Source organism: Pseudoliparis swirei, chromosome 20 (genome assembly GCF_029220125.1).
Source record: "Pseudoliparis swirei isolate HS2019 ecotype Mariana Trench chromosome 20, NWPU_hadal_v1, whole genome shotgun sequence".
In the NCBI taxonomy this organism is placed as follows: domain Eukaryota; kingdom Metazoa; phylum Chordata; class Actinopteri; order Perciformes; family Liparidae; genus Pseudoliparis; species Pseudoliparis swirei.
This window is the reverse complement of record NC_079407.1, coordinates 5,477,895-5,548,832: the sequence shown is the minus strand read 5'-3', so window position 1 is coordinate 5,548,832 and position 70,938 is coordinate 5,477,895. Positions and strand designations below refer to the sequence as shown.

At 40.6% G+C, this 70,938-nt stretch overlaps 4 protein-coding genes and 2 long non-coding RNA genes across 11 annotated transcripts; 1 reads left to right on the top strand and 5 right to left on the bottom strand.

The window, feature by feature from the left end:
* The first annotated feature begins 8,434 nt into the window (after positions 1-8,434).
* Positions 8,435-14,493, top strand: siae (sialic acid acetylesterase). The gene is made up of 10 exons (XM_056442012.1): positions 8,435-8,588; positions 8,770-8,931; positions 11,020-11,174; positions 11,319-11,457; positions 11,647-11,809; positions 11,935-12,077; positions 12,176-12,309; positions 12,892-13,046; positions 13,314-13,503; positions 13,731-14,493. Exons 1-10 carry the CDS (start codon positions 8,534-8,536, stop codon positions 13,986-13,988), a joined length of 1,554 nt encoding a protein of 517 aa, XP_056297987.1. The 5' UTR covers positions 8,435-8,533; the 3' UTR covers positions 13,989-14,493.
* A 62-nt stretch (positions 14,494-14,555) lies between these two features.
* On the bottom strand, positions 14,556-21,421 carry tbrg1 (transforming growth factor beta regulator 1). Of its 5 annotated transcripts, XR_008834990.1 has the most exons (16): positions 21,148-21,421; positions 20,770-20,901; positions 20,314-20,371; positions 20,141-20,223; positions 20,014-20,050; positions 19,592-19,654; positions 18,690-18,926; positions 18,480-18,550; positions 18,058-18,290; positions 17,831-17,967; positions 17,504-17,650; positions 16,229-16,326; positions 15,995-16,105; positions 15,364-15,506; positions 15,051-15,126; positions 14,856-14,945 (listed from the first exon to the last, which is right to left on the bottom strand). XR_008834990.1 is itself a non-coding variant. In XM_056442009.1 (15 exons), the coding sequence occupies exons 2-15, from the start codon at positions 20,886-20,888 to the stop codon at positions 14,857-14,859; spliced, it is 1,626 nt and encodes a 541-aa protein (XP_056297984.1). In that variant the 5' UTR covers positions 20,889-20,901; positions 21,148-21,421; the 3' UTR covers positions 14,556-14,856. The 5 variants fall into 5 exon arrangements, 4 of the variants coding, with proteins under 4 accessions (XP_056297984.1, XP_056297986.1, XP_056297985.1 ...); XM_056442009.1 differs by lacking the exon at positions 15,051-15,126 and having other exon boundaries at positions 14,556-14,945; XM_056442011.1 differs by lacking the exon at positions 15,051-15,126 and having other exon boundaries at positions 14,556-14,940.
* A 13,616-nt stretch (positions 21,422-35,037) lies between these two features.
* mmp30 (matrix metallopeptidase 30) lies at positions 35,038-39,585 on the bottom strand. Of its 2 annotated transcripts, none has more exons than XM_056442013.1 (11): positions 39,401-39,585; positions 39,133-39,249; positions 38,877-39,004; positions 38,617-38,765; positions 38,390-38,515; positions 38,058-38,219; positions 37,444-37,642; positions 37,220-37,350; positions 36,472-36,637; positions 36,216-36,319; positions 35,038-35,230 (listed from the first exon to the last, which is right to left on the bottom strand). In XM_056442013.1, the coding sequence occupies exons 1-11, from the start codon at positions 39,506-39,508 to the stop codon at positions 35,127-35,129; spliced, it is 1,494 nt and encodes a 497-aa protein (XP_056297988.1). In that variant the 5' UTR covers positions 39,509-39,585; the 3' UTR covers positions 35,038-35,126. The 2 variants fall into 2 exon arrangements, with proteins under 2 accessions (XP_056297988.1, XP_056297989.1); XM_056442014.1 differs by having other exon boundaries at positions 39,343-39,432.
* A 3,277-nt stretch (positions 39,586-42,862) lies between these two features.
* Positions 42,863-44,263, bottom strand: LOC130211274 (uncharacterized). Its single transcript, XR_008834991.1, has 3 exons — positions 44,147-44,263; positions 44,007-44,064; positions 42,863-43,698 (listed from the first exon to the last, which is right to left on the bottom strand). It is a non-coding gene; the product is annotated as an uncharacterized LOC130211274 (long non-coding RNA).
* A 10,270-nt stretch (positions 44,264-54,533) lies between these two features.
* On the bottom strand, positions 54,534-55,788 carry LOC130211275 (uncharacterized). Its single transcript, XR_008834992.1, has 3 exons — positions 55,474-55,788; positions 55,334-55,391; positions 54,534-55,025 (listed from the first exon to the last, which is right to left on the bottom strand). It is a non-coding gene; the product is annotated as an uncharacterized LOC130211275 (long non-coding RNA).
* A 6,959-nt stretch (positions 55,789-62,747) lies between these two features.
* On the bottom strand, positions 62,748-67,755 carry LOC130211272 (matrix metalloproteinase-20-like). The gene is made up of 10 exons (XM_056442015.1): positions 67,621-67,755; positions 66,729-66,967; positions 65,329-65,477; positions 65,030-65,155; positions 64,788-64,946; positions 64,517-64,688; positions 64,278-64,411; positions 64,029-64,185; positions 63,315-63,418; positions 62,748-62,848 (listed from the first exon to the last, which is right to left on the bottom strand). The coding sequence occupies exons 1-10, from the start codon at positions 67,753-67,755 to the stop codon at positions 62,748-62,750; spliced, it is 1,476 nt and encodes a 491-aa protein (XP_056297990.1).
* Between the last annotated feature and the right edge of the window lie 3,183 nt (positions 67,756-70,938).

The window sequence follows — 70,938 nt, the reverse complement described above, 5'->3', positions numbered from 1 at the left end:
CCCCATGCGTGCTATGTTTCTGCTGGTGTAATAAAAGAGCTATAGTCTTTTGTTTTCATCGGGAGAGGAGGTCTAGTTGCTTGGCAACACAGCATGCATAGAAAGTTAACAAACAAAACAAACCAATAATAATCAAAATAACCATCAATTCAAGTCAATAAAATGTCGTGATTTTTTTCTCTCCTTCCTATCGGCGTACTTGTTATGCCTCATAAATTTTGCCGCCAAATACAGAAATGATATGTCCCATTTCTCCGAATTTCATATAAACTGATTCGCTGATTATTTGATATTTGCATTAAAAGGCGTGAGAGTAATACACGTGAAGATATAGCGATACTGTCAACTTGCACTGCTCCTTTGAAAAATGAGCGTGGCATATTGAATTGTGCCATTTTGCTTCAAAGCTAAAATCACAATATCTGATGAACCCATTTATTAAAGTGACACTCAACCAGGATTGTTCCTCCCAGGCTTGTATCAATGTGGGCTTTGGTTTATGATCTAATGGCTTGTCACTGAAATATAAAAGGTCATTAATAATGTGGCAGTATTTACATTTTGCTTTGTTGTCATTTTCCTTTTGGCCCTCTGGTTATTCACACTGTTTACGATACTGAGGAGTCCACTTCTGTTCATGGAAAGGCCTTGTTTGCGATGTGATTTGAAATCACGGTGCGATGGGAGACGGTCTTTTACCATTATACGCCGTCCATGAGTTGGATCTTCTTCATCATCTATAGCTCCAGCTGTTTCTCACAAAGCTAAGTTGAACGTGAGACGGCATCTTCGGTGACTTAAACTCACGCGGGTGCACTCATCTCCCAATCGGTAAGCGGCAACATTTCCTCCTACAAACAGCGGCACTATTAAGTATTGCTGCAACACCCGAACCCATCGCGATGCCGGGAAACCAATTTAGATTTGGAGCAGGAGGCTGAGAGCTGGAGCAGGATCTGAGGCTGGATGGGACTTGGAAAGTATTTGCTTTGTTACTTTTCTGTAAACTCACGCGGCAATAACGGCGAAAAACGTCTGTGACCTTTGCCGGAGACGTTTGATTTTCTAGATACGTTACAGTGCAGGGCTGGAATACCCCGAGAGTCTAAACATGAACCGTATTTAAAAAAAGGTTCACTGATAAGAAGTGAGCTGATTTCTGTTTTCTACTATCGAGTTCTCCGTTTCCTCGGAAGTCGGCGAGTCAAGGCGGCTTTTGATTGGTCAACAGTGCAGCGGCCTTACTAAACTAAATATCCCACTGTTTGTATTCACTGGCGGGAGCAGGACTGTATATATATATATATATATATATATATATATATATGTATGCTACTACAGTAGTCTCTTCTCATTGCCAGGCAACCTCCCTACACTCAAAAAAACGATTCAAGGCCTTCATAGAGGAGACACATTTAAATATTGTTTGATACATTTAAATAAATCAATTACAAAAATAGATATTTATATTTAATGGGTGTAACACAAAATGTAGCAATACTTTGATTTATTTAGGTTCGATGGTGTGCATATCAATGCAAAATAAATGTTTTTAATTGGGGACTCCCATTTGCGCATGCGCCAGCTGAAAATCAGTTGTTTGCATGAGGTGAACATACTTTCAGGGCTGGTGTAGTGGTTAGCACTGTCGCCTCACAGCAAGAGGGCCGAGGGTTCAATTCCCGGTCTGGGCGGTCCTTCTGTGTGGAGTTTCCATGTTCTCCCAATGGCAGTGTGGGTTCCCTCTGGGTTCTCCAGCTTCCTCCCACAGTCCAAAGACATGCAGTCAGTTTAATTGGTGTCTAAATTGCCCATAGGTGTGAATGTGAGTGTGAATGGTAGTCTGTCTCTATATGTGCCCTGGATGGACTAGTGGCCTGTCCAGGTGACCCTGCCTTCGCCCAATGTCAGCTGGGGTCGGCTCCGGTGCACCGTGACCCTAATGGTATAGAATATTTAATTTCCAATTTATATTTTGAGTTGGACAAACACAAATTAATTTAATTTAATGAATATCGTTATTTTATTTTAGATGTATTTGATACAAATGAGTTGGACTAACTTAATTACATTTTATTGCACTGATGTGCTTAATTTGAGTTGGAGTTGCATTTCATTATTGGATGGAAAACCTGCCAACACTTTAATTGAGTTCATCCAATGAGTCATTTCTTTGACTGATGAGTTCAGGAGCATAGTGCACCCGATCAAAGAATTCATCTTAAACGTATCTATCGCGAAAATAATATGTGTATAAATAATATGAAGGATTGACCTTTTTAAAGGTGCTGGCAGGTAGATGTTGTTACATTTGGATGGAGTCAGGCTGGCTGTTTGTTACCTTCGCATTGAAAATGCCGGAAGGTTATGTTTTGATCGCCGTGTATTTATTTATTTATTTATTTATTTATTTGTATGCGTGTTATTCGCAAAACTCAAAAAGTATTGAACCGAATCGCATGAAATTTGGTGGGATGATTGTTTATTATCCGGGGACCAGTTGATTAGATTTTGGGATCGATTGGGTCAAAGGTCAAAGGTCAAAGGTCATGAACAGGGCAAAATCTTTCGCAGAACTCAAAAAGTATTGAACCGAATCGCATGAAATTTGGTGGGATGATTGTTTATTATCCGGGGACCAGTTGATTAGATTTTGGGATCGATCGGGTCAAAGGTCAAAGGTCATGAACAGGTCAAAATCTTTCGCAGAACTCAAAAAGTATTGAACCGAATCGCATGAAATTTGGTGGGATGATTGTTTATTATCCGGGGACCAGTTGATTAGATTTTGGGATCGATCGGGTCAAAGGTCAAGGTCAAAGGTCATGAACAGGTCAAAATGTTCTTGAATCGCATGAACTTTGGTGAGATGATTGGTTATTATCCGGGGACCATTTGATTAGATTTTGGGATCAATCGGGTCAAAGGTCAAGGTCATGGAAAGGTCAAACTCTTTTTTTACCATAGCACGATACATTTTTGTCCAATTGGCATGCAACTAATGCCAAAATGTTCATAATTCAATGCCCAATCTTGTGATATGCGAAGGTATGCACTCCACCGAGTGCCCATTCTAGTTTTCACTGTTTTTAGTCATCGCACTGATGCTGCGTTCACACCAAAAGCGTTGCGAATATTCGCAACGCGTTTGGTGTGAACGCAGCATCAGCGAAACTAACGGACTGCGGGTGTTAGATTCATAAACAATGAATTTTATAATCTCTGAGAAAGCAACGGATAGTATTTCCCATAATGTCAACAATCCTATCGCTTTCGGTTGGAATGAGTTGAGATTTTCTTGACTCGACTTGCACTGGAGTCTTTACAGTCGCCTGGAAAATCGATTGTTCAGCAGCTTGTATTATTTTTGTTGGGGGGGGGGGGGCGTAGATGGGCTGGTTGGCGAGTGAGAAAAGTGTAAAAGCGAGACGCAACGCAGGCTACGGGAGGTGATGCTCGGGGCTCCTCTCATGCAACTAATAGCTGCGCAGCGACGCTAAAGGGAGGCGCTAATTTGAGGGATTTATCACAAGATGGATGGGAGCTGATGTCTTAAGAGACCTATGAGGGCCCCCGAGACAGCGGCCCATAAATCTTGGTTCACGCATGAAACCACAAACATATTTGCATCTCTCATTTCCCCACGTGAAATTAGCTGTAAAATGTGATGGAGCAGAGTGGAGCCCATTCCACGGATCACTCGAGGAGAGTTGGCCATTTTCACTTGCTTTTTTCTGCAATCTAATTTACCGCTGGCTCGAATGCTGAGTCATAACGTTGAGGCCTTGCACCGCCACGTCTGCATGGCGCCATCTCGGTCCGGAAACACGACAGGTACATTTTACCTTTTTATTTTTTTTAAACTACAACCCAATGTGTTGTGTGTGTTTGTGTGTTTGTGTGTGTTCTTTTCAATTCAGTTTATTTTGTATAGCCCATTATCACAAATTACAAATTTGCCTCAGAGGGCTTTACAATCTGTACACATAGACATCCCTGTCCCCAAACAGTGTGTGTGTGTGTGTGTGTGTGTGTGTGTGTGTGTGTGTGTGTGTGTGTGTGTGTGTGTGTGTGTGTGTGTGTGTGTGTGTGTGTGTGTGTGTGTGTGTGTGTGTGTGTGTGTGTGTGTGTGTGTGTGTGTGTGTGTGGAAATGAGTTAATTGGCTGCCTGGTCGAATGTGTGCAGGCTACTGTAATTGGTGATGGTATTGTTTTCTCTCGATCAGTAAACACTGAAGCTGAAGGCCTATATGGAGAGAAAATACTCAATACTGCATCCTTCATGCCATTTGTCTTCTTGAGCTGTGATATTGCTTGGAAACCCTGTTGTTGTGGTATTGGTGCTACAGGTTGTTTATTATAGTGCGATTGTGTTGTATGTGGCCGATTGTGTGATTGATTTCATGCGAAAACAGACACAAAACTCCATCTTTTACTTGTTCTTAAATCTCTCCTAATTGTGATGCTTTTGCATGCGTTTGACATTTTACGTGAAATGAACTGCTAGTTTAAGTTACTGTTTATGTATAAAATATATTTAATGTTCTGAAAAACAAGTCTTTTCCTTTTATGCTAAACAGTGATGTCGACACTCAAAACAACAATTTTTCTAATTGCTTGCTCAGACACTTTAATAAAAGTGACTGAAAATTGTTTTTTTTTTATAAAGGGAATGTTTAATTTGATTTTTTAAAATTATATAGACTTTCACAGACTTCCTTTGACTATTATTTTTAAATTCTATTAAGCACACGACTGGGAGAAATAATTACAGTGAATTGGCAAAGTAGTATTAAACCGAATGGGACATTCGCCATCATTTATAATTGCCTAAAAAGATTTCCAGAACGATTTCACTTCTGATGCCTTTGTGCATTTACAAATTGCGTCATCAATGCATGAGTCACATCTTTTATTTTTTTTAAATAATTTTGCTTCTACAAGGAGCTCATTTTGAAATGATTCAAGCTGGAGAACAGCGTGTATGTTGCTAATATTGTTGTTGTTTTCAGGAAATAACTTCAGGTCAGGGCGACGTCATCTGCATTGTTCTCAGCATCTATTGCGAATGATCTCAACTGCTCTCAGAGCGACGCTTGTTTTTCGACCTGCATAGTTCAAAGTATATTCAAAACTGGGTTTTAGAGGTTGGAAATTATGCTTTTATGGATCTTCATCTTTCATTTTGAAAAAGGAAATAAATCATTCAAGGTCTAACGCTTGCTTACTATTATTATTTATGTCATCGCAGTTCAGCACTATGAGCAAAAACAAACTACTTTATACAGAAAATAGCATTCGTCAAAGAAACACACTTTCTTACCTCCAGTATGCAGTCAGAAACCTATGAAATCTTAGAAGTGATAACAAGACTTTGTTTTTTATGTTAGTGACTATAGCAACCACGGTGTGTATGCATGTGTGGGTGTGTGTGTATATATATATATATATATATATATTTAGATATAAATATATTTATATAGATATTTAGATATTTAGATGTATACATATAATAATAAGGACATTAAATGTGTCATTGCTTATTTACCATGTAGAGATCTTTGGCACATTTGTATTGCATTAAATTCATAGAATTAACATTAAGTTAAGTTTCATCATACTAACACATGCCGTGATGGGTAGGGTCTTTATAAATATATAAACGTGACTTAAAATAGTAAAACAATGACCATTAGATCCACAAGTTTGTCTTATAATAAGACAAAAAATAAAAGTCTTAATGATTGATATAAAGCATTGGTACTTGTTTGGCTTCATGCGCCATGGGGCAACGCCTCCAACGCTGTTCTAAGTTCTCCTTATCCATCTCAGACCTCTGTATATTTATAGCTGGACCATCAATCACAGAGCTAAAGGCATAACGTGTTATTCACAGCAACAGAGGCAGCAGCTTTCTCACAATTCCAACACAAACCAAATAGGCAGTTTTTAAGGGTTTATTTCCCCCTGATATGAATTGATCAAATCAAACTCGAACTGATGACCATTTTTAAATATTATTCTTTAGAATATCTTAGAAGGCCCTGGTGGATCCTCTCTGGCACACAAAGAGGCTGAATATACATACAATGTATACACCCTGGACCATGTGCCATTTCCAATGTAATCACCGGCCTTTGTAGAGGTATGTAATGGACACAGTCGCTGCACACGGAAAGCTGCAAGGTAAAAGGAAATTATTTTATGTCACACTCATGTATAGTTACACTACATCTCACTATAAATACACTCCATGATAACACTTCTGTTCCAGATTTACACTGTTCTCAATACGTTATGCTCCAACCAACAGTTTTCCCGTCTCCGGCCTACATGTGTTCATCACTTATCTCTGTGTGAGTGTTGAAGTTTTGTGTTAAATTGAATGCCAACAGAACCCGGCCTGTGCATTAGTCTTTTCTAAAGGCCAACTCGTAAAACGCTATACGGTAAAGACACACACTGGCTGGTAAACTGTTGTGTAATTAATGTTTCACCAGCTTCTCATTTTTCATGCTGTTGCTTTAGTCTATAGATGTTAATTACTTTAGCCTTTATAAGGCGTTGGCCATCTGAGGGGCCGCTTTGAGAAAGACAGGTCCAATGTAACAAGTACTCAGTTCAGAGGGTACAATAAGGATAGAGAGGATGTGGTTGTATGATATGTAGATTGTAAAGCCCTTTAAATCTAATTAGTTGATTTCCCATGTTTGGGTTGTATGAACTAAATTTAGGCTATTTGGAAATGCAGTTACTCAAGTTTGATTCATTATCTAAGTGAAATCATGACCTGAGAAGGGCTCTGTTTTTTTATATTGTAATAGATGTGTCTACTGGGACTTGAATTTATTCGGAAAACATTTGGGAACGTGTGTAAACATCTCAAGCTGTCCATGTTTGAGAAGATGGCTCACTAAAAAAAAAGATGGACACAGAAATAAAAAAGAAACAGCCCACGTTGTTTAACAACAGAGGATGTGTAAACTCTTGAATAGCTGTTGCCACAGCAACCAAACTGGTCCAGGATCAAACTGAATCTTCACAAAGCTTTGCAAGAGTTAATTCTACTTTGGGTTTGTGGGCAATTTAGCTCTATGGGCATTTTTTTCACTGATTCCAGCTCAAAAGAAAATTCTTGAAGGGCAACAGTAGCCTATGCATCCCCAGATTTGGGCAATTTAAAATGTGACCTCCGTTATCTGTTATGTACTTCTTAGGCCAATAAGGCAACTTGCACTCTGATAATGTAGGCACAAGTGTGCTGTTAGTGAATTCAGAAGAGAACAACATCTGTACACTTGTGTTTACTCCAGTAATCAATACACACCAACAATTCTGTATTTGTAAGTGAATTAGAAATTAATGGGGACAGTTTGCATATCTGCTGTATGTTAGAAAAACACCCGGAAAACTGCTCGACACCACGTGAATTGACACAGCGCCATCTAGTGGTGTTAATATGTAGTCACATGTTTCTACCCAACTACATACATTATGAGTTATCTATCGCCTATGCTTTTATACATTGTATAGAACAGAAATAGAAAACTAGAGAGAGAGAGAGATTATTAATATATTATTGTAATAGCTGAGGCATTTATCGTATATTAATATTGACTGCATCACTAAATGCTATTTGGGATATTATTCGGAAACTTTTTGAAAAAGCCCAAATGTCTGAAAGCCTTTTGCCTAATTGTTAAACCTTAGAAGACTATTCAAAACAATGGAGTCTGATATTGAAAATGCAACATTAGATATCTTGACTGTTATGATTTTACTTCACAATACATGTGTTTACATTTGTTGGAGTTAGTAATCAAGTGTTGCCATTTTATTTATGTCAACATGTATTTGTCTATATATGATACGTATGGGTTTATAAAGTGTTTTTGAAAAACTAACATACAAAATTAGAAAAAGATAGAAACACAAAGTGTGTATCTAGTATAAAGGCATGTATCACATCAGATAACACAATGACAGGTGCTTGAGCGCCACCGGGGGGTCGACATGCGCAAGTGCCTTCGGTTTGACATTTGAAGACATTTTAATACAGGAGGACAACTTTGAATTTCGTCCCCAACCTGTTCAAGTAGAAGTGCTTTAAGAAGACTCAATTAACAATTACAGCGAGCACTCTTGAAATGTACACATGGGCTGTATTGTTGCCAGACTTGAAACAACTGTGCGTGCTCTGCTTAAATTAAAATTATTATTACGTGTTTCTTTCTCAATATCATTAGTAAAATGTTGAACTATTGGGTTAGATACCTAAATACAGTACAAGTTGAAGTTGGTTATATCAATGGTGTATAACAAGTTGTTGGTGCTTTCGTGCTTTTATTTTGAAAATCCGCAGTCAGCTAGTGATGTCAGCTGACTGATGAAGATTTGATTCAGTTGGTTATAAACGAGGCTCCCTGCCAGTGCCCCGGTTAGGTTGCGCGTCACTTAGCATTAAAGCTAACTCGCGCGACTCTATCCGACCAGGTGTTACAACTTTGTTCTTGACGTCGGTTGTTTCCTCGTCATGGCGACAACTCTGTGTGTTGTCTTCATGCTTGTTGCGTCTCTTCACGCCGGCGGTGAGTACTGTCCGTCAAAACGTGCGGCAGCGTTACCTGCGACGAGCTGCGTTACCCAGCATGCCATGACTATACCAGCCTCTTCATTATGCGTGTTAAAAGTATATATATATATGTGTGTGTGTGTGTGTGTGTGTGTGTGTGTGTGTGTGTGTGTGTGTGCGCATGCATGTGTGTGTAGAGGGGGACCTGCGCTTCGCCTCCTACTATGGAGACCACATGGTGCTGCAGAAGTCTCCAGAGCGCGCCGTGCTGTGGGGCCGCGGCCCCGAGGGGGCCCAGGTGACCCTCACCTTGTCAGGACCATCGACACAGAACGTCTCAGTCTGCACCGTGAAGAACGGTGAGTGCACCCACTTTAATAATAATAATAATCATCATTCATCTTTTATAGCGATTGAGGATTCTCAAGATACCCGAAGTCGCTTTACAGTCACTTTGTGGTCACGTGCTGGTGTTCCGACGCCACAGGGAAGACATTTCTCAATCGCAGCTTTTGTTGGCCAACTAGTTCCTTTTTGGGGAAGTGGAAGTCTTGAAGAGTCCATTTAAGGTTGTGTAATTTCTTTTTATTTTTCCTGGTCACATGTATGGACTCCAACACATGTCTCAGTCGGGTGTCTAAAGGGTGGGAATGTTTCTTTATCCTGTTTCTTCACTTTAATCCATATACGTCCAGAGTGTAAGTAAAATGGGTCTGTTGCATTCATCAAGATGCTTTACAGTCTCACGAATCATGGCGGAGTTGTGCTGCGGGGTTGAAGGTGTGGTTGATGCCGGCCTGAGGGAAATGCAGAAGGACCAGTTTGTACAGATGACATTCAGCTGACGGCTGTGGTGCTATTTTACATGTGACAACAATATCAAACTATTATGAAGAGGAGAACAAGAAATACACTGTCACGTGTCGGCCTACATTGAGGTCAATTAATCACACAACTATGCAGATGTTGACCCCTCCCCACATCTGTGGCTCATAAGGTAGAGCGCTTGTCCTGTATCCACAAGGTAGCAGGTTCGATACCTTTCCTCTTTCCTTGTCAAAGTGTCCTTTAGCAAGACTCTGAAGCCCCAGTTGCTACACGGCATTCCACTGCACCTAGATTGCCAAGAATGGTTTAAATGCAATAACTTAATTAAATAAAATACATCTGAAATAAATAGGCCATTTTCACACTTATGTTTCCGATATAAAAATCATATATTTTGCTACATTTCCACTTTTAGACTATAGTTTGGAAACGTTCTCGAGGACTTGTACGTTTTTTTTTAATGGACGCCTTAATGTCTCACAAGCTGCCACAGAACTATCGGCGGTCGTGGAGTTTGGAGACTTTGTGAAAGTTTCTACTTCGCTCATCTGCAGCTGGATACTTTTCAGCAAATGCTGTGAGCTTGTTCTGGAATTGTGTCTTTCAACATAAAATATTATGTTTGCCAATTTCTCGCCACGCATCAAGCACACGGGTCAGTCGGCATCGTTGGCAGTGAAAGCAAATGAATACTTCCACACGGAATGACGCTCTTCTTCTTCTTCATGACTTTCTTTTGGCTTTGTTCATTTATCCGTTGACGGTTTACTGAGGGTGAGGCTCTGCAAATAATGATGAGCTGCCGTTAGAAAAGATTTTTACATTTATTTTAAAAAAACTCTGTGACCCTGTATCACTCCAAGATGAAAGATGTTACCTTTTTTAAAGATTGTCCACTGGGCAACAACAAATAACTAATGATGATATAAAAAATGTTGTCGTAGCCCCAGGGAGCCGCAACAGAGGAGGCTAAGGAGGCTCCAGAGACTCTAAGGAGGCTCCAGAGACTCTAAAGAGGCTCCAGAGTCGCTGGGTTGCCGTCCTCTATCCTAGGCCAAGCACGTGCTTTCCTTTCTAATAACCCTGAGGACGGCTTGTATTTGACCCTCCTGTTACCTTCACATTTACTAACATATTTTACCCTCGGGGTCAATTTGACCCCAGCAATTAAAACCTCCAGAAAATTATTAGAATTAATATTGTTTTCCAAGTTTAAGTGTGAGGTACTTTATGTTTGTTTGTTGACTACCTAAATAGCCCTTTAAATATATTTAAAAAGTTGATATTTCTTATATGTTTGACACAGTGAAAAACAGCCTGGGGTCAAATTGACCCCAAAGAACACCGACATTAAACATTGAATGGGGTCAAATTGACCCGAAAGGTAACAGGAGGGTTAAGAGTTCCACTGAGCCAACTCGTACAATAGGACCCGACCAGGACCCTAACATCAAGGGAACTATTGCACCTGTGCTTTTCCTGACCCTCTACACATACTGTCCTGACTGCCGGTGTGGGCCGGACTCTCATAAGAGTGGGACCTTTTTTTTCTTTCTGAATTCACTTTTTTCTGAACATAGTGGATGTTCAGTGATGTGTTGTTGTCGTTTCTCTTGCAGGTATCTGGCGCGTCGCCCTTGACCCGGTTGAAGCCGGCGGCCCCTACAATGTGACGGCAGCCGCTCCGAGCGGCGCGGCCACTCTGACAGATGTGCTGTTTGGAGACATCTGGCTGTGTGGAGGGCAGAGCAACATGTGGCTACAGCTGTCTAAGGTAGGCCGAGCCCAACGGCAACATATCTGCTGCAATGGGCAGCGAGGTTGAAGCATCCCAGACGTACATAACTTTTTATTTAATACGTACGTATTTATGTTTGATTGTTGACTGAACTCTTTTATGTATCAATTCTCCCATTAGATTTTCAACGCGTCGAAGGAGCTGAAACGTTCAGCGAAGTATCCTCACGTGAGGATCTTCATGGCGGCCTTGAACCTGAGTGAAACTGAGCGGACTGATTTGATTCAAGTGGAAATTCCCTGGTCTGTGCCGCCAGCGAGTGAGTCCCGGATCTGTTTTATTTATTCACGCAATTGTTTAAAGATGCGTTTGCAGCCAGAGGTTCACGTTGGTTTTCTTGAACTGAGCCAGTTGCAGTGTCATAAATAAAAAAGAAGAACAAGCCGTTGTTGTTTTGTTGTTTGCAGTATCGTGCTGTATGAGGTCTAACAGGCGGGTGTATTTCCAGATGTGGCACAGTTCTCTGCAGTGTGCTGGCTCTTTGGACGCTACTTGTATAAGAGGCTGCAGTACCCCATAGGCCTGGTGGAGTCCTGTTGGGGGGGCACACCCGTCGAAGTCTGGTCCTCCTCAAGAGCACTGCAGCGGTGCGGACTGTATCACACGAACAGGTAAAGTGAGAACAAAAAAGCAGACGCACAAATTGTTATGGGTGGTAACTCGTGTTAGAATGCTCCTGTTTGACATGCTTGACTGTTCTCAAGCCAGTGTAACAATTGGAATGTTTTCTTTCCAGTAAGGTCCACCAAAGCTTTCCTTACACTTACTGCAAAGATTGCTCGTTATTTTCTTCCGGTCCTAAAGAGAATTCGGTCTTGTGGAATGCGATGATTCACCCGCTGCTCAACATGACCGTCAAAGGAGCCATCTGGTACCAAGGTAAGCCGACCCGCCCGGGTTTCAGATACTCAGTACACACACATACACACACACACGTATGCGTGACATGCATCTGTAAACCTTTTTGTTGTTTTCAGGCGAGGCGAATTCTGGATATCACCAAGAGAATTACAACTGTTCCTTCCCAGCGATGATCGATGACTGGAGGCTGGCGTTTCACCAGGGCTCGGGGGGGCAGACGGCGCCCGACTTCCCTTTTGGATTTGTCCAGGTGTGTGCGTGTGTGTTACTATTGGGCAGCAACGTCCGGTTCTGCAAAGTGTGTAATTAAAATGTGCTTTCTCTCTACTCACCACCAGGGGGCCACTCTTGCAAAAATAATTCCGATTGTATACAGGTCTATGAAAACTTGATTTATTCACTGATGAACATCGAACGCATGTTCCAAGTCTTCTTTAATTCAACATGATGTTCATTTAGTAAATTACGGTCAAACGGACCATAAAGCAGAGAATGATTTACTGCGTCTCTACGTCATAATAACTTCCGTTCATTAGTTGCAAAAAGAAGATGGAGAAGGCCTTAATAAAACGGCAAAATCCCTTTTCAAATTACTATTAGCATTTAGTAAATGTTTTCCCCCCCAATAGAAATGAGTGTGGCTAGCAAGACATCTAAGGTAACAATCAAAACAGTGGAGGTCTGCAGTTAAAAAGAAAAAGGTTCTGTAGACAAAGCAATATATGGACTTTACCGCCCCTTGTGGTTGTATTTGGCCAATGTGTCGGTAAAATAACCCACGGAAAGCTCTTGTAACTATGTGCAGTATTTGTAAATGTCTTTGTTCCGGCAGCTGTCCACCTACCAAAAAGGCTCCAAGAATGACGCTTTTCCGAACATCCGCTGGCACCAGACGGCCGACAACGGCTTTGTGCCCAATTCCCGGATGTGGAAAACCTTCATGGCCGTGGCTTTGGATTTACCAGATGCAGCGTCACCCTATGGCTCGTAAGGATTGTGTTTTTATTTGCTGTTGTATGACATCTTTTTCCTTTTGAGTTTACTAAAAAACAAAATGCTGCTGCAAGAGTTTTCATTGGAGCAGAGAGCTCAAATTACACAGTTCGTGTTTTTAAGATTGTTCTAAACATCTACACAACTTCTCATGGCCTCGGATATGCTGCCGATGATGGGACCTGCTGTTATGTGTCCTGTATTGACCCATCGACCTCCCTATCTGGTCCGTGATGGGTTTATTTGTGCGTTTTCTTTCAGGATCCACCCGCGGGACAAGCAGGATGTGGCCCGCAGACTGACCCTGGGAGCTCGGGCGGTGGCTTATAATGAGAAGCGCGTGTCCTTCGAAGGTCCTTTCCCCAAGGAACTCAGTGTGTCGGCGCCCATGTCGGTCAACATCACCTACGACCAGAAGGTGTCCGTCACGCCATCCAGAAGCATCTTTGAGGTACGGCTGGCAGCGTTGCACCACGTGTGATGTCCCGTATTCACCTGCTGGATTTTAACATGAAACTATAAGAAATACAAAATATATTAATTAATGTATTTTTATATTTAATTGTATATTTATATATAATTAGAATTTTTTTATATTTAAGATATTTCTTAAAACAATTCTTTATTAAAAATGAAATGAGCTTCAATCAATGATTTGTCTTTATTTCTTTTATCTAGATCTTTTGCTCAGGGGTTCAGACTCCATATGGGCCTGAGCCTCGCTGGGTCGCAGCTCCCATCATGCACTGGGGCCCGGCCACCGTCCAGTTATCTACCAGCTCCTGTCCACTTCCTCATGCAGTAGCTGCCGTCCGCTATGCGTGGAGAGACTGGCCCTGTAGCTTTAAGGCCTGTGCGATCTACAGCGCCAGTGGGGTTTTACCCGCGCCTCCTTTTGACCTGCCGCTCTCCAGCCGAAGGAAACCAGGAACTTGAGGAGGACGAAGTGATGGAAAAACGTGTCTGTTTCTTTAAGCCAAAATGAGACGATGGGACAAATGTGTTGTCAGATCGACCAGATTGTTCAACAAGATAATCGACACTGTAAAAGTGATAATATGATGACACGGTTACCGAGAGAAAAGCTAAAGGAAGAATATATATCGATTTTTCTTCTTCCTTGATTCAACAATCAATTTGGGTATGTGATAAGTCAGTGTGGGGCAGTGCCAGATCCCACAGATTAAGCAAAAAGTACCGCGTATTTACCAGTTAATTGTCCTGTTTCAGAATAGGAAGAATACCTATAGAGTAGCTGCTATGCATGTCTTTAGTGGAAAGTTCTCCAGTCTGATTTTATAAAATGCTTGTGTATATATGACATTGTTTGTCCTGTAGACAACCTATGCCAATTGCTGGACTGTGTAGAAAACATGATGGATGTTTTGTTTGAACAACTCTAGATTTTGGAGTCATTTGCACAAATAAATGATAAAACTACGTTTGTGGGCGTGTTTCATTTCAAGCCAAAGCTTTGAACTTCGAAGTAAAACAAGGTGGCAATACAATAAAATTATTTATTAATCTAAATTCGTTTCGACTGGAAAAAATATATAATGCAACTTTAAGTCGTGTACAAATGGTAAAATACCAAATAAAGCATTGTGGAATTCAATTTCTAAAATCCAGCCGGTTTATATACACACAGAAATGCAACCGTCAATAGAGTGTTACATTAAGCAGAAAGCTGACTCGGCTGCCGCTTTCAGTATGTTTGCATCCGCTAGATTAGCACACATCCCCAGGACCTAGGAGTTACCGTCTGCTTCAGTTTCAAGCAACACTAAACCAGGGGGATTTTTGATCAGGAGTTGAAATACGAGGTAGAGGGCTTCATAGTGGGGGAGGTCAGGTGGTGCTGATGAGAGGAGCTAGGGGACTGCGGCGTCTGTCCTGAGGAGACAAAAGGGATCAAATAAAGAGTCGATCATGTCAACATTAGTGCAGTGAAATATACGGCATACTTTTACTTTGAAATCCTAATAATTACACACTGACCCCTTTTGAGGGAGGACACTTGGCTTTCAGCTCGCCAAGCCACAAACCTTCATGACCTGCTACTCACAGCAAAGACCTGGAGGAGCAGCCGGTGGGTTATTCACTCAAACTCTCACACACTTTAAATGCCTATGCAAGAGATTGGTATCGTCGTGCTGTCAAACCCGAAGACGACCCGGTTCACGCATGTCTGACCAGGATGGCCTGTGCCGAGTGTACAGTCCACGCGTCAATGTAACGAGACCTGAGGTCATCTCTGCTCCAGCCGAGTGTAAAAAACAACTGCAATGTGAAAAACTGATGTTCAAGCGACCTGTCACGTGCTCCGTCTTGATGTCGCCGAAGCCCCGATGTCTCTGGTAGGCCTCAAAGTTCACCGAGGCGTCGTCCTCCGACAGGCTGTGAGGGACCTGAACGTCGCCGCTGCGACACACCTCAAAGCGTATCCATCGGTAGCTAATTCAAAGTAAACGACAACAAAAAAACATTGTAATGTTAAACAATGTTTCCTTTATATCGCTGAGCTTCAGTTGGAAAGTTTAATGCTGGATAAGTAGATACTCAATAAATCAGGTCCCATCAAAAAACATTCACCGTGGAGAACTGAATCAGCACGTTTCCATGACTTAAAATGTTACACCTGACGAGTCTTCCTTCTGAGTGAAGTTTTAAAATGATATTAAGAAGGAGCATCATATTAATGCTTTGCATCTGGTAAAGCAGATTAGGAAATATGTTTCACTCTATAATATTGATGGTAATAGACCTCATAGGCCCTCCTCCATTTCCTGGGTTTCCAAAAGTTAACACACAACCAACAACGTTCTGATTTTACAAAGGAAAACTGAAACAAAAAACATGAAATCAAATCTCAGTCGCATTCTTAAAAATCCTAATCAAAATCTTGTAGTTGCTAATCCATATTGTAGTGAGGGGGAATTTACTTGCTACATTTGCGCGCTCCGGGACAACTCTGGATGAGATTCTGGATCGTGGGGTGTGAGAAGCCAAAGAAGTCGGCCCCCGATGGCACGATGGGCGCCACAGACTTGGAACTAAGAAAAGGACACAAAGTAAAGTTCACCCGGACTTCTGAAGATATTCATCTTGGACTTATTGTTGCCCGACGACAATCAACCGGAAAACCCAAGCCGAGCCTTTGTGGTGAACTCGTTTACCTGACGGACGCGATGGCCTTCAGTAGATTGCCGTGGCACATCAGGGCGGAGGAGGCCACGATGGCATTCTGAGGATCTTCCTCAGGCACGATCTCAAACTGGTGGCATAATATTACACGTGTCAAGTCAACAATTAAATATCATTCGCGCTAGGGCTGCAATAACAAATCTATAAAATGTTTTAAAAAATGAATTATTAAAATAGTTGGCAACAAATTTCATCACTGAAATATCATTATTGAAGCATCTTTATGTATTTAGAGAAGCGCTATATAAGTTTGAATTATTATTATTATTGCTATTATTATATGTTTATGCATAAAGCAGAAATCGTGGTTATTTATTCCATGGTGAATGGCGGAAAAGCTAACTTTTCACGGCGCAAAGCAACGAAGATAAGCCACGCCACCTCGCCGACGTGAATGAACCACAAAAAGTCGGGCGAGAAAACTCACGCGAGCAAAGCGTCGTCAGCTCTGTTTTGGAATAAAGGATTGCATATTAATGTTTGTTTATTTTTTATCCGATACATCGATTAATCGAAGAAAAAAAATGACGGACGGATTAAACGATTAGTCGCGGCCCTAACTCACGACGTTTAAAACTAAACTGAACACAACTTGATCAACGACGTGGTACGTCATATTGGTCGCGTTTACTTCGATGTAAAAGAAGACATTGATTTATCGAATACAGGACTGTCTCAGAAAATTAGAATATTGTGATGAAGTTCTTTATTTTCTGCAATGCAATTAAAAAAACAAAAATGTCATGCATTCTGGATTCATTACAAATCAACTGAAATATTGCAAGCCTTTTATTCTTTAATATTGCTGATTATGGCTTACAGCTTAAGAAAACTCAAATATCCTATCTCTAAATATTAGAATATCAGGAAAAAGTATACTAGTAGGGTATTAAACAAATCACTTGAATTGTCTAATTAACTCGAAACACCTGCAAGGGTTTCCTGAGCCTTGACAAACACTCAGCTGTTATAAATCTTTTTTTTTACTTGGTCTGAGGAAATATTAAAATTTTATGAGATAGGATTTTAGAGTTTTCTTAAGCTGTAAGCCATAATCAGCAATATTAAAAGAATAAAAGGCTTGCAATATTTCAGTTGATTTGTAATGAATCCAGAATGCATGACATTTTTGTTTTTTTAATTGCATTACAGAAAATAAAGAACTTCATCACAATATTCTAATTTTCTGAGACAGTCCTGTATATATATATAAACGAGGGTCCTGGGAATAACAACGGGGGCTGTACCTGCGGACCTGCTCCCATATCCTTGATCTGGCAGGTGTAGAGGCACTGCTGGTCGGCGCATTTCATGCTGGCAAAGACTCGAGTGCTGCAGAAGCCCGCCGGGTAGATGGCGCACTCATCATGGAAAAACATCCTGTCGGTGATGATCTGCGGAGCAAATGGGAAGCTTGCAGTCGGCGAAGCTTTCTCAGGTTTCATAGAGGCCGTGAGAGTCTTCATCTACTGAACTACCATCTGATGGACACTTTGCTTGTTCGGATACAACATGCGCGTCCAGAGGGTTACCGTGGTCGTTATAAAGCTATGCGCGAAAAGCCAGACGCTGACCTCTCCCAGGCTGTAGACCGTTAAACCTCCCAGCGCGATGGGAAAGACCGGCCGACCAGACGAGTCCAGAGCGATGGGCTGCACCAGCTTCCGAGACCCGTCTGCTAGCTTCCTCTTCTTGGACATCTTCTTTGGAACTGAGGAAACACGAGGAAACAAAACAATGGGCCGAATGTCCGGAAAGGTGAACGTGAAGCGACCAAAATCGGCACCAATCCAGCACTCACACTCGTCCTTTCCATTTTCCCGGCCTCGCTCTTTCCTTTCCTTCTTGGGTTTTTTAAGCGGCCCCTCTTCCCCCGTCGACGCCAGGTTATGCCCCCCGGACAAGCCTGAGGCCCCCGCGGCACCTGAGGTCATTGCTGCAGGCGGTCCCGCTGGATGAGAGCTGGCGCTGGCTGTTGGCAACATCTCCCCCTCGGAAAACGACTGGTACTGCAACAAGGACTTCAGTAAAAACCTGCAAATGAGAAACAATATGAACGTGAAGAAATCATCATTTCTTTTTATTTAAGTTTAAAACGTTTCACGACACGTGACTATTTTTAGAATCCCTACATCCCATCAATTATGTACAAGAGTGAAAAACCCGGATAAAGTGCGACGAATAAGAAGGTCTAAACACACCATCTGAGCCGTGTCCACTCACCTCCGCTCCTCCTTCGCTCTCAGAAACTTCTCTTCTAAGTGGGCAACTTCATCACAGAGAGCTGCATTCTCCTGCAGGGAAAACCGTAGAACAACACTGACCATTACCGTGAGATGGAATGACAAATTCTAACACTGCCATATCCTCGTTGCCTGTAATAACAATAAATAAAACTAGTCAAAGCTTTTCAAGAGTCAGTAGTTTACTCACAAATATCATGGCGCGGGCAGCTTTGCGAAGTCTAAGGTACTTGAGTTGGTACTTTTCGTTTTGTTTTTTTCGTGGGCCCCTCTTCATCTTGGTCCTATGCTCCGAGGAACTGGTGGGGGAGGGGAAGGCGTGCGCCGAGGTACCCGAGCCCGAACTGGAGACGGTATTGTGCTGCGGAGAGCCGAGGAAAGACTGGGCGGTGAAGGCCTGCAGGGCCTGCTGCCGCTCCTCGTCGGTCTGCGAGGGAACAGAGACGGAGATCTGATCTTCACGTGGACCACGACCGCCGGAGAAGGTAATGCGCGTGTGGCCTTCAGGGTGATGGATGAAAATACATAAATCAAATGTAAACGATAAAATAACACAGATGGGGCTTAAAACTTGTAACCGCTGTATGACAAAGTGTGTGTGAGATATTTGAAAGTATAAAGATATTATGTTTTACTCTTATTATATTTCACAGCAATATACTTTCTCTCTCGCTCGATTGTTCATCACTGGACCAACGCCGTTTAGCTTTGGAGCTCAACTTCTCCATTGTAAGTACGGACGATATGGTGGTTGAAGGATTATTAGGAATGTATTAGTAATGCAACTTTGTGTACAAATTGTGTACTTTTGGATTATGCCGCTGCATTACCTTTAATCAGATTATAAAGTAAGGAAATTCACAGCAGATACGGCCCGACACTTTTGACATGCCACCAGTTTATTTGAGTGCCGGGTAAAATGTAATGTAAAACAACCTGCACCTACACATGTTAATGAAAACATATCTTGTGTGAGCAGTAATACCTCAGTATTTATCAATGACCAAAAGGCATTAAAGGTCATCTGCATGTTCAATATCGCCAATGCGTTCTTTTTGTGTGAAATTGGCATTAGTGTCCCATTTAACTCACCAGCAGGGCAAAGACTCCGTTTCTGTTCTCAATCCTCTTGAATCTCCTGCTGCCTTTTTGTGTCTGAAACACAATGCGAGACTGAGGCCAATGCACGGGGCTGAAAAGCCTCATTTGATTCCCAAAAAAGCTGAATCACTTTCGATTTAGATTAGTTCCACCATTAGATACTGCGGTTATAAAAAGGCGTCTGCACCAGAGCACAGAGCTCCATTTGTTCTGATGACAGTGCAGAAACGTCTGCCTCTTTTTAAAGTCGTGAAATAAGGTCAAAGAAGCAAGATGGAAAAACATGGAGAAAGAAAAAAACTATTTGTACATACGATGCATCAACTGAGCTAACAGGTGTTAAGTGGGGGTGCGAGTTGTTATACTGGACAGCAGAGGTTGCTGTCAGACTGCGTGTTCAACATCCTCCTCACCTCACGGTACATGACAGCCTCCAGGCTTGATTTCGCACTGCAAAGGAGAAAAAAAAAACTAATTAAGCAGAGTTTAAATGTAGACACGGGCAACAATACATTTAGAAAATGGATAGGATTTCTGTACTTGGATTGAACGAGTCCCCTGTCGATGATTCTCTGTTTAATCTCCTTTATGTGCATGGAACGGCCAGCGTCTTCCAAGACAATCTACATGAGAGAAAGGATCAATATTGATCAAAAAAACATCACAGTATCGATTGTGGCAAATGTTTCTGATAACGCCACACGGAAATATACCTGTGCCGCGTCGAGCCATGTGAGGTTTGGCTTCTCTGCTATTTCACTCGGTGGTTCGCTGCAAATGGGGAAAACATATGTGCTATCATCCAGTGTAACATTCTTCTTTGATTTTAGTGGCACACTGAAAATTATTACTTGTAAAATATATTTGAGTGCATATTCTCATTCATGTTTCAATAAATAACAGAACTGATCATGTGGCGACTGCAAAAAGAAAATGATATATTTTGAACCCTACAACATGTGTGATTAGGATCACTTGACACCAAATTATGTGGAGAAAAAGAAAGTAAAATCCTTATCGCAATTTATGGCCTCAAATCTGATTTGTATTATTGGTCGTTATCCAGATTAGCCAATCTTGCAGACGGTATTCTCTACATCTAGACGCAGCAGTGAGTCTACGTCTGACGCTGTAATGACATGTTTTAGACCACAGTATTGTTCAACAACCTCTCCAGAGCCTCGGCGGTCCCAGAGAGACTCGCGATGCTGTCCAGAGCAGGAAACAGAGAGTAGTTTCCCTGACCGTCAGCCTCCATCTCAGATTCAAAAGTGTTGAGTGAATCCATAGGAGACGGGGACCTGTCACGTTACAGAGAAGAAACATTTCAAAATGCGTTTGTTATCTCTTTCTGTCTGGAGGCACCTCATATATTCAGCGAGGATAACATAAACGTCGGCAACACTGCGACTGCAAGCAAGGGGACACACAGAGAACAAGCTATATGGTATGTGTAGCTAAGATTAGCTCACAGCTCACGGCTGCAAATAAAATATAAAACTAACGTTGTATAAAAGAGTGTAAGTGAGCTAGAAGCGAGCACACACCTCAGTGAAACTGTAGCAAACCAGCAAATCCACTAATGTCTGTTCGTGCTCCCGTGTGTTTGTTTCCGTGTAAACCGGAACCTTCCGTCATTGCATTGTTTACATGTGTTTAGATAGGGTAAAAGCTACCTTCTGCCGCTTAGCAGCAGCTTCTGTGATTGCAATAAAACTACAAACTGGAGCAGTATAAACAAAAAGTTATTAATAACATGGTTCGAAAATAACTAATAAAAAAACCGCGAGAATATCGACGTAGCACGTACAGGAACGTAAATCCGTGGCTCACACCGGACAGTATTCCTGGGAGCATTTGTACAGGATATCCGGTTTAGTTTGTTTTGAACATAGCCGTATTTATACCGTTCTGGTTATGAGACGTTTTAAATAGACAAAATAATATTAAAAATAATTGTTATTATTATAATTGAACAATAATAATAATGCCAATTATTATTGTACGTTTTACATTTATAATTACGTATATTGCAGAGCTGCCAACTTTTCAAAAAACCTTGGAGTGAGATTTTGTCGGGGGTGACCAAAATGTTGCCGCGCATGCAGCCACACACGTTGGTGGCTCAAATATCAGGAAATTTGAATTAACGTGGCGTTGTACCCATGTTGTACCCTGCATTCTGGCCTGGCGAAGGTCTTTTACGAGGCATCTTTGCTACCTTAAATAATTTAAATGTTTTTTCATAACTACTCTCATTTACAAAAACATGCCTAATTCTATTGCACAAATGTCCTGTCTTTATGTTAAATTCTTTATAATACATCTTAGGCTACTTGTTCAAAGTGCTGTTTGCAGGGCTCTCAAGTTTTGAAGACAGGCAAGCGTGACATTTCCGTCAGAAGTTTTGAGAGGGTCCTTTTCCTAGGCCTGCAAATAAAAAGATAAATGCTATGTGGGCAGCCTTAACAAACAATGCTCTGATGTGTTGAGCATGCAGTCTACCAAGAGGTTTGTCATGATCTGGAGTTTGTGTCTTGTTTTGTGTCTTGTTTTGAAGTCCTTGTGTCGTCTGTCTCCCTGTGATTGTCTGCCCTGGTCCTGATTGTTTCCTTCTGTGTGATTGCTGGTCCCGCCCTCATTGTGTCCACCTGTGTCTCGTTGTCCAATCCTCTCACCTTGCCTGTGTATGTAAACCCTGTTCGTCTCATTCCCAGGGTGGCTTCGTACTGTTTGGTCTGCGTTTTTGTCGTTCCTGTCTGGTCTGGTCTGTGATTTTTGTAATTAAATAGTTTGTGCAGTAATGTCGGCGTTTGGGTCCTCTCTCGCTGCGACAACCCGGACTCACCATGACAAGGTTAACAAGGTGCTCTCCTGCTGCTTGTTATGACAGCTGAGTTTACATCACCACACAAAATCACACACACAAACACAACGAATTAATCAAGGTCAAGGTCATGGAAAGGTCAAACATCTTTTTTTTTACCATAGCACGATACATTTTTGTCCAATTGGCATGCAACTAATGCCAAAATGTTCATAATTCAATGCCCAATCTTGTGATATGCGAAGGTATGCGCTCTACCGAGTACCCGTTCTAGTTTTTCTTGCGTTTACTCTTTTCACCCTCTGCAATGCTCATACAAGATTGATCTTTGTAAAACTGGAACAGACAAAACAAAGAGAAACATACCACATAAAACAATGTGGTACAAGCATGTCGGGGCAAAATTCTCACAAGAACTCAAATAAATGCCCCGTCGGATATCAAAACACATTTGGGGGGACTTGATGACAGAGAGTCATTTTTATTCCTAAATGCTGATGAATGAAAAAAAATGGGCTTCAGCAGAAAGGGCCCTTTTCTCATCCAGGGCAAAAGGGCTGGTCCTTGAGCACCACTAGGGCTCTATCTGTGCACGTGCCTGACTGGCATCACACGATTTAATATGGCAGCCACAAGCTTTGAATTGTTTTTATTTGGATGGAGAGATGACACAAAAAAAAGCAACAACATCCACTGTAGACTAGGCTGGAAAGGACTGCATCCTATTTGGGAGGGATACTCCCATATGTTCCTGGATTTATTCAACCACATGTTCTTATGATCCCTGAGATCGGTGGCATTGCATCTGAGGTGAAGTGGGATTTGAGTCTCAGTTGAAACCCAGAGCTTTACCGGTTTCCTTTCCATGCTCTCCTTCTAATAATTAGGCTACAGACGACAGGATGCTATTGTGACACTATTTTAAATATTGTTGGCTGATAGCTGAGAGGCTGTGAGGAGCTGCGTTGACATTGTCTCACGACCCAAATACAGGACCCAAGAGCACGACTCCAAAATTCAGGGCAATCAAAAGGGTTTATTACCTTCGCATTGAAAATGCCGGAAGGTTATGTTTTGATCGCCGTGTATTTATTTATTTATTTATTTGTATGCGTGTTATTCGCAAAACTCAAAAGGTATTGAACCGAATCGCATGAAATTTGGTGGGATGATTGTTTATTATCCGGGGACCAGTTGATTAGATTTTGGGATCGATCGGGTCAAAGGTCAAAGGTCAAAGGTCATGAACAGTTCAAAATCTTTCGCAGAACTCAAAAAGTATTGAACCGAATCGCATGAAATTTGGGGGGATGATTGTTTATTATCCGGGGACCAGTTGATTAGATTTTGGGATCGATCGGGTCAAAGGTCAAAGGTCATGAACAGGTCAAAATCTTTCGCAGAATTCAAAAAGTATTGAACCGAATCGCATGAAATTTGGTGGGATGATTGTTTATTATCCGGGGACCAGTTGACTAGATTTTGGGATCGATCGGGTCAAAGGTCAAGGTCAAAGGTCATGAACAGGTCAAAATGTTCTTGAATCGCATGAAATTTGGTGGGATGATTGGTTATTATCCGGGGACCATTTGATTAGATTTTGGGATCAATCGGGTCAAAGGTCAAGGTCAAGGTCATGGAAAGGTCAAACTCTTTTTTTTACCATAGCACGATACATTTTTGTCCAATTGGCATGCAACTAATGCCAAAATGTTCATAATTCAATGCCCAATCTTGTGATATGCGAAGGTATGCGCTCTACCGAGTGCCCATTCTAGTTTAAACATAGGAAGTCCCCAAAAATTTCAAAGAAACAAAGTACAACTTAAAGTTGCTGCTGAGCAGGAAACTAAGATGGAGTTTAGAAAAACAGAAAATCACAGCTATGCTGGAAAAAGACTTGATCAAAATACAATATATAGTGTTGATATAGTGTTGATATAGTGTTGATATAGTGTTGATATAGTGTTGATAGAGTGTTAGTATAGTGTTGATATAGTGTTGATATAGTGTTGATATAGTGTTAATATAGTGTTGATATAGTGTTAATATAGTGTTTATATTGTGATGATATAGTGTTGATATTGTGTTAATATAGTGTTGATATAGTGTTGATATAGTGTTAATATAGTGTTGATATAGTGTTAATATAGTGTTTATATTGTGATGATATAGTGTTGATATAGTGTTAATATAGTGTTGATATAGTGTTGATATAGTGTTAATATAGTGTTTATATTGTGATGATATAGTGTTGTTATTGTGTTAATATAGTGTTGATATAGTGTGGATATAGTGTTAATATAGTGTTTATATTGTGATGATATAGTGCTAATATAGTGTTGATATAGTGTTAATATATTGTTGATATAGTGTTAATATAGTGTTTATATTGTGATGATATAGTGTTAATATAGTGTTGATATAGCATTGATATAGTGTTAATATAGTGTTGACATTGTGATGAGATATTGATTACTTAGACAATGATTAATAATACAGGTGCTTATGCGAGAGCTGTGATTACATCGGAGAGTGTTAAAATGCAGTGAGCGCTGGTTGAGTTCAAGGCGGTGCAGAATATATCTCATGCAAAGGGACTGGTGCTCTGCAGAATGACCTTTGACCTCAGGCAAATGTGTTTTAACTCGATTGTCTGCAGCAAAAAGCTGAACGCCAACATTTGTCTTTACTTCTTTCCAGCAGCGCAGCCTCACTTACCTTTATCCACAAGGCTGCTGATTCATCAGTATTATTATATGTTCCTGAACTTGTATTACCATCATCACAGAGAGTACCTTTACCAACCACTTCTTTGAAATGATTTGTATAATGTTCCCGTGGTTCAGTTCCATATGCAGGTTTTACCTGAACATTTCCATCACGTCAGCTTTTAATTCACTGAGTCATACTGTAGCATAGGTGTTTTTAGTCATTGGAAACATGCCATTGAAAGCGTTAATCACCATCAAGCGAGTACAGCACAGCATTATGCTGTAACAACAAATGCATTAAGGAAAACGCCAGTCAGCAGGCAAGGCACTGTCTAATTAAAATTCAGATTTTTATTTAAAAACTGGTAAAAGTTGTTTTTATATATATATATATATTGGATATATATTTTATGATGTTACTGTATATTGGCATTTTAGCACAAAATGTCTTATTTATTTATTTAATATTATTATATATTTGGTGCAGAATACTGTTTTGTATTCAAACTAAGTTTGTATTACGGTTATTGTTTAAATCAGTTACACAAATGTTAATATATTTCCAATAAGGGTTTGATTTTACCGTCATGTATCTTGTGCATATCTTTAAGTTTAATACACGTGTTTTTAAACAAAATAATCAAGAGACAGGAAAAGACTTTAGTGCAGGGAAAAATTTAAGATTTATTGGACAGCCAATGGCTGATGTTCTTCCAATAAAATCCATCCATCCATCCATCCATTAGGGTCGCGGGGACCAAAAAATACAATTACAGGTAAATACAATACAATACAATACAATGACAGAAGAAAACAATACAATACAATACAATACAATGACAGATGAAAACAATACAAAACAATAAAATACAATACAATAGAAGATGCATTTGAAATACAATACAGTGAAAGATCTTTTTATAATACAGAAAATGGAAGATGCATTTCAAATTCAATGCCATGTAAGATCTATTGCAAATACACTGGCTGATGTAATTGCAAGAACATACAATGGCAATGAAAATGAAATACAATACAGTGGAATATCGTTTCATAATACAATCAAATGGAATATGTATTTCAAATGCATCACAGTACAAGATTAAACAAAAAAATACAATACAATAGAAGATGCATTTGAAATACAATACAGTGAAAGATCTTTTATAATACAGAAAATGGAAGATGTATTTCAAATCCAATGCCATGTAAGATCTATTGCAAATATACTGGCTGATGTAATTGCAAGAACATACAATGGCAATGAATATGAAATACAATACAGTGGAAGATCGTTTCATAATACAATAAAATGGAAGATGTATTTCAAATGCATCACAGTACAAGATTAAACAAAAAATACAATACAATACAAATACAATACAAATACAAAACATTAAAATAGAAACATCCGGTCCATCCTGGGAGTCGATGTTCCTTCTTGGGGCTCTCCTGTCAGGTCCTGGGCTGTTCTGGCTGTTGCATGAAACAAAAAATAGTTTGAATCTTTGAATCTTGAGACTACCACAGTAAATCATTCATACAGGGAAGTGATGCACCACCTACCTTATCTGAGACATCCTCCAAAGCCCTCTTGGTCTCACGTCGTGGCTAATGTGCAGAATGAGTCTGAAAGAGGGAATTTGTTGATACACTTACATAAAGCTAAATAACACATACATTAAATGTATCATGTAGTTGAATCAAAGGATATTCAAATCCCCATGTGTGGAATGATAAACACTTAGTTAAATAATGTATGTTATTACTGCCCCTGATTTCAAATGAAGTGGCATTTATCTTGTTTTTGTGGAACACCTGAACACATTGCTACCATTGTACATTGTGTCTGTTAGCCGACTGCATTGATACCTTTTACAGTTATGTAGAGGCTGAGACAGATGATGACAACTACATTGATATAAGTGTAGACTCACCACTTGTCCCACGTGTCCCACTGTTTTCCGCTTGTTTGCTGGTCCGGGGTTGTTTGGGCTGTTGCATAAAACAAAAAGTTGTTTAAATCTCCAGACCATCAAAGTAAATCATCAATACAGGAAAGTGATGCACCACTTACCGGCGAATACTCTGGGGATTGACGTCATCATATGTCCTCTTGCACCCACGTGGTTGTGGTGCAGGTGCAAGAGGGGGTCTGGCTGTCGTCTGGAAGTTGAAGCGAGCCGCAACACTAATAGGAGTCTGAAAGAGGACATTTTTCCAACTGTCTTTTATTTAACCGTAAACAACTGTCAAATAACACGTACATTAAATGTATTACTTAGTTGAATCAAAGGATATTCAAATCCCCATGTGTAGAATGATAAACACTTAGTTAAATAATGTATGTTATTACTGCCCCTGATTTCAAATGAAGTGGCATTTATCTTGTTTTTGTGGAACACCTGAACACATTGCTACCATTGTACATTGTGTCTGTTAGCCGACTGCATTGATACCTTTTACAGTTATGTAGAGGCTGAGACCAATGATGACAACTACATTGATAAAAGTATAGACTCACCACTTGGCCCACGTGTTCCTCTGTTCTCGTGCGCTTGTTGGCTGGTCTGGGGTTGTTTGGGCTGTTGCATGAAACAAAAAGTTGTTTAAATCTCCAGACCATCAAAGTAAATCATCAATACAGGAAAGTGATGCACCACTTACCGGCGAATACCCTGGGGATTGACGTCATCATAGGTCCTCTTGCACCCAGGTGTGTGTGGTGTAGGTGCAAGAGGGGGTCTGGCTGTAGTGGGGCTTGGGCCACCAAGGCCGGGGCCAGCCGCACCATTGATTGTCGCCTGAAAGAGGACATTTTTTAATACATTTGTAGACCATCTTTTATTTAACAACTGCCAAACACAAAACATACAGTCTAATAACACTCAAATTAAATGTACTATTTAGTTGAATCAAATGATATTCAAATGCCCATGTGTGGAATGAATACACTTAGTTAAATAATGTATATGTTACTGCCACTGATTTTAAATTAAGGGACATCTTGCAACATGTTGTGAAATACCTGATCAAATTCCTACCATTGTACATTATGTACATTGTGCTGCTAGCATACTGAATAGTTACATTGTTAGCTTTTACAGTTATGGAGAGGCCGAGAAAAAAGGCCGAGAGATGGATGACAATCAGGGTTTGCATTTTTTAAATAAACATTGGTTCAGGGCCGGTTTACGCACCTGTATGTTTTAAAAGTACCGGTTTAGCACCGGTATCGGAAACAAGTATCAACTGACTCTAATTTATATGTGAAATTAACCGTAAGGAAACATTAAAATTACTTTAAATGTACATTGTGAGCAGCAGTTTGACCATGACATTTTAGAAACTATTTCAATGAGTTTGTCCTTCGACAACAAATACATCCACACATTAATCAACATACCATTTGGGCTCTTAACTTCTTCACGTTCAGCATCTTTATTCAGAATAGCGGTCTGAAGACGTGTTGTGACTGTCTCGGCTGGTGTCAAGGTCAAAGTGAAGTTAAATGTAAAGCGGTTTACATGAAGGAGTTTGATGGAACATGATGACATCACAAGGTTCTGGGACAGGGATGTCTATGGCAACATGATGACATCACAAGGCTCTGGGACAGGGATGTCTATGGCAACATGATGACATCACAAGGCTCTGGGACAGGGATGTCTATGTGTACATATTGTAAAGCCGTCTGAGGCTAATTTGTGAGAATGGGCTGTACGAAATAAACTGAATTGAATTGAAAAGCATCACCTGTGGGACTCAGTGACTTGTTTCTACAACTTCTCCTCATATTCAATTGGAGAAAAAACAATAACACAAATAATCTACATACAACCTTCAGACACAAATTGTCTTTCATAAACATACCTGAGCAGGATTGTATGAAATATCAAGACACCACTTGTTCACACTTTATAAAGTTTCCCCCAAAAATGTGATTTTGTGCAAAAAAAGGGTTGATTTATTTATAACTGTAATACAGCCGGGCTGATAAAATAAAATGAATCAGCCTCCTAAGCAGGACTGCTTAATACATTGCTTAATTGTGTGGTGCTCATACTGTTGTTATTCAGCTAGTGTTTGTGTGTCTGGTGGAACATGCTGCATTATATTTCACTTTATTAAGTCAACACAATCAATTTGATGTTAAAATATTGTGGCAACACGGGGGACTTGGAGGCAAGATTTTGAAGAAAATCAAGAGATCCAGAGACAGTGGTGGAGTAACATAAAGTGACCTTTAATCAAACGGAGAGGGAAAAGGGGGGATGGGTGTACAGAGTCAACAAACGGTTCCTCCTGGTCGGGGTCTTTGGCCTTTGGTCTCACGCCTGTCGTGACACGGCTCCTTTCTCCTGTGTGGGCCGAGCAGAGGAGAGTGTCCATCCTGGAGAGAGATCCTCCTCTGTTGCTCTGCTGAAGGTCCCTTCCCTTTTTTCCCTGTGAAATGTTTGTTCTTTTTTTTTTCCTGATCCAATGTGAGAGGTCAAAGGTCAGGGATGTCGTATGTGAACAGACTGTAGGCTAAAGGCCCTCTGAGGCAAATTTAGATTAATGCCACCAAAAAAGAAAAGCGATATCCAAAGTGTCTTCACCACCCAGAGGAGAGGCTACATATAGCTATCAAGTAGCCCAGGTCGTTAGTTAACATTAGCTAGTAACGTCAGACGGCTAACTACCCGCACAGTGCGGACCGGCATCATTTTGAAATGCATTCAGGAAACTCATAAATCCAGAGCAGATGTAGTGGAAGCTGAGGAAGCAGCAGCTGGACCATCAGAACTTAAACTGATTGTGTTGACGTGTATCATCATGTCTGACGGTGTCATCATTGTCTACCTGCTTAATGTGAATTATTATGATGTTAAAACATGCATGTGCAGACGAGGTTAAGTTCTCTTTGCTCTTTAGGGAACAGTCAGTTTAAGCCACAGAGTGACTGTCATGAAGTGAGTGCAGCAGTGTCCTGGACGTGGGGACTGACCAGTACCAGCCTGATCCGAAGTTCATCCGAGTCCAGCGACTTCAGCACAAGAAGTTACGCTTTCAGGCAAAGTGGTACAGTCAGTATCTGTGGCTGCACTCCAGCCCTACATTGGAAAAGGTACTTTGTTTTGAGTGTGTCAAAGCATACACACCATCAAAAAGACCACTCTGGAAAAAAAGAAAGACCCAGCCTTCTGCTTAAGGATGAGCAGCGTTTGACCTCAGGTGACCTTTATATGAGTCTGCTGAAGACAACCTCCATCGTGATGTCTCACTGTGCTCTCACAGGTATTATACCAGCAGTTCAATATAATTGACTTGTATATTTGAAGTGAATGGTGTAAAAGCTGCATGGCGCGTGTCTCATCAGAAGCTCATTTATTATACGTACATTTATATTATTATTTCACATTAATAACAAGGTGAGGTTAATAGTCGCCGTCTTACTAACACGTCACATGACGCTGTGTTATTTAATGAAAATACACAAAAGGACAAAGAGGCCCTTTCTTATTTATGTGTAATTATCTGTGTGTGTCAGTTTAGTGTCCAAAGCTGATCATGATGCTGAGACCTTGTGCGGTCGACTGTTGCTCCACCTCATCTTTTTTTAGGCATTTCATGATGACAGGCAGGCACCCATCGGCCAAATGATTTTTAGATTGATCGCTCTAACTTGAAGTTAGCAAGTAATTGAAACACATTGTGTCGTGAGAAGACATGAGAGCTAAACAAAATGAAATGTTTTCTATTAACAATTACAATTAGTTTTTATTTACAAAATGATAGGAGCGAAAAATCCCATATAATAAACAACTTACTAACCTCGACCGCTCGGTCATGCCGTGAAATATCAAACCTCTGTAAAAAAGTTACAAAGCCTCAGTCTGATATTTCCCGGCATGACCTCACTCTGGGTTAGTTAATACAAGTGTTGTTTTTTCTTCCTTAGCGCCATCTATCGTCGCGGAGTTTGAAAAGAAACCAACTCGCCTCGGCCCAAAATCAGAATTTCTTTTGCCGTGAGAAATTGGTTGTGTGGCGTGAGAGCGTGTGAAAACATGCAAAAGCGTGTCACACGGCGAAACCGTGAGAGTTGGTAGCTCTGGTATTTGTATGTCTGGGTCAGCCTTCTGGGCCCGCCCGGATTAAATGGATGGATGGATAACGTGTTTCATGACTCGTCAACTAATCCCACAACCAAGCAGGCGTGTGTAAATGTTGTTTTTGAATAATACAGCATGTAGTGTTTTCCTTACAGCAGGCGTGTGCACATGTTGTTTTTGAAGCGGCATGTAAGGTTTTCCTTAGGCCTACAGGCAAATTCAGAAAAAATGTATCTTTTCTGGACTGACCATGAAGGAAGATTATATCCTAGCTTTGATCTTGTCTCTTCTCTTTCATCGCCTTTACCTTCTGTCGAGTTCAAATGTTATTTTTTACATTTTGAAGTTCAGGATAAGTGAAAGGAGAGGCCAAATCTAATATATTTCATCCTTTGACCAAACCCCTGTGGGACGTAGGCCTATCTTATTATATTTCCACACACCAACCACCGTGATCAACCGGGTTGATTGACAGGGTGTGTAGACAGTGAGGTCGGTAAACAAGCCCGCCTCCTCTCACACGGCTGTTGCAGTCAGAATCCGCTCTGTGGCACAAACCTTCATATCTACCAAAGAAAGAATCACATGAGACAAGTTTTCATATTTTTGATTTGAATTTATTATAACATTTTATTTTTTATCCAACCCTTAATTTGGTGACACAATGTTTTAACACAGAAACAAAATGAGGGAATACAAGCCCCCAAAAAAGTGCAAACAAACTGCGATAAACCAAGTAAATATGTACCTGTGAGAGCAAACTGCTTAACATTAACAGTCAAAAATGCACTCTCAGTGAAACTAAAACCTATGATCGAGTACAGTAACGATAGAAATACATGACACCAGTTAATCTCTCAGTAACAGACGAAATGGAGTCTCTCCACACAGTCATAAGCCTCCCATTCCTTTACTTTAACATCTGCAGTCGCAACTCTTACACCTGGGATACCGAGCCGATTTTGTGAATCATTCCCTGTTCCATAAACCTGATGTGTTATTGTCTCCGATCTGGCAGCACTCCGCATCCCACCCGTAACCTGAAGTGCCGCACACCTCAGCTTGACATCGGGACACTCGGCCTTCCCCTCCCCTCCCCAGGCCTCGTAAGCCAGCGGCTGCCCGTCCACCCACAGCCAGCCTCCGGGAAGGAAACGCAAACCGATCCAGACGTGTGCCGTGGTCTCGCTTTCGTTCAACTCTTTCTGGATGAGCAACATCTCGGTGTCCGAGGCCACGCTGGCCAGGTCGTGGTGATGCTCCCTGCAGTACTCCAAGGCTTCCTCCCAAGTCTTTCTCTCCCTCACCACGACCGCACTGTAGCAGAAGAATGTTATTTTGTAATGCGTTGTGTCTGCATCGTGCAACATATAGTCAATAATTGCCCCGTGGTTTTCAAGTCCTCCATTACTGGGCTGACCCGGTGCCCACAAAGATGTGGACACCACTCCACCTCCTGACCACATCCATTCATTTCTGTTTGTTAAATTCCTTTGCATTCCGATCCACATTAAATGAGTGTCGTTGGTCAGCCGCCGAAGATGCCGCATGTCATATCTATTACTGATGGGAGCCAGGTCGGTGTAATACCGCCGACAGTACTCCTGAGCCTCCTGCCAGTACTTCGTCTCCGGGATGTGGACGTACTTGGCAAAAGCTGCAGACAAGCTCAGGAGGAGCTGGACACGGGCGAAGGTTTGCTCCATCGCTGTCTTTGTGTTCGAAGATGGAGGGAGGGAGTCCTGCAGCGCAATGAAGACGCAAAGCGGCGTCGAGGACAGATAAGCTGCAGTCTGGAAGCCTTTGTGTTTTGCATAGGGCGGCCGCCTCGCCTTCTCTCATGCCCGATGCAACAAGAGAACCTACAGGTCACTTCTAATCAGTCCTCGTGGTTACATAGAGGGAATTCATCAAATGTCTACATTCAGCAGCACTTTCTGGGAGTGAGGTTTTGTAAACGTAGAGCGATAAAGCCCACATTTAAATGACTTTGCACTTTTCAGCCCAATCAAAAGAGAATTTCATTTCATTCATTTTTGAATAATGAGGTAAAATACTATTTTCCTTAGAGGCAAATTCAGAGAAGAGAGGAGTGACCTTGAAGGAAATTTAAATCCTAGCTTTGATTCTTCTCGTCTCTTTTTTTCCATCGCCTTTGCCTTCTGTTTATTCAAAATGTTTATTTGTTTATTTGTTTATTTATTGGATCCCCATTAGCTGACGCCTTAGCGACCGCTAATCTTCCTGGGGTCCACAGAAAGGACAAAATACAATACATACAAAACATATCGTGAAACCAACAGTTAAAAATAGTACAACAAAGTAAAAAAATAGTGCAGTCAGATGCTCAGTAGCCTACAGTTGAAGGATAAGATATATGTTATGCAATTCAACTTAATTCATACAAAGAAAAAGAAAATCAGATGACTAAAAAGCAATAGAATACGTCAAGTGGTGAATGTTCTTGTGAATCGTTAATGACACGTGTAGAAACACAGACGGTGGACTGCAGTTGAACTGAAGCGGAAGAATTGTCGCGTGTCTTTTTCGTGTCTTTTATTTTGGACATTTCGAAGTTCGGTAAAAGTGAAAAGTTTTGTGTTCAAGAATCTTTGGGTGGACTCGGAAGAACGACAGAAATCGAAAGACTTGTCTCGTCTCTCTCCTCACCAGCGTCTTCAAATGCAAGATGTTACCCTGTGATCACCTGCTCAGTCCAGACACTTCTTATTGCTAATATTTATGCAGGGTATATATATATTGCATTACCTCCGCCAGGTTTTGGTCCTCTGATGAAACTTTTGGAGCGATGGTAGGTGCTGCATGACTAAAGGCTAAATAACCCAGCTGCACAATCCAATAATACGCAAGAGACATATTTTTAAAAACGTATTCTTCTCTTATTCCACTCTCCTCTTATAAAGGCAGAGCTGAGGTGCATATTATTCCGATTTAAGCTGAATAAAATATGCAAAGCTCATGTGGGGGGGAAGTAAATAGGGAAATGAAACTGATTTGCTTGGTTCATGCATCTTTAATCTGGTGTTTGGTGGAAAACAGGAACACACCTACAAACTGGCACCATGGTGTCGTTCTCAGTGTTCTTATGTACTTTCTGATAACGTTTGACGTACATAGACCATAGTCCAGTGTGCTGGGTCAACCCAGTGCAGTCAACTCACATCACATGACATTCTTTCAAGGCACTGAGGTCCACTGGTTGAGGCTGGAACTAGTTCTCTCTGACATTTGATGACGCCGATGTTGCTAAAGTTGCTCTGCACAGACTTCAACATCACAGGAAGACTTGAGTTCATGTTGCAACTGACTGCGTGGACAGAAACTGACAATGTGCACCTTCCTAACTACTTGTATGTGTTTTATAGAGTCAACAATCTACACCTTATTGCTTGAAAATTGAATTGAATATGCGTTGTTTACCTTTGTAAATACTGTGCTTACTGTACTTGGGTATTTTTTATTTTATGTGGCTTTATCCTCTGACTTTATTAAATGTTGTATCCAAATATATTTCCTGGGTCCTTTTATGGAAATGTGTACAGTAGAATCTAACCACTGGATTTGTTCAAAGAGTAACTTGAAACCCATTTAGTTTACATCCAAAGTTATGCAATTTAGAATTACCGAAACAAGTAAACAACATTATTTACAGAATCCAATCGACTGGTTATCACTCGCTAAACGTTTTCCATGTTGTGAGCCTGTTATTTAATATACGCCTGTGCGGCTGTCTCTGATAGGCCTACTGTCTCTGAAAACTGCCGTCACACATCGAAGCAGAAGATAATACTTTTATTTATTACATTTCTTTTAGACTGCAGAGACATGTTGGACAGAGAGAGTTGAATAGTCGTGTCCGTGAGTTCTCAGTAACAGTTGAGCCAGCCGTAGTTGAGCAACACACGCATCACTCTCCTGTACGGCAGGTAGTACTCACTCTGTCTGGGGCCATTTGAGAAATATAGGTACCCTGTGGGAGGGAAGATTGAAGTTATATGCAAGTATTGATGTTATTGTGATTACCTATGAACACATCCAGTAGATACACAGTCACATCAGCATTAGTAGGCTCTTTAAGCTCTGTTTTGGTTTCCGTTAGCTCCTGAGAAGAATATCTGCATTTGGAAATATCCTTCGTGTTTGTGACTGAGACTTTTTCTATATCGCGCATTTTTAATTACCTTCGCATTGAAAATGCGGAAGGTTATGTTTTGATCGCCGTGTATTTATTTATTTATTTGTATGCGTGTTATTCGCAGAACTCAAAAAGTATTGAACCGAATCGCATGAAATTTGGTGGGATGATTGGTTATTATCCGGGGACCAGTTGATTAGATTTTGGGATCGATCGGGTCAAAGGTCAAGGTCAAAGGTCATGAACAGGTCAAAATCTTCTTGAATCGCATGAAATTTGGTGGGATGATTGGTTATTATCCAGGGACCATTTGATTAGATTTTGGGATCAATCGGGTCAAAGGTCAAGGTCAAGGTCATGGAAAGGTCAACATCTTTTTTTTACCATAGCACGATATATTTTTGTCCAATTGGCATGCAACTAATGCCAAAATGTTCATAATTCAATGCCCAATCTTGTGATATGCGAAGGTATGCGCTCTACCGAGTGCCCATTCTAGTTTGATCAGTTACTATAGGAATAATTAGATGACCGGCCAAGGAATAGTCAACCACATAACTCCCTTATGACTTGAACAGAACCGGGCTAGCAGCTTCCAGTATGTATGCTAGGCTAAGCTAACCTCCTGGCTGGAGCTTCATGTCTAATGGGTAACAAACATCCTGTTTGTCAGATAGGTGGTAACACTCTTCATGTCTAAGCAAATAAGCAAAACATTCAAACTATTCTTCTGATATAAAATACTGAATATGACGACGATGATGATCGTTTTCTGTTTTCTGGAATGGGGTTAATGAGTCACGTGCATGACATTCCTCACCATAGTTCTCAAAGGCTGCATCTACTTTGGAGCCGATGCCAGGGAAGTCCTGAGTGATGTATCGTGGGTATCCAATGTCCATTTGGTTTCTGCCCTGATTATAGCTGCGAGAGAGAACAAATGTGACAGTTAAAAAATGCTTTGAAGGTATGTTGCTGTACTCAAGAAATATCTAAATGATCTTTGGATTCATTTGATCTACTACAGACCACATGCAACGTTGACAATAAAACAAAGACTTGATTATGACACTCGCCTCCAATATTGGTTGTTCACGAAAATGAGTGTTTTTCTGGTAGTTGGCACATAGACGGCTGCATCCACCTTACTGACTGAAGAGGGGAGGCCGAGGTTGGTGAGAGACTTTGGAAAACCTGGAATGACTGTTTTTGCATAAGCCCTTATGCCCCAGTATTGACCACCTGTAGAGAAACATTTGGAGGTTATTATATCGCGTCGTTACCTACATCTTTACAGTCCTAATTACCTTCGCATTGAAAATGCAGAAGGTTATGTTTTGATCGCCGTGTATTTATTTATTTATTTATTTATTTGTATGCGTGTTATTCGCAAAACTCAAAAAGTATTGAACCGAATTGCATGAAATTTGGTGGCATGATTGGTTATTATCCGGGGATCAGTTGATTAGATTTTGGGATCGATCGGGTCAAAGGTCAAGGTCAAAGGTCATGAACAGGTCAAAATCTTCTTGAATCGCATTAAATTTGGTGGGATGATTGGTTATTATCCGGGGACCATTTGATTAGATTTTGGGATCAATTGGGTCAAAGGTCAAGGTCATGGAAAGGTCAAAATCATGGAAAGGTCACAATCTTTTTTTACCATAGCACGATTCATTTTTGTCCAATTGGCATGCAACTAATGCCAACATGTTCATAATTCAATGCCCAATCTTGTGATATGCGAAGGTATGCGCTCTACCGAGTGCCCATTCTAGTTAAATTGAGTGTATTAAAACCTAACAGAACCATTATGAATATTACCTTCAAAAAGATACACCACATCCTTGGATGGGACTTCAAAGGCAGCATCGACATAGTTGATTTGTGACCATTTTGTTTTCACTTTCGTGAAACGGATTCCTATGGCAGCTCTACTCTTCCTCCAATAGTATCTAGTAAGGATTTTGTTATTAAAATGGGGAAAAGATGTAATTACATAAATGTCCCGCTCAAACATGATGATTGTTATAAAAATCTAAATGTACCCGTTTTTGAAGAAGAACAGGTCTCCCCTGATGGAGGTAGCGGCGTCAAACACCAGTCCCCGGCTGCACTGCTCATTTCGTGGGTTGGGCAGCGGGTCTGGGTTTGGATCCTCCGCTGACTCTTCTGGTTCTGGTCCAGGGTCCGGGCCAGGAGGTGGTTTAGGTTTTGGTGCTGTAGTGGGCACTGTTGTACGGCTGCCTGAGAGATGGATTATCAACATCACAATTCAGAAATCTATAATCTTCAGTCATCAAATGACGATCAACATAGATAAGAAAATGATGCACTTTTAGTAACATGTAATTATTCTCAGGCTTTAATCTCATGTTTAAAGATCTTCTGACTCTTATGCACACAAACCACAATAAATATCAAAAAGATTCAGTTTCATTTTAATGCGGTTTATTCCTTTCAAATTAAAGCACAAGACATTGTCTTTGGTACATGTATGTCAGTTGTTTACTGGTCGAATAGAAGATTTTGTAGTGATGCTTACATAAAGTATATTTGGCTTGGCCTTAATTTGGCAAAATATTTAAAAGAAGATTGCCTCATCTTAATGTAATCCAATTTTAAAGTCAAAGAATGTGGGGTATCTGATGTGTTTGCTCACCATAAAGGGCTTGAACCCCACGCGTGTCGTCCTCTGGCAGCCTGTATCCGTTTGTGTTGACATATTGATAAGTGGGATACATCAGTGCTCCTCTGTCCCTGGAGTGGTCCAGGCCCAAAGCGTGGCCAAACTCATGGGCCGCCACCAGCAGCAGATTCACACCTCAAGACAGCAAATTACAATGTCATTTTATACACATTTACTAATGTAAAAATCAAATTTGTGTGGAAATGTTGTGGAATATGTCGTTTTATATAATTTTTCCAGACACCAAACCGTTTATAGAGAACTAAACTGGTAGACGGGGATGTATAATGAGAGAGATGATTTACCACTTTGGGTTAAAGTCCACCTTTCATCATCATCAAAGTGTGTGTCCCCTCCCTGACGCTGTCCAGGAGAGTTAGCGTGAGCCAAGACTCCACCCGCCCCGTCAAAAGGGTAAAAGTCCCCGTGATCTGCAATAGCATGAAGAAGACCAAGTCATCTGTCTGTCATTCCATTCAGAGAAAAGGTTTCAGCAGGCCGTTATTGAATGTCTTATTCGATCCAGACTCACATCCACCCTTGAAGAGGATAATGATGTCCGCAGTACCGCTGTTGATCTGTTTGAAATCCAGAGGGATGACGTCGCTGTAGAGCTGGAAGGCCTCAGCAATAACAGCATCCACCTGACTCTGGGTGAGATCTTTAGTGTACTGAGTGATCCTGTTGAAACCATATCAGCATGTTGTTTTCATCATCATCATCTGTATATGCACCACTAAATATAGGAACTGAGTGACATACGTATTGACAACAACAGCATGCCCCAGCTACCTGTATGTAAGCTGCCTTTTCTCCCATCTGGGTTTCCCATCGAAGTGTCCATATCGGCTGATGTCTGACACGCCGCACCTCGGGGCCTTCATCACCTCCACAGTCTCATTATCCAACACACCCGTCACCTGATAGTCAGAGGAGGATATGAGGCGACAACATGGTAGACATTGTGAAAGTGAGGTTTGAAAAACAGGGAACATTTGGCCATTTGGCACCGGGTCAGGACTTCAACGCCTTCATTCATTTGAATTACCTCGAGCCCAAAGAAAGCCTGCATGGTCTGCAGATCCTCTCTGAAGGAGCTCTTCACGATTCTTTGCACTGAGGTGTTTGTCACCCCAACATCGGTGTAGAACTGAGAGAGGTATCCCTGATAACAGAAGAAAAGGGATTTCATAGTTCATTTCATCTGAGTATGGCAACGCTTATTTCCTATCTATACACAACTCGAAAGACTTCTCACCTGCTCAGTCCAGACACTTCTTATTACTAATATTCATGCATGGTATATATTGCATTACCTCCGCAAAGTTTTCGTCCTCTGGTGAAACTGTTGGCGCGATAGTCGGTGCTGCATGACTAAGGGCTAAACAACCCAGCAGCACAATCCAAAAATCAGTCAGAGACATATTTAGAAAAAATATATTATTCTCTTAGTCCACTCTCCTCTTATACAGACAGCCTGGACAGGCTGATGTGTTTTTTGTTCTGATATGAGCTGAATAAGTGTGACCACAAACCCCTGTCCCAGAAGGGGGGGAGTAAATATTGGCCCCTCTGATAACATGTGGGAGGAGACTATATGAGCACTTTAACTTCACTCATGAAACATCTGCAAAGGAGTTTTAATTGTGTTCTTCTGTTGTCACCATTTCCTTTAATGAGATGCCTCCATGAGCCTTGTTTCATCCCACCTTTATGATCCACCTCCCGATGCGTCTGTATAATCTGTGACCTAAGCACAGGGCACTAAACTAGTCAAGACTGATATATAGTTTACAGTAATATAAGAGCCAAAGTCAAACACTGAGCGCCCAATTAAATGCCACTGATTTGATTTGTTCATCTATCTTAAATCTGGTGTTTGGTGGAAATACAAACTGGCAACATGTTGTTTTCAGTGTTATGTACTTTCTGATAACCTTTGATGCACAGTGACCATAGTCCAGTGTGGTGGGTCAACGTGACCGAGTGCATTTAACTAACTGCATGGACAGAAACGGCTCATTTGCTCCTTCTTGACTTCTTGTATCGCTGTTTTGTCGAGTAACATATCTAAGCCTTGCTCAAGGATGCATCGACTAGGGCGGGGATCGAACCGCCAACCCCCTGATTGAAAGGCAGTGTCGACCCGTCTCTGTATTCCAGGCCAGTCTGTTTGCCTGAGTCTGGGGAAGCCGGCGCTCATCATATCTGAGATTGGCTTATTTTTTTGTGATAATGCACATGCAAAGGCAAATATGTACACATTGTACGTATACAAAGGTACCATGAAAAAAATTAAATATATATAAATAAAAAAGAATATCTATATAAATATGGGTAGACATGCAAAGACCTGCACACATATTAACATATATATATATATATGTACATACCTGCATACCCTCATCCATACACACACATTAATACTGTTAATATACCCCCCTCCCACTGTTGGCGATGCCCACCCCCAGGCACGTGCACAGACATTTTGGGGGGCAGGTGCTCAAACCAAAAAAAGGGCACCCATCGGCAAAATGATTTTTAGATTGATCGCTCTAACCTGAAGTTAGCAAGTAATTAAAACACATTATGTCGTGAGAAGACATGAGAGCTAAACAAAATGAAATGTTTTCTATTAACAATTACAATTAGTTTTTATTTCAAAATGATAGGAGCGAAAAATGCCATAAAATAAACAACTTACTGACCTCGACCGCTCGGTCATGCCGTGAAATATCAAACCTCTGTAAAAAAGTAACAAGCCTCAGTCTGATATTTCCCGGCATGACCTCACTCTGGGTTAGTTAATACAAGTGTTGTTTTTTCTTGCGTTTACTCTTTTCACCCTCGGCAATGCTCATACAAGATTGATCTTTGTAAAACTGGAACAGACAAAACAAAGAGAAACATACCACATAAAACAATGTGCTACAAGCATGTCGGGGCGAAATTCTCACAAGAACTCAAATAAATGCCCCGTCGGATATCAAAACACATTTGGGGGGACTTGATGACAGAGAGTCATTTTTATTCCTAAATGCTGATGAATGAAAAAAAAGAGGCTCCAGCAGAAAGGGCCCTTTTCTCATCCAGGGCAAAAGGGCTGGTGCTTGAGCACCACTAGGGCTCTATCTGTGCACGTGCCTGACTGGCATCACACGATTTAATATGGCAGCCACAAGCTTTGAATTGTTTTTATTTGGATGGAGAGATGACACAAAAAAAAGCAACAACATCCACTGTAGACTAGACTGGAAAGGACTGCATCCTATTTGGGAGGGATACTGCCATATGTTCCTGGATTTATTCAACCACATGTTCTTATGATCCCTGAGATCGGTGGCATTGCATCTGAGTTGAAGTGGGATTTGAGTCTCAGTTGAAACCCAGAGCTTTACCGGTTTCCTTTCCATGCTCTCCTTCTAATAATTAGGCTACAGACGACAGGATGCTATTGTGACACTATTTTAAATATTGTTGGCTGATAACTGAGAGGCTGTGAGGAGCTGCGTTGACATTGTCTCACGACCCAAATACAGGACCCAAGAGCACGACTCCAAAATTCAGGGCAATCAAAAGGGTTTATTTAAACACCCCAAAAATTCCAAAGAAACAAAGTACAACTTAAAGTTGCTGCTGAGCAGGAAACTAAGATGGGGTTTAGAAAAACAGAAAATCACAGCTATGCTGGAAAAAGACTTGATCAAAGTACAATATATCGTGTTAATATAGTGTTGATATAGTGTTGATATTGTGATGATATAGTGTTAATATAGTGTTGATATAGTGTTGATATAGTGTTAATATAGTGTTTATATTGTGATGATATAGTGTTGATATAGTGTTAGTATAGTGTTGATATAGTGTTGATATAGTGTTTATATTGTGATGATATAGTGTTGATATAGTGTTGATATAGTGTTAGTATAGTGTTGATATAGTGTTGATATAGTGTTGATATAGTGTTAATATAGTGTTTATATTGTGATGATATAGTGTTGATATTGTGTTAATATAGTGTTGATATAGTGTTGATATAGTGTTAATATAGTGTTTATATTGTGATGATATAGTGTTGATATAGTGTTAATATAGTGTTGACATTGTGATGAGATATTGATTACTTAGACAATGATTAATAATACAGGTGCTTATGTGAGAGCTGTGATTATATTGGAGAGTGTTAAAATGCAGTGAGCGCTGGTTGAGTTCAAGGCGGTGCAGAATATATCTCATGCAAAGGCTTCTGATTCATCAGTATTATTATATGTTCCTGAACTTGTATTACCGTCATCACAGAGAGTACCTTTACCAACCACTTCTTTGAAATGATTTGTATATGATTTGTAAATGTTCCCGTGGTTCAGTTCCACATGCAGGTTTTACCTGAACATTTCCATCACGTCAGCTTTTAATTCACTGAGTCATACTGTAGCATAGGTGTTTTTAGTCATTGGAAACATGCCATTGAAAGCGTTAATCGCCATCAAGCGAGTACAGCACAGCATTATGCTGTAACAACAAATGCATTGGAGAAAACGCCAGTCAGCAGGCAAGGCACTGTCTAATTAAAATTCAGATTTTTATTTAAAAACTGGTCAAAGTTGTTTTTATATATATATATATATTGGATATATATTTTATGATGTTACTGTATATTGGCATTTTAGCACAAAATGTCTTATTTATTTATTTAATATTATTATATATTTGGTGCAGAATACTGTTTTGTATTCAAACTAAGTTTGTATTACAGTTATTGTTTAAATCAGTTACACAAATGTTAATATATTTCCAATAAGGGTTTGATTTTACCGTCATGTATCTTGTGCATATCTTTAAGTTTAATACACGTGTTTTTAAACAAAATAATCAAGAGACAGGAAAAGACTTTAGTGCAGGGAACAATTTAAGATTTATTGGACAGCCAATGGCTGATGTTCTTCCAATAAAATACATCCATCCATCCATCCATTAGGGTCGCGGGGACCAAAAAATACAATTACAAGTAAATACAATACAATACAATACAATGACAGAAGAAAACAATACAATACAATACAATACAATACAATGACAGATGAAAACAATACAAAACAATAAAATACAATACAATAGAAGATGCATTTGAAATACAATACAGTGAAAGATCTTTTTATAATACAGAAAATGGAAGATGCATTTCAAATTCCATGCCATGTAAGATCTATTGCAAATACACTGGCTGATGTAATTGCAAGAACATACAATGGCAATGAAAATGAAATACAATACAGTGGAAGATCATTTCATAATACAATAAAATGGAAGATGTATTTCAAATGCATCACAGTACAAGATTAAACAAAAAATACAATACAATACAATACAAATACAAAACATTAAAATAGAAACATCCGGTCCATCCTGGGAGTCGATGTTCCTTCTTGGGGCTCTCCTGTCAGGTCCTGGGCTGTTCGGGCTGTTGCATGAAACAAAAAATAGTTTGAATCTTTGAATCTTGAGACTACCACAGTAAATCATTCATACAGGGAAGTGATGCACCACCTACCTTATATGAGATATCCTCCAAAGCCCTCTTCGTCTCACGTCGTGGCTAATGTGCAGAATGAGTCTGAAAGAGGGAATTTGTTGATACACTTACATAAAGCTAAATAACACGTACATTCAATGTATTACTTAGTTGAATCAAAGGATATTCAAATCCCCATGTGTAGAATGATAAACACTTTGTTAAATAATGTATGTTATTACTGCCCCTGATTTCAAATGAAGTGGCATTTATCTTGTTTTTGTGGAACACCTGAACACATTGCTACCATTGTACATTTTGTCTGTTAGCCGACTGCATTGATACCTTTTACAGTTATGAAGAGGCTGAGACCGATGATGACAACTACATTGATATAAGTATAGACTCACCACTTGTCCCACGTGTCCCACTGTTTTCCGCTTGTTTGCTGGTCCGGGGTTGTTTGGGCTGTTGCATAAAACAAAAAGTTGTTTAAATCTCCAGACCATCAAAGTAAATCATCAACACAGGAAAGTGATGCACCACTTACCGGCAAATACCCTGGGGATTGACGTCATCATAGGTCCTCTTGCACCCACGTGGTTGTGGTGCAGGTGCAAGAGGGGGTCTGGCTGTAGTCTGGAAGTTGAAGCGAGCTGCAACACCAATAGGAGTCTGAAAGAGGAAATTTTTCCAACATTTTTATACTGTCTTTTATTTAACCGTAAACAACTGTCAAATAACACGTACATTAAATGTATTACTTAGTTGAATCAAAGGATATTCAAATCCCCATGTGGAGAATGATAAACACTTAGTTAAATAATGTATGTTGTTACTGCCCCTGATTTCAAATGAAGTGGCATTTATCTTGTTTTTGTGGAACACCTGAACACATTTCTACCATTGTACATTTTGTCTGTTAGCCGACTGCATTGATACCTTTTACAGTTATGTAGAGGCTGAGACAGATGATGACAACTACATTGATATAAGTATAGACTCACCACTTGTCCCACGTGTTCCACTGCTCTCCGCTTGCTGGCTGGTCCGGGGTTGTTTGGGCTGTTGCATGAAACAAAAAGTTGTTTAACCCTCCTGTTACCTTTAGGGTCAATTTGACCCCATTCAATGTTTAATGTCGGTGTTCTTTGGGGTCAATTTGACCCCAGGCTGTTTTTCACTGTGTCAAACATATAAGAAATATCAACTTTTTTATATATTTAAAGGGCTATTTAGGTAGTCAACAAACAAACACAAAGTACCTCAGACGTAAACTTGGGAAACAATATTAATTCTAATAATTTTCTGGAGGTTTTAATTGCTGGGGTCAAATTGACCCTGAGGGTAAAATATGTTAGTAAATGTGAAGGTAACAGGAGGGTTAAATCTCCAGACCATCAAAGTAAATCATCAATACAGGAAGTGATGCACCACTTACCGGCGAATACCCGGCGGATTGACGTCATCATCGGTCCTCTTGCACCCACGTGGTTGTGGTTGTGGTGCAAGAGGGGGTCTGGCTGTCGTCTGGAAGTTGAAGCGAGCCGCAACACGAGTCTGAAAGAGGACATTTTTCCAACATTTTTATACTGTCTTTTATTTAACCATAAACAACTGTCAAATAACACGTACATTAAATGTATTACTTAGTTGAATCAAAGGATATTCAAATCCCCATGTGGAGAATGATAAACACTTAGTTAAATAATGTATGTTGTTACTGCCCCTGATTTCAAATGAAGTGGCATTTATCTTGTTTTTGTGGAACACCTGAACACATTTCTACCGTTGTACATTTTGTCTGTTAGCCGACTGCATTGATACCTTTTACAGTTATGTAGAGGCTGAGACAGATGATGACAACTACATTGATATAAGTATAGACTCACCACTTGTCCCACGTGTTCCTCTGCTCTCCGCTTGCTGGCTGGTCCGGGGTTGTTTGGACTGTTGCATGAAACAAAAAGTTGTTTAAATCTCCAGACCATCAAAGTAAATCATCAATACAGGAAAGTGATGCACCACTTACCGGCAAATACTCTGGGGATTGACGTCATCATAGGTCCTCTTGCACCCAGGTGTGTGTGGTGCAGGTGCAAGAGGGGGTCTGGCTGTAGTGGGGCTTGGACCACCAAGGCCGGGGCCAGCCGCACCAGTGATTGTCGCCTGAAAGAGGACATTTTTTAATACATTTGTAGACCATCTTTTATTTAACAACTGCCAAACACAAAACATACAGTCTAATAACACTCAAATTAAATGTACTATTTAGTTGAATCAAATGATATTCAAATGCCCATGTGTGGAATGAATACACATAGTTAAATAATGTATATGTTACTGCCACTGATTTTAAATTAAGGGACATCTTGCAACATTTTGTGAAATACCTGATCAGATTCCTACCATTGTACATTATGTACATTGTGCTGCTAGCATACTGAATAGTTACATTGTTAGCTTTTACAGTTATGGAGAGGCTGAGAGAAAAGGCCGAGAGATGGATGACAATCAGGGTTTGCATTTTTAAAAATAAACATCGGTTCAGGGCCGGTTTACGCACCTGTATGTTTTAAAAGTACCGGTTTAGCACCGGTATCGGAAACAAGTATCAACTGACTCTAATTTATATGTGAAATTAACCGTAAGGAAACATTAAAATGACTTTAAATGTACATTGTGAGCAGCAGTTTGACCATGACATTTTAGAAACTATTTCAATGAGTTTGTCCTTCGACAACAAATACATCCACACATTAATCAACATACCATTTGGGCTCTTAACTTCTTCACGTTCAGCATATTTATTCAGAATAGCGGTCTGAAGACGTGTTGTGACTGTCTTGGCTGGTGTCAAGGTCAAAGTGAAGTTAAATGTAAAGCGGTTTACATGAAGGAGTTTGATGGAACATGATGACATCACAAGGTTCTGGGACAGGGATGTCTATGGCAACATGATGACATCACAAGGTTCTGGGACAGGGATGTCTATGTGTACATATTGTAAAGCCGTCTGAGGCTAATTTGTGAGATTGGGCTGTACGAAATAAACTGAATTAAATTGAAAAGCATCACCTGTGGGACTCAGTGACTTGTTTCTACAACTTCTCCTTATATTCAATTGGAGAAAAAACAATAAAACACATAATCTACATACAACCTTCAAAGACACAAATTGTCTTTCGTGAACATACCTGAGCAGGATTGTATTAAATATCAAGACACCACTTGTTTGATTTAATTATAACTGTAATACTTCCTCATATTTGGTGTATTCTGATTGCACCTCTCAGCCGGGCTGATAAAATAAAATGAATCAGCCTCCTAAGCAGGACTGCTTAATACAATTCTTAATTGTGTGGTGCTCATACTGTTGTTATTCAGCTAGTGTTTGTGTGTCTGGTGGAACATGCTGCATTATATTTCACTTTATTAAGTCAACACAATCAATTTTATGTTAAAATATTGTGGCAACACGGGGGACTTGGAGGCAAGATTTTGAACAAAATCAAGAGATCCAGAGACAGTGGTAGAGTAACATGAAGTGACCTTTAATAAAACGGAGAGGGAAAAGGGGGGATGGGTGTACAGAGTCAACAAACGGTTCCTCCTGGTCGGGGTCTTTGGCCTTCGGTCTCACGCCTGGCGTGACACGGCTCCTTTCTCCTGTGTGGGCCGAGCAGAGGAGAGTGTCCATCCTGGAGAGGGATCCTCCTCTGTTGCTCTCCTGAAGGTCCCTTCCCTTTTTTCCCTGTGAAATTGTTTTTCTATTTTTTTTCCTGATCCAATGTGAGAGGTCAAAGGTCAGGGATGTCGTATGTGAACAGACTGTAAAGGCCCTCTGAGGCAAATTTAGATTAATGCCACCAAAAAAGAAAAGCGATATCCAAAGTGTCTTCACCACCCAGAGGAGAGGCTACGTATAGCTATCAAGTAGCCCAGGTCGTTAGTTCACATTAGCTAGTAACGTCAGACGGCTAACTACCCACACAGTGCGTACCGGCGTCATTTTGAAATGCATTCAGGAAACTCATAAATCCAGAGCAGATGTAGTGCAGGCTGAGGAAGCAGCAGCTGGACCATCAGAACTTAAACTGATTGTGTTGACGTGCATCATCATGTCTGACGGTGTCATCATTGTCTACCTGCTTAATGTGAATTATTATGATGTTAAAACATGTGCAGACGAGGTTAAGTTCTCTTTGCTCTTTCGGGAACAGTCAGTTTGAGCCACAGAGTGACTGTCATGAAGTGAGTGCAGCAGTGTCCTGGACGTGGGGAGTGACCAGTACCAGCCTGATCCGAAGTTCATCCGAGTCCAGCGACTTCAGCACAAGAAGTTACGCTTTCAGGCAAAGTGGTTCAGTCAGTATCTGTGGCTGCACTCCAGCCCTACATTGGAAAAGGTACTTTGTTTTGAGTGTGTCAAAGCATACACACCATCAAAAAGACCACTCTGGAGAAAAAGAAAGACCCAGCCTTCTGCTTAAGGATGAGCAGCGTTTGACCTCAGGTGACCTTTATATGAGTCTGCTGAAGACAACCTCCATAGTGATGTCTCACTGTGCTCTCACAGGTATTATACCAGCAGTTCAATATAATTGACTTGTATATTTGAAGTGAATGGTGTAAAAGCTGCATGGCGCGTGTCTCATCAGAAGCTCATTTATTATACGTACATTTATATTATTATTTCACATTAATAACAAGGTGAGGTTAATAGTAGCCGTCTTACTAACACGTCACATGACGCTGTGTTATTTAATGAAAATACACAAAAGGACAAAGTGGCCCTTTCTTATTTATGTGTAATTATCTGTGTGTGTCAGTTTAGTGTCCAAAGCTGATCATGATGCTGAGACCTTGTGCGGTCGACTGTTGCTCCACCTAATCTTTTTTTAGACATTTCATGATGACAGGTGAGGCACATGCACAGACATTTTGGGGGGCAGGTGCTCAAACCAAAAAAAAGGGCACCCATCAGCCAAATGATTTTTATATTGATCGCTGTAACTTGAAATTAGCAAGTAATGAAAACACATTGTGTCGTGAGAAGACATGAGAGCTAAACAAAATGAAATGTTTTCTATTAACAATTACAATTAGTTTTTATTTCAAAATGATAGGAGCGAAAAATGCCATAAAATAAACAACTTACTGACCTCGACCGCTCGGTCATGCCCTGAAATATCAAACCTTTGTAAAAAAGTTACAAAGCCTCAGTCTGATATTTCCCGGCATGACCTCACTCTGGGTTAGTTATTACAAGTGTTGTTTTTTCTTGCATTTACTCTTTTCACCCTCTGCAATGCTCATACAAGATTGATCTTTGTAAAACTGGAACAGACAAAACAAAGAGAAACATACCACATAAAACAATGTGGTACAAGCATGTCGGGGCAAAATTCCCACAAGAACTCAAATAAATGCCCCGTCGGATATCGAAACACATTTGGGGGGACTTGATGACATTGAGTCATTTTTATTCCTAAATGCTGATGAATGAAAAAAAATGGGCTCCAGCAGAAAGGGCCCTTTTCTCATCCAGGGCAAAAGGGCTGGTGCTTGAGCACCACTAGGGCTCTATCTGTGCACGTGCCTGACTGGCATCACAACATTTAATATGGCAGTCACAAGCTTTGAATTGGTTTTATTTGGATGGAGAGATGACACAAAAAAAAGCAACAACATCCACTGTAGACTAGACTGCATCCTATTTGGGAGGGATACTGCCATATGTTCCTGGATTTATTCAACCACATGTTCTTATGATCCCTGAGATCGGTGGCATTGCATCTGAGTTGAAGTGGGATTTGAGTCTCAGTTGAAACCCAGAGCTTTACCGGTTTCCTTTCCATGCTCTCCTTCTAATAATTAGGCTACAGACGACAGGATGCTATTGTGACACTATTTTAAATATTGTTGGCTGATAGCTGAGAGGCTGTGAGGAGCTGCGTTGACATTGTGTCACGACCCAAATACAGGACCCAAGAGCACGACTCCAAAATTCAGGGCAATCAAAGGGGTTTATTTAAACATAGGAAGTCCCCAAAAATTCCAAAGAAACAAAGTACAACTTAAAGTTGCTGCTGAGCAGGAAACTAAGATGGGGTTTAGAAAAACAGAAAATCACAGCTATGCTGGAAAAAGACTTGATCAAAGTACAATATATAGTGTTAATATAGTGTTGATATTGTGATGGTATAGTGTTAATATAGTGTTGATATAGTGTTGATATTGTGATGGTATAGTGTTAATATAGTGTTGATATTGTGATGATATAGTGTCAATATAGTGTTAATATAGTGTTGATATTGTGATGGTATTGTGTTAATATAGTGTTGATATTGTGATGATATAGTGTTAATATAGTGCTAAAATTATGTTGATATAGTGTTAATATAGTGTTAATATAGTGTTGATGAAATGTGGTATGTGGTATGTTGGGCAGCACAGTGGCTCAGTGGGTAGCACTGTCGCCTCACAGCAAGAAGGCCCTGGGTTCGAATCCCGGTCTTTCCAGGTCCTTTCTGTGTGGAGTTTGCATGTTCTCCTCGTGCCTGCGTGGGTTTCCTCCGGGTACTCCGGTTTCCCCCACCATCATAAAGACATGCACCGCAGCCTCACCCCGGTTCGTATGGATGTGAATGAATGTCTGTGGTGGTCGGAGGGGCCGTAGGCGCTGATTGGCAGCCACGCTTCCGTCAGTCTGCCCCAGGGCAGCTGTGGCTACTGATGTAGCTTACCACCACAGGGATGACTGTGTGTGTGTGTGACTACTGGACTCTGTACTCTGTAAAGCGACTTTGGGTGCCTTGAGAAGCGCTATATAAAATAAATGATTATTATTATTATTATTATTGATATTGTGATGATATAGTGTTAATATAGTGTTGATATAGTGTTGATATAGTGTTAATATAGTGTTTATATTGTGATGATATAGTGTTAATATAGTGTTTATAGAGTGTTTATATTGTGATGATATAGTGTTGATATAGTGTTTATATTGTGATGATGTAGTGTTGATATAGTCTTAATATAGTGTTTATATTGTGATGATATAGTGTTGATATAGTGTTAATATAGTGTTTATATTGTGATGATATAGTGTTGATATAGTCTTAATATAGTGTTTATATTGTGATGATATAGTGTTAATATAGTGTTAATATAGTGTTTATATAGTGATGATATAGTGTTAATATAGTGTTAATATAGTGTTTATATAGTGTTAATATAGTGTTTATATTGTGATGATATAGTGTTGATATAGTGTTGATATAGTGTTTATATTGTGATGATATAGTGTTGATATAGTCTTAATATAGTGTTTATATTGTGATGATATAGTGTTAATATAGTGTTTATATAGTGTTTATATTGTGATGATATAGTGTTAATATAGTGTTGATATAGTGTTAATATAGTGTTTATATTGTGATGATATAGTGTTGATATAGTGTTAATATAGTGTTTATATTGTGATGATATAGTGTTTATATTGTGATGATATAGTGTTAATATAGTGTTAATATAGTGTTTATATTGTGATGATATAGTGTTAATATAGTGTTTATATTGTGATGATATAGTGTTGATATAGTATTGATATAGTGTTGATATAGCATTGATATTGTGATGATATAGTGTTGATATAGTGTTGATATTGTGATGATATAGTGTTAATATAGTGTTGATATAGTGTTGATATAGTGATGCTATTTTGTTAATATAGTGTTAATATAGTGTTGATATCCTCCAGCATCTGGACTCCCCAGGAACCTACGCCAGGATCCTGTTTGTGGACTTCAGCTCTGCTTTCAACACCATCATCCCGTCCCTGCTGCAGGACAAGCTCTCCCAGCTGCACGTGCCCGACTCCACCTGCAGGTGGATCACAGACTTCCTGACCCACAGGAAGCAGCACGTGAGGCTGGGGAAACACGTCTCAGGCTCCCGGACCACCAGCACAGGTTCCCCCCAAGGCTGCGTTCTTTCCCCTCTGCTGTTCTCCCTGTACACCAACAGCTGCACCTCCAGTCACCAGTCCGTCAAGCTCCTGAAGTTCGCGGATGACACCACCCTCATTGGACTCATCTCTGGTGGTGACGAGACCGCCTACAGGTGGGAGACTGACCACCTGGTGACCTGGTGCAGCCAGAACAACCTGGAGCTCAACGCTCTGAAGACAGTGGAGATGGTTGTGGATTTCAGGAGGAATGCAGCCCCACCCGCCCCCTCATCCTGTGTGACTCCCCCGTCGACGCTGTGGAGTCCTTCCGCTTCCTGGGCTCCATCATCACCCAGGACCTCAAGTGGGAGCTGAACATCGGCTCCATCACCAAGAAGGCCCAGCAGAGGATGTTCTTCCTGAGGCAGCTGAGAAAATTCAACCTGCCAGCGAAAATGATGGTACAATTCTACACGGCCATCGTTGAGTCCATCATCTGCTCCTCCATCACCGTCTGGCACCCTGCAGCCACAGCCAAAGACAAGTGCAGGCTGCAGAGCATCATCCGCTCGGCCGAGAGGGTTATCGGCTGCAATCTGCCTTCCCTCCAGGTCCTGTTCAACTCCAGGTCACTGAAGCGGGCCAACAAGATTGTCACTGACCCCTCCCACCCTGGTCACACCCTGTTTGAGTCCCTCCCCTCTGGTAGGAGGCTGCGGTCCATCAGGACAAAGACCTCCCGCCACACCAAAAGCTTTTTCCCGTCGGCAGTCGGGCTCATCAATGGAGCCCCACTGACTGACTCTGTCACCCCCAGGACTACCTCCTCTTCTTCTTCCTCCTTCCTCTCTCCTCCTTCTTCCCCCTCCTTCCTCTTCCTTCTCCTCCTCCTCCTTCTTCTTCTTCCTCCTACTCCTCCTCCCTCCTCCTTCTTCTTCCCTCCTGGAGGCCTCCTCCACACACATGTCACTTTAACATGCACTTTAACTTAAACACACGTCACATGTAACATACACTTTTAACTTAAACACACATCACTTGAAACACACACCTAAACACTTTAACATTATTTGTTGTCCGAGCACTTTATCTTTATCTTTAAACAGCCAACCGACTTGTGACTCCTGCACCTCGAGCTAATCACTCGAAATCCAGACTGTTTGCTGTCCTGGCTCCTCAGTGGTGGAACGAGCTCCCCACTGACATCAGGACAGCAGAAAGTCTCTACATCTTCCGCCTGAGACTGAAAACACATCTTTTCCGACTATATCTGGATTAAAACACAGATTTGCATTTCAGTGGCACTGGGATGGCACTTATTGTGGTGCTTGTGGTTCGACTGAGTTGAGGAAGTGTTGCTTCCTGTGTTCTTGTAGTTCTTGGTTTGTACTCTAGGTTGAATGCACTTATTGTAAGTCGCTTTGGATAAAAGCGTCTGCTAAATGACATGTAATGTAATGTAATGTAATCTTTATCTTATCTTATACTTAAGTTCACTGTTGCTGTCGCGTTGATTGTTGTTTGTCATGTCTAAATGTTGCACCTTCCGCCAAAAAAATTCCTCGTTTGTGTAAACATTCCTGGCAATAAAACTGTTTCTGATTCTGATTCTGATATAGTGTTGATATTGTGATGATATTGTGTTAATATAATGTTTATATTGTGATGATATAGTGTTGATATAGTGTTGATATAGTGTTAATATAGTGTTTATATTGTGATGATATGGTGTTGATATAGTGTTGACATTGTGATGAGATATTGATTACTTCGACAATGATTAATAATACAGGTGCTTATGTGAGAGCTGTGATTATATTGGAGAGTGTTAAAATGCAGTGAGCGCTGGTTGAGTTCAAGGCGGTGCAGAATATATCTCATGCAAAGGGACTGGTGCTCTGCAGAATGACCTTTGACCTCAGACAAATGTGTTTTAACTCGATTGTCTGCAGCAAAAAGATGAACGCCAACATTTGTCTTTACTTCTTTCCAGCAGCGCAGCCTCACTTCCCTTTATCCCCGAGGCTGCTGATTCATCAGTATTATTATATGTTCCTGAACTTGTATTACCATCATCACAGAGAGTACCTTTACCAACCACTTCTTTGAAATGATTTGTATAATGTTCCCGTGGTTCAGTTCCACATGCAGGTTTTACCTGAACATTTCCATCACGTCAGCTTTTACTTCACAGAGTCATACTGTAGCTTCGGTGTTTTTAGTCATTGGAAACATGCCATTGAAAGCGTTAATCGCCATCAAGCGAGTACAGCACAGCATTATGCTGTAACAACAAATGCATTGGAGAAAACGCCAGTCAGCAGGCAAGGCACTGTCTAATTAAAATTCAGATTTTTATTTAAAAACTGGTAAAAGTTGTTTTTATATATATATATATTGGATATATATTTTATGATGTTACTGTATATTGGCATTTTAGCACAAAATGTCTTATTTATTTATTTAATATTATTATTTATTTGGTGCAGAATACTGTTTTGTATTAAAACTAAGTTTGTATTACGGTTATTGTTTAAATCAGTTACACAAATGTTAATATATTTCCAATAAGGGTTTGATTTTACCGTCATGTATGTTGTGCATATCTTTAAGTTTAATACACGTGTTTTTAAACAAAATAATCAAGAGACAGGAAGACACTTTAGTGCAGGGAACAATTTAAGATTTATTGGACAGCCAATGGCTGATGTTCTTCCAATAAAATACATCCATCCATCCATCCATTAGGGTCGCGGGGACCAAAAAATACAATAACAGGTAAATACAATACAATACAATGACAGAAGAAAACAATACAATACAATGACAGAAGAAAACAATACAATACAATACAATGACAGATGAAAAAAATACAATACAATACAATACAATGACAGAAGAAAACAATACAATACAATACAATACAATACAATGACAGATGAAAACAATACAAAACAATAAAATACAATACAATAGAAGATGCATTTGAAATACAATACAGTGAAAGATCTTTTTATAATACAGAAAATGGAAGATGCATTTCAAATTCCATGCCATGTAAGATCTATTGCAAATACACTGGCTGATGTAATTGCAAGAACATACAATGGCAATGAAAATGAAATACAATACAGTGGAAGATCGTTTCATAATACAATAAAATGGAAGATGTATTTCAAATGCATCACAGTACAAGATTAAACAAAAAATACAATACAATACAATACAAATACAAAACATTAAAATAGAAACATCCGGTCCATCCTGGGAGTCGATGTTCCTTCTTGGGGCTCTCCTGTCAGGTCCTGGGCTGTTCGGGCTGTTGCATGAAACAAAAAATAGTTTGAATCTTTGAATCTTGAGACTACCACAGTAAATCATTCATACAGGGAAGTGATGCACCACCTACCTTATATGAGATATCCTCCAAAGCCCTCTTCGTCTCACGTCGTGGCTAATGTGCAGAATGAGTCTGAAAGAGGGAATTTGTTGATACACTTACATAAAGCTAAATAACACGTACATTCAATGTATTACTTAGTTGAATCAAAGGATATTCAAATCCCCATGTGTAGAATGATAAACACTTTGTTAAATAATGTATGTTATTACTGCCCCTGATTTCAAATGAAGTGGCATTTATCTTGTTTTTGTGGAACACCTGAACACATTGCTACCATTGTACATTTTGTCTGTTAGCCGACTGCATTGATACCTTTTACAGTTATGAAGAGGCTGAGACCGATGATGACAACTACATTGATATAAGTATAGACTCACCACTTGTCCCACGTGTTCCTCTGTTTTCCGCTTGTTGGCTGGTCCGGGGTTGTTTGGGCTGTTGCATAAAACAAAAAGTTGTTTAAATCTCCAGACCATCAAAGTAAATCATCAACACAGGAAAGTGATGCACCACTTACCGGCAAATACCCTGGGGATTGACGTCATCATAGGTCCTCTTGCACCCAGGTGTAGGTGCAAGAGGGGGTCTGGCTGTAGTCTGGAAGTTGAAGCGAGCTGCAACACCAATAGGAGTCTGAAAGAGGAAATTTTTCCAACATTTTTATACTGTCTTTTATTTAACCGTAAACAACTGTCAAATAACACATACATTAAATGTATTACTTAGTTGAATCAAAGGATATTCAAATCCCCATGTGGAGAATGATAAACACTTAGTTAAATAATGTATGTTGTTACTGCCCCTGATTTCAAATGAAGTGGCATTTATCTTGTTTTTGTGGAACACCTGAACACATTTCTACCGTTGTACATTGTGTCTGTTAGCCGACTGCATTGATACCTTTTACAGTTATGTAGAGGCTGAGACAGATGATGACAACTACATTGATATAAGTATAGACTCACCACTTGTCCCACGTGTTCCACTGCTCTCCGCTTGCTGGCTGGTCCGGGGTTGTTTGGGCTGTTGCATGAAACAAAAAGTTGTTTAACCCTCCTGTTACCTTTAGGGTCAATTTGACCCCATTCAATGTTTAATGTCGGTGTTCTTTGGGGTCAATTTGACCCCAGGCTGTTTTTCACTGTGTCAAACATATAAGAAATATCAACTTTTTTATATATTTAAAGGGCTATTTAGGTAGTCAACAAACAAACACAAAGTACCTCAGACGTAAACTTGGGAAACAATATTAATTCTAATAATTTTCTGGAGGTTTTAATTGCTGGGGTCAAATTGACCCTGAGGGTAAAATATGTTAGTAAATGTGAAGGTAACAGGAGGGTTAAATCTCCAGACCATCAAAGTAAATCATCAATACAGGAAGTGATGCACCACTTACCGGCGAATACCCGGTGGATTGACGTCATCATCGGTCCTCTTGCACCCACGTGGTTGTGGTTGTGGTGCAAGAGGGGGTCTGGCTGTCGTCTGGAAGTTGAAGCGAGCCGCAACACGAGTCTGAAAGAGGACATTTTTCCAACATTTTTATACTGTCTTTTATTTAACCATAAACAACTGTCAAATAACACGTACATTAAATGTATTACTTAGTTGAATCAAAGGATATTCAAATCCCCATGTGGAGAATGATAAACACTTAGTTAAATAATGTATGTTGTTACTGCCCCTGATTTCAAATGAAGTGGCATTTATCTTGTTTTTGTGGAACACCTGAACACATTTCTACCGTTGTACATTTTGTCTGTTAGCCGACTGCATTGATACCTTTTACAGTTATGCAGAGGCTGAGACCGATGATGACAACTACATTGATATAAGTATAGACTCACCACTTGTCCCACGTGTTCCTCTGTTCTCGTCCGCTTGTTGGCTGGTCCGGGGTTGTTTGGACTGTTGCATGAAACAAAAAGTTGTTTAAATCTCCAGACCATGAAAGTAAATCTTCAATACAGGAAAGTGATGCACCACTTACCGGCAAATACTCTGGGGATTGACGTCATCATAGGTCCTCTTGCACCCAGGTGTGTGTGGTGCAGGTGCAAGAGGGGGTCTGGCTGTAGTGGGGCTTGGACCACCAAGGCCGGGGCCAGCCGCACCAGTGATTGTCGCCTGAAAGAGGACATTTTTTAATACATTTGTAGACCATCTTTTATTTAACAACTGCCAAACACAAAACATACAGTCTAATAACACTCAAATTAAATGTACTATTTAGTTGAATCAAATGATATTCAAATGCCCATGTGTGGAATGAATACACATAGTTAAATAATGTATATGTTACTGCCACTGATTTTAAATTAAGGGACATCTTGCAACATTTTGTGAAATACCTGATCAAATTCCTACCATTGTACATTATGTACATTGTGCTGCTAGCATACTGAATAGTTACATTGTTAGCTTTTACAGTTATGGAGAGGCTGAGAAAAAAGGCCGAGAGATGGATGACAATCAGGGTTTGCATTTTTTAAATAAACATCGGTTCAGGGCCGGTTTACGCACCTGTATGTTTTAAAAGTACCGGTTTAGCACCGGTATCAGAAACAAGTATCAACTGACTCTAATTTATATGTGAAATTAACCGTAAGTAAACATTAAAATGATTTTAAATGTACATTGTGAGCAGCAGTTTGACCATGACATTTTAGAAACTATTTCAATGAGTTTGTCCTTCGACAACAAATACATCCACACATTAATCAACATACCATTTGGGCTCTTAACTTCTTCACGTTCAGCATCTTTATTCAGAATAGCGGTCTGAAGACGTGTTGTGACTGTCTTGGCTGGTGTCAAGGTCAAAGTGAAGTTAAATGTAAAGAGGTTTACTTGAAGGAGTTTGATGGAACATGATGACATCACAAGGTTCTGGGACAGGGATGTCTATGGCAACATGATGACATCACAAGGCTCTGGGACAGGGATGTCTATGTGTACATATTGTAAAGCCGTCTGAGGCTAATTTGTGAGAATTGGCTGTACGAAATAAACTGAATTGAATTGAAAAGCATCACCTGTGGGACTCAGTGACTTGTTTCTACAACTTCTCCTAATATTCAATTGGAGAAAAAACAATAACACAAATAATCTACATACAACCTTCAGACACAAATTGTCTTTCGTGAACATACCTGAGCAGGATTGTATGAAATATCAAGACACCACTTGTTCACACTTTATAAAGTTTCCCCCAAAAATGTGATTTTGTGCAAAAAAAGGGTTGATTTATTTATAACTGTAATACAGCCGGGCTGATAAAATAAAATGAATCAGCCTCCTAAGCAGGACTGCTTAATACAATGCTTAATTGTGTGGTGCTCATACTGTTGTTATTCAGCTTGTGTTTGTGTGTCTGGTGGAACATGCTGCATTATATTTCACTTTTTTAAGTCAACACAATCAATTTGATGTTAAAATATTGTGGCAACACGGGGGACTTGGAGGCAAGATTTTGAAGAAAATCAAGAGATCCAGAGACAGTGGTAGAGTAACATAAAGTGACCTTTAATAAAACGGAGAGGGAAAAGGGGGGATGGGTGTACAGAGTCAACAAACGGTTTTTCCTGATCCGATGTGAGAGGTCAAAGGTCAGGGATGTCGTCTGTGAACAGACTGTAAAGGCCCTCTGAGGCAAATTTAGATTAATGCCACCAAAAAAGAAAAGCGATATCCAAAGTGTCTTCACCACCCAGAGGAGAGGCTACGTATAGCTATCAAGTAGCCCAGGTCGTTAGTTAACATTAGCTAGTAACGTCAGACGGCTAACTACCCGCACAGTGAGTACCGGCGTCATTTTGAAATGCATTCAGGAAACTCATAAATCCAGAGCAGATGTAGTGCAGGCTGAGGAAGCAGCAGCTGGACCATCAGAACTTAAACTGATTGTGTTGACGTGTATCATCATGTCTGACGGTGTCATCATTGTCTACCTGCTTAATGTGAATTATTATGATGTTAAAACATGCATGTGCAGACGAGGTTAAGTTCTCTTTGCTCTTTAGGGAACAGTCAGTTTAAGCCACAGAGTGACTGTCATGAAGTGAGTGCAGCAGTGTCCTGGACGTGGGGAGTGACCAGTACCAGCCTGATCCGAAGTTCATCCGAGTCCAGCAACTTCAGCACAAGAAGTTACGCTTTCAGGCAAAGTGGTACAGTCAGTATCTGTGGCTGCACTGCAGCCCTACATTGGAAAAGGTACTTTGTTTTGAGTGTGTCAAAGCATCCACACCATCAAAAAGACCACTCTGGAGAAAAAGAAAGACCCAGCCTTCTGCTTAAGGATGAGCAGCGTTTGACCTCAGGTGACCTTTATATGAGTCTGCTGAAGACAACCTCCATAGTGATGTCTCACTGTGCTCTAACAGGTATTATACCAGAAGTTCAATATAATCGACTTGTATATTTGAAGTGAATGGTGTAAAAGCTGCATGGCGCGTGTCTCATCAGAAGCTCATTTATTATACGTACATTTATATTATTATTTCACATTAATAACAAGGTGAGGTTGATAGAAGCCGTCTTTCTAACACGTCAGCTGATCATGATGCTGAGACCTTGTGCGGTCGACTGTTGCTCCACCTAATCTTTTTTTAGGCATTTCATGATGACAGGCAGGCACCCATCGGCCAAATGATTTTTATATTGATCGCTGTAACTTGAAGTTAGCAAGTAATTGAAACACATTGTGTCGTGAGAAGACATGAGAGCTAAACAAAATGAAATGTTTTCTTTTAACAATTACAATTAGTTTTTATTTACAAAATGATAGGAGCGAAAAATGCCATATAATAAACAACTTACTGACCTCGACCGCTCGGTCATGCCGTGAAATATCAAACCTCTGTAAAAAAGTTACAAAGCCTCAGTCTGATATTTCCCGGCATGACCTCACTCTGGGTTAGTTATTACAAGTGTTGTTTTTTCTTGCGCTTACTCTTTTCACCCTCTGCAATGCTCATACAAGATTGATCTTTGTAAAACTGGAACAGACAAAACAAAGAAACATACCACAAAAAACAATGTGGTACAAGCATATCGGGGCGAAATTCTCACAAGAACTCAAATAAATGCCCCGTCGGATATCGAAACACATTTGGGGGGACTTGATGACAGTCATTTTTATTCTTAAATGCTGATGAATGGGAAAAAAAGGGGCTCCAGCAGAAAGGGCCCTTTTCTCATCCAGGGCAAAAGGGCTGGTGCTTGAGCACCACTAGGGCTCTATCTGTGCACATGCCTGCCCACCCCCCACCCCCCTCATACATCTCCAGAAATTATATACAGGAATGTCTTATATTATTTCACAATTATATATATTGTTGAATTGTGCTTCAAGCCGTGGGCCAGGATACGATAGTTCTTTCTTTATCGCCATGTATTCTGGCTATTGAAAGGGATTATTCAACTACATTGATTATTTGTGTCTTGTTTAGTTTGTTTTTCCAGCTTTAAATAGTGTGTTTGTTGATGGGTGCCGTGTAGATATTGATAGTGTATTCATCTATTCAGTTTGATAGGGACGTTTTCCTTTTCCTGTTTGGCATTCGAACACGTCACCCGTAGGAACCCTCTCCCATGTCGAAGATGTGATATGCGCGGCAGCGTCGACCTGCCTGACCTGGGAGGAGAAGCCGTCCTAGTAGATGGAGCCAGCGTGACTTTTCATCCCGAGCCCTCGAACCACCCGGTACTTATGACCTGGAACAACACGGCCGTGTCACTGCATTTTTGGCAAACTATGAAAAACCGCAACATACCACAAGCCCTGCCAAACTCAATTAGCCACTTGCATGGACTGCAACACTTAAGTTGCACAAGGCTGTAATTTGGCTGCATTTTGTGTGTGTGTCTCCCCCCCCCCCCTGGAATTCAGCGATGTCATGCTGACGAGTCCTAAGGGATGCTTTGCAGACTGTCCATTACTCTACCAGTGAATACGTAAGAGCTGATGTCGGGGTAAATATGTGCTGCTGTAAGTCCTCCCTGTTGTTCTCATCCACATGTCCCTGGGTTGAAACAATAATCCGACTTGGTTGAATCTTTGAAGATTTTTTGCAATCATTATATAAAACATATTTGACATATTTTTGTACCTATTCTTAAAGAAAACGATCTCATTTTCAATCATAACTGCTGCGTTGAAAGAAAAGTTGGGGTCACACTTTTTGGGAGCTGGTTGTGTTTCAACTTTTCTCGTTTTTTTCCCGAAGAAACGTTGGAGGAGAATATATGAGATGCGGTTCACTCCTCTCTGATCATTTTATTTCCATTTTGCCCAAACAGTCGCTGCATAATTTGCTCCTCACCATACAGTGTTTGAGTCCCAAGCACATGATCTTTGGATAATGCATACTGTGCACTGCTCTGATACCTGTAGTTGGGGTACATGATTGCAGAGGTTTTTTTTGAGTGTGTCAGCCGCAAGTGAGCGGCCGAGCTCATGAGCCGCAACGGCGAACAGACTGTAACCTGAAATACTGCAACAGAAGAGTCTGTTAGGACAGTTGTCTGGTAAATCCACACAGAATTATGCAGACAACGTCCGTCTGTGAGTAGGAAACGTTCAGGTATGTTTTCCCTTTTCATCACGCCTGAGCAATGACGTGATATCAGGTGTTTTCTGTCAGCTGACCAAGGCACGAGCAACTGCTGCTGTGAAGCTGATTTTAAAGTTTCAACACACAGCAGCTGTTTACTGCCCATTTTGGATTAGAATTTAAATTGTGAAAAGAAGTATGTAGATTCTTTACTTCAAAGGAAAATTGGCTGATTTTAAATCATATCTGCAGCCGAGTTTGGTAGATAATGTATTTAAAAAAACAGCCTCAGCTGTTACTGATATTCTCCTGCAAAATGTGTTGTTCTTCCTCCCAGTGAATCACTTGATATGAGGAAGAAGAGGGCTACTATCAGCTTTGGTAGCTGTGAGCCACAATGGGACTCAAAAACGTCCTAACAGCGAATATGGCCTCCCAACGTGTGAGTGCACGTCAACAGTGACTGGACATCAACATCAAATGTTGCACATTTCCTTTTTATGTAGAAGTACACATATTCGTCCACCTACAAACCTCAGCCAGCTCCACATCCTCAGGCTTCGGCCCCGGATCCGGATCCTGATCGATGGGTAGAGTCCACAAGTCGTCTGCTAACACCAGAGAGCCCAGAACAGGTATCCACAGCCGGAGCAACGCCATGTATTAAAGGTGCATTTCACCTTTACTTTTTTATATCGGGGTATTCTCTGGGGGTTGTTGGACAATGACATGGCACAAAAGCACATCATCCTGCTAGTTACAGTTGAGTCTACCTTCCCCAATCTTCTGGAAGTTGTGTGGTTAAAACAATCCAATGAAAAGTCTCCATAAAACATCTAGGCTTTCTGTTATGGGGAAAGACACATGTGTAGGCTACAGTGTGTTTTATCGTACATAATCCAGAACCCGAAAGTGTAATTTGTGAATTCTGCAACATTCTACTCACAAGTCAAAACCTGCAGGAATCAGTGGAGCAAACACTCATATCTGTGTATGTCTTCACCATCAACAAATATTGGCGCTTACCACAAGAGCTGATGCTGGGAGCATTTTACAAGGGGATGCATATAAAACCCACGCGTGTGTCATCTGGTTTGAATAGTAAAACTTTTATTTCGACCAACATCGACTGATAAATAAAACTCTACTCGAAAGTGAAGAAGCAGAGTGTTTTATTTCCCCTCTCGTTACTTAATTTAATCAGGACATTTCCTCACGGATTCACAATATTTCAACATCCGATCCAGGAATTTGCTTTCACAACTCCGACAACGTGTTTCTGGGTGGAGTCGTACTGGTAGACTTGTGGTCCGACGAAGAAGTAGATGAAACCTGAGACGAGGGACAAACCAAAGATGTAACCTGTATCATGTTGTGTCATCTGGAATGTGTTTGTTATTGATAATCGTCATGATGTCGGTGATGATGAGCATCTTTCTGAACTTAAGTATCCACTTTTGCTCCCGGCTGAAATGACAGTATATCAAATGAAGGCCTTTGAGTGGTAAATTATATAGTTTGAATCATAGAGGGGAACCACATGTACACTCGGCTGATGTAAATAAACATTCATGTGCTACTAATAAACAATAAAACTTGCAAAAGGCCCCTCAGGCTGCAGACAGCAGTATACAACCTCCTAACCCGACAAGGTCACTCCTCTTTCAAATAAGAACATCACCCAGTATGCCGTCTGTACTTAAGTGGCACTTTTTTTTTTTACATTAGAGTAACATTTAAGTGATCAAACAACTTAAAAAATATATTAAAGTGGATAATAATAATTGCTCTGGCTCACCTTCTTTATAAACAGCAGCATTTATTGTTGTGTTGACTCCAGGAAAGTCCTCGCTGATGGACTTCGGGTAGCCAAAATCCATAACCCTTCGGTTTTCATTGTAACTGGAAAAGACACGATGCAAGCAACGTGGGTCAGAAGTCTCATGATCCTCTGCTGGGTCAAAACATTCGGTCATTTGGTCACATCATGAAAATCCAATTTGAGCCCTTTGCTCTCTGTGTGAGGTCAACACGACGAACACATATATCTTTTCTGTCAGATCTGGGCCCTTACCTACCGGCGCTCTGTCATTTGTCTCGGTTCTGCCGCAACTCTTCCATATAATAGAACATGATTTTTAAAAAGTAGTTAATTTAGGCCCCACAAAAGTATTCCAACAGTATAATTTGGTAAATTTTCATGCAATTTGGACAATTTCAGAAATAAGAAGATCCCACAGTGCAAAGTATTCTCAGACCTGCAGTGCACGGCTTATACTGTTTTCTAAAATAACCTCAAATGATCAAAAATAAAATACTCTGAAGGTAAGTGCATGTAAAGTAAAGCGGTCCTTAAACGAGGGGGTGCACGTATACTGTCATGGCTTATTCTAATTGTGTCACCAGCTGCATGTGGCCACTGGTCACATGTGTATAAGACTGGAACATTACCCAGAACTGATATATAACAAAAGTAAAAAATATAACTCACTTATTAATACTGTTGCCTTACCTCCAGTAAATATCATGCATAAAGAAAAGGGTGCGTCCTGTTCCCGCGATGTGCACCGCTGCGTCTACGCCCTGGACCCAGGCTGGAAAACCAAAATGCCGGAGTGCTCGCGGCTTCCCCTTCACAAGAGAGCCTCTCACGGTCCAGAACATAGACTCTGTCAAAACAAAGAAATACAATTGTTTTCTTCTTCTTCATGGAAATGTAAAACGATTTACTTTCAGGAACTGAATTATTCAAATGAGTTACGGTGAATGAGGTAAGCAGTGGATCTGCGGGGCACCCAGAAGGCCGCATCGATGCCAGTTTCAATCTTGGGCATAAAGTTGCCGATGGGACCTTCTTTGATGTCGTGATGCTCATTATGTTTAATCCAGAGGTATCTTGTGGGAAAAACATTGTTGCTTAAGTTGAAACAATATACATATTTATATATAATGAAGAAAAAAAAGGTGCACAAATAATTTGGAGTATTTTCATCGACAGACTTTTCTCTGAAAAAGAAGGTGGCGTCCCCGAGGGTCGTCACCGCGTCAAAGGTCAGGTCCGAGGCACATTTGTTGTGCATGAGTTGAGGGAACAGAGATCCTGACAGATCCTGACTTTGCCGAGAGCTCCAGCCGAACCTCGAAAAGTAATTTGGATAACCTCTCACCGGCCCTAAAAGACACATCCACTTGAGTTAACACTCCGCATTGAAAAAATGCAATATTAATGTAATTCAAGTACAATAGATGTATAATTGTAGAGCTTGTTTACTGTAAAGTGCGTTGATATTCGATACATCTTCTCTGGATAACAGGTTGCCGGAGCGGGAGGGTGTGTAGGTCGGGTACATCAGTGACTTTGGGCTTCTGGAGTGCTTCAGGCCCAAAGCATGGCCAAATTCATGGGCAGCTACTACAAACAGATTAAAACCTGCAATAGCGCAAAAGAAAAGTGCATTAAATAAGTGATACTCTTCAGTGTCACAGTGGAGTGATTGTCACTCAGTTCAGCACCTGTTCCTCCTGCTGTCCAGTGCTCATCGTCGTCAAAGTGCGCGTCGCCTCCGACGCCCAGCCCGGGCCCGAAAGCATGAGCCAGCGTGCCTCTGGGTCCGTCGAATGGATACAAGTCACCGTGTGCTAATCATGGAACAGAAATAAGATATTTTTTCCGAGCCAAAATAAAATTACGTCTTTCTGTCCGTCCGAACGCGACGCCGTTTTACATCATGCTTGTTACATCGCTGAAAAGTGACGCACTTCCAATCTACAGCTGACCCGTGTGAAGCAGGGGAAAAAAAGACAAAACCCACCATCGGTCACAAACTCCACCACGATGTCAGCGTTGCGCGTGTGCAACCTGACGAACGTCAGACCGCTGGCTCGGGCCCAGACGCCGAAGGCCGCTTGAACCAGAGAGTCCACGGTGCCGCGGGGCAAGTCTCTGGTGTACCTGCCGATGCTGCAACAGCAATGAGAACACGTCACGACACGGTGTCCCCTACAGTGTCCCCTCAAGACATATGGGAGAATAATAGCTCCATAGATGGTGAAACGATGTGATTTAAAGACACACTTTGACAATAGCTGCCTGTATAGTCTCTCTTTATTGATGCTTCTGTTATGTATACATATATAGGTATATGTACACTACCGTTCAAAAGTTTGGGGTCATCCAGACAATTTCGTGTCTTCCATGAAAACTCACTTTTATTTATCAAATGAATTGAAAATTGAATAGAAAATATAGTCAAGACATTGACAAGGTTAGAAATAATGATTAATATTTGAAGTATTGATTTTGTTCTTCAAACTTCAAGCTCAAAGGAAGGCCAGTTGTATAGCTTATATCACCAGCATAACTGTTTTCAGCTGTGCTAACATAATTGCACAAGGGTTTTCTAATCAGACATTAGTCTTCTAAGGCGATTAGCAAACACAATGTACCATTAGAACACTGGAGTGATAGTTGATGGAAATGGGCCTCTATACACCTCTGGAGATATTTCATTAGAAACCAGACGTTTCCACCTAGAATAGTCATTTACCACATTAACAATGTATAGAGTGTATTTTTGATTAATGTTATCTTTATTGAAAAAACAGTGCTTTTCTTTGAAAAATAAAGAGATTTCTAAGTGACCCCAAACTTTTGAACGGTAGTGTATATGGTTTTCTGAAATAAGTTTTTTCGTGAAATCATAGGTTAGGGCACTTCTAAGCTTGATAGCTTCAGCCTCGACCCTTTCGGTCAGCCACTTTCTTCTTTTGTTGAATTTTGATTTTTGTATATTTTGCTGATCGAAATAAACTAAACTAACAAACTAACTAAACTAACTATGTATGTAACCCAGCAGGTGTCAGACAGGACTAATGAAGAAATGCATATGGATGTTCCAAACAGTGGAACATAAGTTCAAGCATGTACGAGGGAACTTCACATAATGTATACATGGGCCCGTGTAGATTGTGTTTCCTCTGTATATTTAGTATTTTAGTATTAGTATTTAGTATTGTTATTGTGTTTTATTTATTTTATTGATGCTCTAATGTGCACCCGCTGCTGTGATCCTGAGATTTCCCCACTGTGGGACTAATAAAGGAATATCTAATCAGTCTGGGTCAGACATGCCTCCCATTATTAATTTACAGGCATATGTTTCTGGCTGTAATCTGACTCCACTTTAACAATCAATAAAGACCTCATACATACCTGTAGGTGATGACGTTCTTGTTCCACCGTGTCCCCTGGTTGTGGCTGTACTCCTCCACATCTGGAACGCCACATCGAGGGCGACTCATCACCTCCAGTGTGTTTGAGTCCAGCGCGCCTGACACATTGAGACCAAAGAATATCTGCATGTCTTTCACCTTGGAGGTGAAGGAGGGCCCGCTCCGCTTCATGCGCCCCGCAGGCTCCTCATGCAGGTTGTAGAACTGTCGGAGGTATCCCTACGAGTAGAATCAAGCTCAGATACCATCAGGTAAATCAACTGGTCCTGCACAACTCAATGGATGCCAAATGAGATGGTTGTATTCCCTTTTGTGGATCCTTTTTTTTTTGCAGCATGCATTAAAGTCGACGAAACATTATTGCCATACTTCGTAGCATCCATCACATTGCATATCACGGTTATTCATTACATCTGGTATGAATTTGCACCCTTAGGTGATCCGATTTACAGCATTAAATGTCAATTACACCATCTCCAATTACAACTCAATCCTTAAAAGCAATAAACTGAATAAACACTTCCCATGGAGTCTTTCCCAACAATTGCATCCACAGAAAAACAAGAATACATGTATGAAAGGAAATTAGGGGGAGAGAGAAAAAATCGGTTTAAGAATGCAATTCAACAAACTACAAGGACTCCGATGGCAGTGCAGCTACTCACCTCCGCTCCTCCATCCACACAAAAACAAAAGAAGACAACATGTTATCTCTACATCCCCACACACATAGGAGAGCAGGTCCTTGCTCTGGCCTTCCTTCCATAGAAATACCTCCAGATTGAGATGCTTTTGGCATCGTACAAGAGATTAAGTCACATGCAGTCCAATCTCAAACTGTTGTAATGCAGCTCATCCAATTATGCACTTACTGTGGCCAGCTTCAAGTCAACCTGTGGTTCAGTGGAAGGAGAGCTGTCTCCCGCCGTCGTAAATGTGGGCGCCGTAAAACACGGACCGGGCATAAGCAAGACCAAGAAACAGCGAGAGAGCAGCATGACGGGCATTTCACCGACTTAATAACACATGAATTGTCGCGGCCTAGTATAAACACATGGAGATGGAAGTTCTGGTTAATGGGGAAAGCCTTTTAAATGGTTATTGTGACTCATACCACTTGCAAATCCAAGTAACAAGTCTCAGGCAGTGCCATGGAATCAGGGAGGGGTTAGCAGAGAGCCATGGGCAGCAAGGCGAGAGAGGAAAGACGTGACATCTGGACAGTTTTTGGTCACGTGACAAGTTTTTCCCATTGATGATGCAAATGGATAACGTATTCCGTGGGTGGTTTTCTATCTCAACATCGTATTTATTTCACATTTAGGACTGATATGGTCTCATTATTGATAAAAAGGCATACAACTTACACTGGGAGTGTGAGTGCTTTGGGCTGATTGACAGATAATGTGGTGAACCTACAACGTGAGGCAACGCACAGCACAGAAATAGATTTTTTTATGCAAGATGTGCTCATTGCTGAAACTATGACCATGTTCGGCATAAACATGTTGATGTTACCAACATCAAAAAACAAGCAGCTCTGATATTGAGTAAATGGTTTCCTCAGTCCTGGAGGGGAACCTCAAGTTAATTCTCTGATGCAACACAATGAGCTGGGTGGCACTGCTCTGTCCCGCCCACGGATTAAACAAAGGCTCATGAAATAACCCAATTGTGTCCCGTCTAAGCAGCAAAGAATTGTACATTTCAATGAGAGACTTGGCTGGGAGGGAGCTACAATTGCAGGGGTGGATTTAAGGCCTACTAAAAAGAAAAAAAGTGGCTCGCAAAGTCGCCAAGACTGGCGAGGGTGGTGCCGCGGTGCATTCAGGCTACAATTAAAGTGGAGCTTCACGGGTGCAACAGGAATCCTCTGCAGGGCAACGTGGGCCAAGTTTTACCGACGTGCGGCTCTGGTTTTTATGGTCCGAGTACAGACGAGGTAATGAAGGCATTTGAAGCCGTCGTGATGACTCAGCGTGTATGTTTGAGCTGCAGAGACACAAGCTGGGAGAAACCGCTGTCATATATTAAAGCTGCAGAGACGTCTCTGTGTTGCCCCAAACATCCACTTTCACACTGACACAGCAGAGATTGGTGATATAACACTGAATTATTGAAGGAACTGTTGTGTTCAAGCTCCTGCAAATTCAGAATAACATCACATAGCAGATGGAATATGTGTGTGATAAGAAACATTATGACTGCTTGTCCCAGTGAGGTACTCGCCTCACACAAACGCAACACACACTCGTTACCATGTTGTTACAATGAGAGAGGGGGATGAGGGCCGCCTCCCGTGACAAGGGGTTGGCAGATGGAGCAGACGAGCGCCGGTCCGAAGTCACGATGACGTCACGACATTTGAGCATTTAGAGGGCCGGACTTGACTTGGGAGGGAGAGTCGTTTGGGGGGTTTCAACATGTGTTGACTGGAGAGGACTCCCACTGTGATTGCAATAGTATACAAGCATGTATTTTATGTGTGATCAGAGATTAAAAAATTTCCGAAAAGAGGAGAGAATGAGAGAAGTTCGTTGGCTGAATTATTCCTTTACCAGGCATCCAATTGTGATACACGCTAACAAGATGTTACACGTCAGAAGAACGAGTTACTTTGTTAATCCGTGTGTTTCTCATGACCTTGAGCCTCCTCAGACCCCAGTTAAAAGCAACCGTTTCATTTCACGGTTCATTTTCCTTCACTTCATGGAAAAGTAAATCCCGGCCGACACTCATCCAACCTGAGAATTCCTTGAATTTGTTTCTGATTTTCTTTTTTTTTTCCCAACGAAGTTCTGAAAAAGCTCAAATAGTTTTTCAAAAAGCTTCCTTCTGCTTTCTGTTATGGTCTCATTGTCTCTAAATATAACAAAAGATGGTAGCCTACAGTTAGGGCCACGATGTGTTTAATTTGCCCGTACGGCTAACTCATTGCACAGCCTTTGATAAAGCAAACACATACATGTGCTTCCTATCAAAACTAAATGTAACTAAAAAAACTAAAAGAAACAGATAAGAGACCAAATAACAGGAGCATTCTAGTGATACGGATCCTAGTGGACGGATACCCCCCCCTCCCTCCAAAATAGCCTCTGCTGCCCTCTGGTGGTTCCTCTCCCACAACGCAGTTGATACATGTTGCTGAGTGGGCGTGGCCTTACGCCACAGCCGTCACTGCGGGTTGAATCTCTGCGGTGGTTCGGCAACTGCAGTTACTCAGCACTTTAATTCAAGGCTCTTTTCGGTGTTTGATTTGTTGTCGACTTGCGGGGATTAAATATTAAATATTATTTCCGATATCATCTTTAGCATCCGTGTGATCTAAATCAGTGGTTCTCAAAAGGGGGTAGAGGTGTACTGGGGTACGTGAGAATTAAAATATATATATATATTAAAAATGAGCATCCATTAAACATCCTTTAAAAAATAGTTATTCAATACATATTCAATACAATATAAGTGTAAGTTCATAAAATACACATCCCTGAAAAAAAAGTTTGAGAACCACTTATCTAAACCATCCCCTTACTGTAAACTTGGTGATTCATATTGTGGCCCACTGACCATTGTTGTTATATTATTTTGGATTTGTTTGGCAGGGTTAGGTTTAGGCTTTTTACCAAAGAGACCTGTACATTAAATGTTCTGTACTTTTACTTTAAAAAGGTGTAACACGTCAACGCGTATTGTGACTCATCGCATGTCAGTCTTTAAGTTGTCATTCTAAGTTAAAGGCAAACATGTTCCCAAACAAATTAACCATGCTTAATTTAAATAGATCACAAAATGAGAACATTTATGACAAAATAAACATACAGATTCTCAAAGTACGGTTATTCTGAGGCTTGTTTGAAGGAGCTACAGCCACAAAGCAAACATTCAGTTGTTCACTAAGTTAATATTTACATGAATTTATAATCGGCTGAATGCAAACGCAGCTCCATGAATCACTTTCTGAACAAAGTGGAGGCAACTGATTCACTAACTGCTATAAATAATGTTTCTTTTTTCTTCTTTTACTGTAAAATACTGCAGTTTTCCACCAAAAAACAAAACAATTAAACAATAGTAAAAAAGGATTCTGTCATAACAATTAACGTATTTGCATGATGAAACCATGGAAGCAATCACTTGAATTCAAACCGGCAGTAAGTGTGCAGATCACCACTGTTTATCTGTCCGCTGGA

What these genes read in the sequence shown, in the direction of transcription:
- mmp30 (XM_056442013.1), bottom strand. Translation starts at nt 39,508, where the DNA reads ATGTCTCTGACTGATTTTTGGATTGTGCTGCTGGGTTGTTTAGCCCTT. An exon ending in AAAAGGCAGCTTACATACAG is followed by an intron (nt 38,766 to 38,876) that starts GTAGCTGGGGCA and finishes TGGTTTCAACAG; the next exon opens with GATCACTCAGTACACTAAAG. An exon ending in GTGAACAACCAATATTGGAG is followed by an intron (nt 36,320 to 36,471) that starts GCGAGTGTCATA and finishes TCTCTCTCGCAG; the next exon opens with CTATAATCAGGGCAGAAACC.
- LOC130211272 (XM_056442015.1), bottom strand. Translation starts at nt 67,755, where the DNA reads ATGCCCGTCATGCTGCTCTCTCGCTGTTTCTTGGTCTTGCTTATGCCC. An exon ending in AAGAACGTCATCACCTACAG is followed by an intron (nt 65,478 to 66,728) that starts GTATGTATGAGG and finishes TTGCTGTTGCAG; the next exon opens with CATCGGCAGGTACACCAGAG. An exon ending in TGCTGCTGTTTATAAAGAAG is followed by an intron (nt 62,849 to 63,314) that starts GTGAGCCAGAGC and finishes CCCTCGTCTCAG; the next exon opens with GTTTCATCTACTTCTTCGTC.
- siae (XM_056442012.1), top strand. Translation starts at nt 8,534, where the DNA reads ATGGCGACAACTCTGTGTGTTGTCTTCATGCTTGTTGCGTCTCTTCAC. An exon ending in AGGAGCCATCTGGTACCAAG is followed by an intron (nt 12,078 to 12,175) that starts GTAAGCCGACCC and finishes TGTTGTTTTCAG; the next exon opens with GCGAGGCGAATTCTGGATAT. An exon ending in CATCCAGAAGCATCTTTGAG is followed by an intron (nt 13,504 to 13,730) that starts GTACGGCTGGCA and finishes TCTTTTATCTAG; the next exon opens with ATCTTTTGCTCAGGGGTTCA.
- tbrg1 (XM_056442008.1), bottom strand. Translation starts at nt 20,888, where the DNA reads ATGGATTCACTCAACACTTTTGAATCTGAGATGGAGGCTGACGGTCAG. An exon ending in CTGCCCGCGCCATGATATTT is followed by an intron (nt 18,551 to 18,689) that starts GTGAGTAAACTA and finishes TTTTCCCTGCAG; the next exon opens with GAGAATGCAGCTCTCTGTGA. An exon ending in CGGTCTACAGCCTGGGAGAG is followed by an intron (nt 17,651 to 17,830) that starts GTCAGCGTCTGG and finishes TTTGCTCCGCAG; the next exon opens with ATCATCACCGACAGGATGTT.